This window comes from Muscardinus avellanarius (genome assembly GCF_963383645.1).
Source record: "Muscardinus avellanarius genome assembly, chromosome: 22".
NCBI lineage: Eukaryota > Metazoa > Chordata > Mammalia > Rodentia > Gliridae > Muscardinus > Muscardinus avellanarius.
The window spans coordinates 10,287,006-10,359,094 of NC_137808.1; positions in this window are offsets into that span (position 1 = coordinate 10,287,006).

Genomic DNA, 72,089 nt, shown 5'->3' on the forward strand with positions numbered 1-72,089 from the left:
ATAACTTGTTGCCTTGAAAGAAAGAAACCTGTACCAGGCAAGGTGGTGCCTGCCCGTAATTCCAGTACTTAGGAGGCTGAGACAGGAGGATCACAGGTTTGAGGACAGCCTCAGCCACGTAGTGAGACTCCCAGCAATGCAGTGAGACCCTGTTTCCAAACAAAAATTAAAAAGGAAGCCGGGCGTGGTGGCGCACGCTTGTAATCCCAGCATGTGGGAGGCTGAGACGAAGATCACGGTTCGCGGACAGCCTCAGCTACTTAGGGAGGCTCTCAGCAGCTCAGTGAGACCCTGTTTCAAAATAAATAATAAAGCCAGGCGTGGTGGTGCACGCTTGTAATCCCTGTGCTTGGGAGGCTGAGACAGGAGGATCACATAGGTTCGAAGCCAGCCTCAGCTACTTAGTGAGGTGTTCAACAACTTAGTGAGACCCTGTTTCCAAATAAAATATAAAATAGGTATGGGAGTATAGCCTGGAGGTAGAAAGCCTCTGGGTTCCACCCCCAGTACCACCAAAAAAAAGAAGAAAAAAAAGAAATAAAAATAATAAAAACTAGGGCAGAGGTGTAGCTCAGAGGTTGAATGACCCTGGGTTCCATCACCAGACCTGAAAATAAATAAATAAATAAATAAATAAATAAATAAATAAGTAAATAAATTCACTATAATGTAAGGATTTTGTTTTCTTTTTCTTTTTTTTTCTTTTTTTTGGGGGGAAGGGAAACTGGGGATTGAACCCAGAGGCATGGTACCTCTGAGCTACACCCCTCATACACCCCCAGACCTTTATTTATTTATTTGGTGGTACTGGGGTTCCTGGAAGCCCTTCTACCTCTGGGCTACACTCCCAGACCTATTTTATACTTTTTCTTTTAATTTTTGGAAACAGGGTCTCTTAAGCCAGAACCAGCGCGATCCTCCTGTCTCTGCCTCCCAAGCGCGGAGATTATAAGCGTGCGCCACCACACCCGGCCACCCCCAGACCTTTTTAATTTTTTGTCTTTAAACAAGGTCTCAATCCTCCTGTCTCAGGCTCCCAAGTACCGGGATTACAGACGTGCACCGCCACGGCTAGCCTCTAAGCACCCTTTCTAAATACCCGAGGCTTGCTGGTACATTAGCAACATTATCTCATTATTGCCGAAGCTTCTAACATTTCACTCAGGGAAGTCTATGAAAAGCGCCTTGCTCTCATGGAATCTGCGTATCGCCTGTGCGTCAATCGGCATCCTGGGACTGCTCCGGGGCACAGAGGTCGGAGCTTGGCGAAGCGTGGAGTTGTTGTTCTAATGGTTAAGTATTGATCAGAGCCTTGGGAGGAAGCAGCAGGCGCTCGGCCGGTCACTCGGTCTTCTCCAGCTGGACGCCAGGCTACCAGACAAGGAATGTCTTTCCCAGAGAACCTGGAAAACAGGGCAGGGATCAGTGTGCCCTATAGAGAGGCTTTGAAATAGGAATTATGGCTTCAGCAGGAAAAGCGGAAAATGATAAAGAGCCTCACGCAGTATCTGCATAGCAACGGTACCTGGTAGAAAAGTACGGAAAAACCAATAAATACCACGCGCATATATGTTCACGTTATATTTCTATGACTGCCATAAAAAATTATCTGAAACTTAGTCACTGGAAAATAACACGTGTTGATGTATCTCACGCCTCTGGAGGTCCAGGCGCCTGCTGGGGTCCTGAGTGGTGGCACATACTTGCTATCCCAGTACTTGGGAGCATCAGACAGCAGGATCACAGGTTCAAAGCCAGCCTCATCAACGTGAGACCCTGTTTTCAAATAAGAAATAAACGCCAGGCGTAGTGGTGCAGGCTTGTAATCCCCCTGCTTGGGAGGCGAAGACAGGAGGATCGCGCAGGTTCGAAGGCAGCCTCGCTGGCTTAAGAGACTCTGTTTCCAAATAAAAATATAAAATAGGTCTGGGAGTGTAGCCTGGAGAAGGGTTCCATCTCCAGTACCACCAAAAATAAATAAATAAATAAATAAAAATAAATAAATTAATTAAATCAGGCAATCGGGCTGGGGGTGTGGCTTGAAGGTAGAATGACCCTACATTCAAACCCAAGTACAAAAGAAAGGAAGGAAGGAAGGAAGGAAGAAAGGAAGGAAGGAAGGAAGAAAGAAAGGAAGGAAGGAAGGAAAGGAAAGGAAAGAAAAATAAAAGTCCCAGGTGTCACCATTCACTTTTTTTTTGTTTTGTTTTGTTTTGTTTTGTTTTGTTTTTTGCTTTTAGCTACCGAGGCTTGAACCCAGGGGCATTCTACCTCTTAGCTACACCCCCAGCCCTTTCTAATTTTTATTTTGAAATAGTGTCTTGAGCCGGGCGTGGTGGCGCACACTTGTAATCCCTGTGCTTGGGAGGCAGAGACAGGAGGATCGTACAGGTTCAAAGCCAGCCACACTGGCTTAAGAGACCCTGTTTCCAAATGTAAAAAAAAAAAAAAATAGGTCTGGGAGTGTATCCCGGAGGTAGAAGGGCTTCAAGGAACCCCAGTATCACCACCAAAAAAAAAAAAAAAAAAAAAAAGAAATAGTGTCCTGATAAATTGCCGAGGCTGGTCTCAAACCTGTCGTCCTCCTGATCAGCCACATAAGCACTGGGATTACAAGCGTGCATCAACGGTGCCGGTGGGTGTATTTTTAACAAGATCCCCCAAGTTACTCTGATACATAGGCTAGGTTGAAAACCGCTATCTAAACTGGGTATGCTTTAAAGATAAATAAATAAATAGATGTGGGGATGCCCCTCAGAAGTAGATCATCCCTAAGTTCAATAACTGGTACCAAAAAGAAAAAATAAAATCTGTGGGTGCCTGAGAAAGTATCTGCGGACACCCCAAACCATGCAGCTAATCCATTTCAGGCTTGGTTTGATGAATACACCTTACCAGACAGAGAGGCAGAGACAGGTGAGCAAGGCAGGTGCTCCTCTCGCTGGGACAGTCTGGAAGCACAGCAGGGAGACGGTCACAAATAAGACATTTGGTGCGCAGGGGATGTGATGGAGAGGGACCTTGGAGCGCCCAGAGAGCGCTCAGGGACGCGCTCAGCAGGCAGCTTCCAATGCCAAATGGAGGGAATTAAACTTAATCAGCCCGGCCCTGCCTGGAGGCACTTGAACCCAAGCAGAGGGGCTGCCGCACACCACGGTGTCCCTGCCTCCTGTTTGAAGAGACGCACTGCAAAGGTTGTAATAAATCCCCTGCCAATTCGGCCAACTGTTGGCCTGCCCAGCTCTCTCCATCTGGACGGAGGAGTGCTAGGGATGGAGAGGCATGCGTGTGCATCATGCACACACACACGCATGCTTACACACACACACACACACACACACACACAGTCCACTGTGCTCACAAGCTCACATTTCACACCCTCCCTGCAGGTGAAACTGCATAGATGGGTTTCCTTCAGAGCTTAGCCCTGATGCCATTGACATAATGCATTTTAAATTCATTCCCTTTGTTCTTAAGGGAATACAGTAGGAGATTAATAATGGCAGATCTGGGTGGGAGAATTATAGGGGAATGCTTTTCTTTTTTCCCCCCTCCTTAGCTATTATTTTTTTCTTTTTGTTTCTTGTTTTTTGGGGGGGAGTGGATACAGAAGATTGAACTCAGGGATATTCTCCCTCTGAGCTATATACTCTCAGCCCTACTTATTTTTTTATTTGGAAACAGGGTCTCATTAAGTTACTGAGCGTCTTGCTTAGTTGCTAAGGATGGTCTTGAACCTACGATCCTCCTGTCTAATCCTCCCAAGTAGTGGGATTCCAGGCATACGCCACCATACCCGGCTCCTTAATTACTTCTACCCTGTTGTTTTTTCATAATGGGGATGGATCATCTGTGCAAAAAAAAAAAAAAAAAAAAGAAGTGACACATACCTGTAATCCCAGTACTTGGGAAGCTGAAACAGAATTACAGATTTGTGACCAGCCTTAGCAACTCTGTGAGGCTCTTAGCAACTTAGCAAGTTCCTGTTTCCATATAAAACATTTTATTTGTTCATTTGTTTATTTGTATGTTTGCTTATTTGCTTGCTTGCTTGCTTAGTGGTACTGGGAGCTGAACCAGGGGCATTCTATCTTCAAGTTCCACCCCCCTCCCAGTCCTATTTTATTCTTTTCTTTTGAAATAGAACCTCACTAAGTTGCTGAGGCTGGCTGGGAACCTGCAATCCTTCTGTATCAGCCTCCCTGGAATTACAAGCGTGCGCCACCAGGCTCAGCTCAAATAATAATATAAAAAAAATTAAAAAGGGCTAGGGGACATAGCTTAAAGGTAGAATGTCCCTGGAACCCAGGGGCATTTTACCTCCGACCTATACCCACAGCCCTATTTCTATCCTTTTCTTTTTTTGCAGTACTGGGGAGGGAACCCAGGAGCCTTCTACCTCCAAGCTACACCCCAGCCCTATTTTTATTCTTTATTTTGAAACAGGGTCTCACTGAGTTGCAAAGGGCCTAAGTAGTAGCTGAGGCTGTCTGCGAACCCTGACTTCCTGACTCAGCCTCCCAAATGCTGGGATTACAAGCGTGCGCCACCACGCTCGGCTTTTCTGTGTGATCTTCTGATAGGGTAGTACAGAAACGACAGCATGTGACCTGAGACTGGGTCATTCTTCCACTCAACATTCTTGCAGCTATAATCTAAAAGCCTGACCAAGTGATTCTCAGGAAAGATGATTTCTTACGGTTTCGGATTCAGGCCATGTGAAGCCAGAGACCTTGGATCTCAGAGCATGGCAGCCGCAGGAGGCAGAGAGAGAGAGAACACATGGGCTGTGATCTTCACACCATGGAGACTGGAAGCCAGAGAGGAGGGGAAACAGGAACCATTTTATAATCTCCAAGGCTGCACACCCCAGGGACCCTCCTCCAGCCACACCTTAGTGACTGGTATCACCCAAGTAACTCCATTATAATGATTTATGCACTACTGGGATTATAACCCTCATGACTGTACTATATCAACCTTGAATATGGGCTCTTTAGGGGACATTTTATATCTAATTATAACAGTCATTGTATGCATATCGCTGCCTCTTGGATTGCTCACTCTGGGGGAAGCCAGCTGTCAGGCCACTGGAGTGTTCTGTGGAGAGGTACTTGGAGCCAGGAAGGGAGGTTATTTTTTATTCTAAAACAATGTCTCGAGCCAGGTGTGGTGGCACACCCTTGTAATCCCAGCATTCGGGAGGCTGAGACAGGAGGATCGCGGTTGGTGGACAGCCTCAGCTACTTAGTGAGGCCCCTTGCAACTCAGTGAGACCCTGTTTCAAAATAAAGAATAATAAAAAAAAAATAGGGCAGGGGGTGCAGCTCAGAGGTCGAATGCCCCTGGGCTCCATCCCCAGTACCGCAAATAAATAAATAAATAAATAAATAAATAAATAAATAAATAAATAAAACAGGGTCTCACTAAGTTGCTGAAGGTCTTGCCTGGTTGCTGAGGCTGACTTTGAACCTGGGATTCTCCTGTCTCAGCCTCCAAATACTGGGATGACTAGTGTGTGCCACCACACCCAGCCGTATGTGACATCTTGATCCCAACCTCAATAGCCACGAAGAGCCACAGCTCTCCAGCTAAGCCACGCCGCGCCTCCTGACCTGCAGAAACCGTATGGCTATTAAATCCGGGGCTCATCTGTTATACAGCAGTCATCAACTCTTCAGCTGGGTAGCAGCGTCTAGGAAGGCTCAGGGACTCCTGTGCCGATGAAGGGAGCGATTCCTTTTAAGCCAATTTAATTTCCTCTCGTGATGAAGTGGCCTGGCTTGGAGAGGAGGGAGCAGTGAGCCAATGTCCCACCTCGGGAGGGCTTTTAATTTGATCCCCCTCTCCTCAATAGGCAGCCAAGCGGGCCAGCCCTGTGTTGATTCTGCCAGGAGGAGAGACGCAAGATCTAACCCAGGACCAGTCAGCAGAAGGGACCTGTGCCCAGGGTCTCAAGATGTTTCTCTCATTCACCTACTGGACTTTTTCTTTAAATAGTACTGGGAATTAAAGCCAGGGGTGTAATGCTACCTCTGAGCTACATCTCTAGCCTTGTTTTCATATTTTTTATAGTACTTTTTTTTTTTTTTGGTGTTACTGGGGTTCCTGGAAACCCTTCTACCTCCGGGCTACACTCCCAGACCTATGTTATATTTTTATTTGGAAACAGGGTCTCCTAAGCCAGTGTGTGCGGCTGGCTTCGAACCTGCGTGATCCTCCTGTCTCAGCCTCCCAAGTGCGGGGATTACAAGCGTGCGCCACCACACCTGGCCTTGTTTTCATATTTTATTTTGAAACAGGGTCTCTCTAGGTTACTGAGGGTCTCACTAATTTGCTGAGGCTGGCTGTGAACCCGTGATCCTCCTATCTAAACTTCCCAAGTGCTGGGATTACAGGCGTGTACCACCAAGCCCAGCCACGTCACGCTTTTCCTGAGCAGTTCTCATCTGTTTTAAAGGTAGAATTTGTCAAATACTTTCTTAAAATCTCCTACTGAAACAAAAATAAGATAGAATACCTCAGAGGTAGAAAGCCCCAGCGTCAATTAAAAAAAAAAAAAAATTATGGCCGGGTGTGGTGGTGCACGCTTGTCATCCCCGCGCTTGGGAGGCGGAGACAGGAGGATCGCGCAGGTTCGAAGGCAGCCATGCTGGCTTCAGAGACCCTGTTTCTGAAAAAAAAAATTATAAAATAGGTCTGAGAGTGTAGTCCAGAAGCAGAAGGGCTTCTAGGAACCCCAGTACCACCAAAAAAAAAAAAAAAATGTAGGGAAAGCCGGGCGTTGTGGCATGCGTTTGTAATCCCTGCGGTTGGGAGGCTGAGACAGGAGGATCACAAAGGTTCCAAGCCAGCCTCAGCAATTTAGTGAGACCCTGTTTCCAAATAAAGTATAAAGTAGGTCTGGAAGTATAGCCCAGAGGTAGAAAAGCCCCTAGGTTCCACCCAGTACCACACAAAAAAAAAAAAAAAAAAAAAATTGGAGGGAAAATTTAGAGGTAGAATGTCCCTGGGTTCAATCCCCTGTAGTGCAAAAAGAGAGAGAGAGAGAGAGAGAGAGAGAGAGAGAGAGAGAGAGAGAGAAAAGAAGAAGAAGAAGAAGAAGAAGAAGAAGGAGGAGGAGGAGGAGGAGGAGGAGGAGGAGGAGGAGGAGGAGAAGGAGAAGAAAGGGAGGGAGGGAGGGAGGGAGGGAGGGAGGGAGGGAAATGTGGAACCATCTTGTTCAGCTCTGTGGCTGCAGCTAGAAGGAGAATTGCCGTCTGGGCTAACTCCAAGCTTCCCCTCTCCAGGAGGGTGCGGTGGTCACGTGTGGGGACGGGCCCCTCACCTGGCTTACTTCCCCCAGAGGAAGTGGACTGCCGTGGGCAGAGGCAGGGACCTGCTTGTGTTTCTAGAGCTGGACCAGTGCCAAGTGCTAAGGCCGTAATGACACTGTCAAAAATATCCTCTGTTCTCTGCTCTCCATTTCTCTCCCAGGCTGAAGCCGCAGCACAGAATGGATCTCTGGACTTCCCTGCAGACTTCCCTGCTCCACAGAATGGACCTCTGGACTTATCTGCAAAGACTGGGCTACCCAGTCCTTGATACCCATACTGCGCAAAACTGGGTGTGCAGACCAGAGCCTTGGGTACTGGGAAATTTGCTTGACATGCAGAACTGTGTACCAGATCTATGTTCCAAAGACCTGCCTTCCAACGAGATCCTAGGTCGTTCTCAAGCACTTGAAGTTTTTTTTTTCTGTTTTTTTTGGGGGGGCACTACAGATTGAACCCCATGGTGTTTTACCTCTGAGCTACACCCCCGCCCCAGCCTTTTTAATTTTGATTCTGAAACAGGGTCTTGCTAAGTTGCTGAGGCTGTCCACGAACCTTCGATCCTCCTGTTTCAGCCGCCCAAGTACTGAGATGGCAGGCGTGTGCCTGCACCTGCTCGCCTGAAGTTTCAACTCACCTCTCTCCTAACTCCTCCATCCATCGCACAGATCAACCTGTTCAGGCTAAAGGAATCGCCTCTTCAGAGGGGGGAGATGGGCGACCAATTATCCCCTGGCTCTGGAGTGGGGGAGAGAAGAAATAAGAACATTTCCAGACTAATGATTTCTATCCTATATACAGGATGGAGCAGACACAGGCTACAGCCTTGTGCAGCTCCTGTTCTAGAAGGAAGAGCTGGCCACATGTCCAAATGGGTTCTGGGGGCTTCCAAGGGGCCTGGCTCAGTTACCAGATAAACTGGCTTCAGGGTAGCTTGCTGGGGAGAAGAATCCCAGGGACAGAGAGAAAGGGAAAATTAAGTTTTACTGGGCTGCACAGAAGACTCTGGAGAGCCAGGGGTACTTTGAGTGCCATTCTAAACATCCTGCTGAGGTTTAAATAGGACCAGGAGGAGACTCATGGCCACGTTGAATAAACAGAGAGCCTGGCAGAGAGATGTGCAATTACACACATACACACACACACACACACACACACACACACACACACGTTTGGGGGACACTTGGGATGGAACCCAGGGACATTCTTCCTCCGAGCTCCAGCTCCAGCCCTATTTTTTATTCTTTATTTTGAAACATGGTCTCACTACGTTGGGGAGGGCCTTACTAAGTACCGGAGGCTGTCCGGGAATGGCGATCCTCCTGTCTCAGCCTCCCAAGTACTGGGATTGTAAGCGTGCGCCACCACGCCTGGCCATGCAAGTCTGAATGTAAAGTTTCAACCTGTCCCCATACTGGCCTTCTGACATCTAAACAGCAAGTAGCAGCTTCCCCCCCCAAAGTTAGCAGTCTTCTGGTGAGTCATTTCTCAGGAACGTAGTGGCAGCCACTGCGCCCAGGGCAGCTGTGAGAAGGAATGTCAGTGCCGGGTGGCTGCAGCCAGGGCCCTGGCTGTGCGGCCTGACGGTGGCCAAGGAATGACAACTGTGGGCCTGGCCAAGGCTGTGTGTATGGGCTGTGGGCCTGGGTGTGGCCTTTGCCAAGGTGTGGGCGTGACTATGAACTTGAGCAAGGCCAGTGGAAAGACTATGTGCTGTGGGCGTGGCCATCACTTAATCGCGGGCGTGGCTTTGAGTCAGGGCGTGTCCATAGCTAGGGTCGTGGGCGTGGTTAGGGAGAGGTTGTAAGTCATGGGGGTGGCCGGGCTAGGAATGTGTGAGGCTGTGAGCTTGGTTTTGGAGCCGTGGGCGTGGCTACAGAGGAACTACTTTCTTGTATCAGTGACCTCAGAGCTGGACTCAGAGAATTGCACCCAGAGTTTCCTGCACAGGTAGACCTTTAGAAAGTCGGGACAGAAGCCGGGTGAGGTGGCGCACACTTGTAATCCCGGCATTTGGGAGGCTGAGACAGGCGCATCATACGTGGTTCGCGGACAGCCTCAGCTACTTAGTGAGGTCCTGTGCAACTCAGTGAGACCCTGTTTCAAAATAAAGAATAAAAAAGTAGGTTTGGGGGTGTGGCTCGGAGATAGAATGCCCCTGAGTTCCATCCCCAGTACTACAGAAAAGTAAGAGAGGAAGAGAGAAGAAAGAAAGAAGGAAAGAAAGAAAGAAAGAAAGAAAGTCGGGGCAGAAAGTCAAACGTGATCCCAGGCAATGCCTACTCGGGCACTGGATCGAAGGACTTAATAGCCGAAATAAATGCTTTATGAAATAAAACTTTTGCAAGTTCCAAGCCGGACTCCTTGGAAAAAGACTCATTCTAGCTAGTTGTGGTGGTGCATGTTTGTAATCCCAGTACTTGGGAGGCTGAGGCAGGAAGATCTCAGGTTGGAGGTCAGCCTCAGCAATTTAGCAAGCTCTTGTCTCAAAATAAAAAGTATAAAAAACTGGGAGTGTAGCCGGGTGTGATGGTGGGAGGCTGAGACAGGAGGATCCCGCAGGTTCGAAGCCAGCCTCAGCTGGCTTAAGAGACCCTGTTTCCAAATAAAATATAAAATAGGTCTGGGAGTGTAGCCTGGAGGTAGAAGGCCCCTGGGTTCCATCTCCAGTACCACCAAAAAAATTAAACAAACAAACAACAACAAAAAAAAAAAAACTGGGAGCGTAGCTTGGGAGTAGACTGCCCCTGGGTTCAATCCCCAGTACCAAAAATAAGAAAAATAACTAACTCTAGGGCTCACCAAAGAGAATGATTTACATTTCTTTGACATTTTCGGGTTTCAAAAAGCTACTTATAAACGCCAGTGCTTCTGAGCTTTATTTGTGATACATGTACCCAAAGAGAAAGGCATTTCTCATTAAAAGGGGGGGGGGGCTTTTAAGCCACAGAACTTCAAGAAGGGAGACCTAAGAGGCAATATATATATATATATATATATATATATATATATATGTACATATATATGTACATATATATATGAAATAAACAAATAGGTGTATAAAGTAGCCTCAATCACAGAAAGTCGGGACAGGCCAGGCAAGGTGGCACACGTTTGTAATCCCAGCATTCCGGAGGCTAAGACAGGAGGATAGCAGTATGAGGACAGCCTCAGCTACTTAGTGAGGCTCTTTGCAACTCTGTGAGACTCTGTTTCAAAATAAAGAATAAAAAACAGGGCAGGGGGTGTAGCTCGGAGGTCAAACGTCCCTGGCTACCATCCCCAGAACCACAAAATAAAAATAAAGGAAGAAAGAATAAAAAATAGGGCTGGAATTGTAGCTTGGAGGTAGAATGCCCGTGGGTTTCATCCCCAGTACCATAAAAATAAAGTAAAATAAAATAAACAAACAAATAAATAAATAAATAAAAATAGGGTTGGAGGTATAGCTTGGAGGTAAAATGACCCCAAGTTCAATTTTCAGTACCAAAAAAAAAAAAAAAAAAAAAAACCCTCCAGACATGGTGGTGCTTGCTTGTAATTCTAGTACTTGGTAGGCTAAGACTGGAGGTTCCCAGGTTCGAGGACAGCCTCAGCAATCAGTGAGACTTTCATCAACTAGGGAGACCCTGTTTCAAAATTAAAATAAAATAGGGCTGGGGGGCATGGTGCGGAGGTAGAAGGGACCCAAGTTCCACCTGAAGAGGCCAGACCTTGGGGGTGACCTCTAGGCTTCCTGCCCAGAGCCACCCAGCTGGCCCTGCATTTGCATAAACACTTAGCAGAACAAAGCCAAGCTGGGGCTGTAACAGGAACCTACTTTTGGGAGGCAGCTTGGCCAATTTAGGGTACTCAAGTTTGCAGCTTCTGGAGGCCGGGCCAGCAACCCCCACCATACCCTGCACCCCCCAGAGGGAGTCTCCTTAGAACAATGATCTGAGCAGCCCCTCCCACCCAAGTTAGGGCCCGGGCTGCCTCCCCACTTTAAAGTAGACTTTCTAGCAGCTTCCAGCTCCGGGCTGAGCCGGGAAGCTTATCGTCCTGGGGAAGGAAAAAGAAGCCAGAAGAAAGCGGCCATTGATCCACCCGAGAGCCGCCGAGCTGCGTTCCGACCTCTCCTTTGGGACAGCGCCCTTTTTGAAAGCAGGGCTTTAGGGAAAAGGTATTTCTCAAGGACCCATTCCCGGCTCGCTAAGTCAGGTGGAACTCCCAGCCTGACTAGACCGCCCAAAAGCCCTGTCCCTTCAGAGCGGGTTGTGAGGATGGGGGCACAGTCCTCCTCTCTGGGGTTCCCGATTCCCTCCGGGCTAGCTGGCGACCACAACATGTATTATTATTTCTGTGGGAATTACTCCATGATAACGGTGGAAAAGTGCCAATCTAGCTCCTACACAGGAACGCCCAAACAACATACCCAGGCTACCCCAGGAAGCCCTCTCGGTCACTCCGAATGCCAGCTGTCTCTGGGGAGGGGGGTTGAGCATTTGGGAAAGTGCATCCCAAATTCAAGCAGCTATGGAGAAGTCTGCCGGGCTGGGGGGGGGGGGGCCTGGCCTCTGGCTGTCAAGCAGCTATGGAGAAGTCTGCCGGGCTCGGAGGACCTCACCTCTGGCTGGCACCATGGCACCACTTCCTGGGCCCAGTCCAGTGTCTGACAGGCGGGTGCTGGGAGGGCAGGGGAAGGGAGACCAAGGAAGATGCTCCGGGGCCTGTATGCAGTGCAGGAAATACCCAGGCTTTCCCATGGGTCTGCTATGGGACCAGGGAGGTGGGGAGAGAGGTCTGGCCCATGCTCACCACCAACAGGCTGCCACAGGCCAGGAATGCGGGGCCAGGAGCAAATAACCTGGAATCTGGGTGGTGGCCAGGGCCTTGTACTAGCCCACGGGAGGGCTCTGCACAACTTAGAACAAGATGAGCCAGGCATGGTGGTGCACGCTTGTCCCAGTACTTGGGAGGCTGAGACAGGAGGATCGCAGGTTTGAGGACATCCTCAACAACTTTTCAAGGCTCTCAGCAACTTATTAAGACCCCGTTTCAAAATAAAAATAAGCTGGGGGTGGTGGTGCATGCGTGTGATCCCAGTATTTGGGAAGCTGAGATAGGAGGATTGCAGGTTTGAAGACGGCCTCAGCAACTTAGTGAGACCCTAAATAGGGCCGGGATATAGCCTGAAGGTAGAATGTCCCTGGATACAATCCCTAGTACCACAAAAAAAGAAAGAAAAGAGGGAGGGAAATAAAAAAGAAAGGAAGGGGGAGAGAGAGAGAGAGAAAGAAAGCTTGAGCTGGGGGATACAGTTTGGAGATATTATGCCCCTGGGCTCAACCCAACCACATAATAAGTGAATGATTTCAGAGATTGTTTAAGATTATATATATATATATATATTCCCTTTTCTACCCAGCTGGGTACAGATTTGCCTGAACAGACACCTATGAAAAGAAAACGCAGAAGCTACCTTTTCTTTGCACATTCCAGTGAGGTAGGATAGAAGAAATAAAAGAAACAGGCATGAAGGAGACATAAAGATAGGAAGATCCGGGCAACGTGGTCCACACTTGTCATCCCAGCAGTTGGGAGGCTGAGACAGGAGGATCGCACAGGTTCGAAGCCAGCCTCAGCTACTTAGTGAGGCTCTCAGCAGCTTAGTGAGACCCTGTTTCCAAATAAAAAATAGGTTTGGAGGTGTAACTCAGAGGTATAATGCCCCTGGGTTCAATTCCCAGTACAAAAAAAAAAAGGAAGAATAAGAAAAATGTAATTTGACTAAAGAAGCCAGTGTCAAAATTCCCCAGGTAGGCTGACCACCCTCTCTCCAGCAGCCAGGCCTGTGAGTCCCAGACTTCTGAGGAATTTACAAGTTCTCACTAATTACCCCAAGCAGGGCTGTCTCTCCTTAAAGAGGCCTCTATTTATGGATCAGACACAGAGACCACAGCTAGAGATCTGAGGACACTGTGCTAGAAATTGATTCACTTGCAAAGTACTACCTTGAACCGTTAACTATTCAGCCCAGGACGGTTGAGCAGGAGAGATGTCTGCTGGTCAAAGGACAGACATCACCCCAAAGAGCAATATCTTTTGGGCACTGTTGGCCATCCTATCCGTGAATAGTTTCAACAGAAGTGCAGTCTCCAGTCTCCTTGGGCACTGTTAGCTGTCCCTGAACAGACTAAACCCAAGAGATCCTGTTGATAAGACAGGATAGTCCCTGGCAGGCCCATGAAGATGACCAAAACCCCTTCCTGATTCACCTTGGGACATTTATTTATTTATTTATTTATTTATTTATTTATTTATGCAGGTATGGGGATGGAACCCAGGGGCATTCAACCTCCGAGCTATACCCCCTGCCCTATTTTTTATTCTTTATTTTGAAACAGGCTCTCACTGAGTTGCAGAGGGCCTCACTAAGTAGCTGAGGCTGGCCTCGTCTCAGCCTCCCGAATGCTGGGATTACAAGTGTGAGCCCATGCCCGGCTTACCTTGGGACTTTTAGGCTAAAGTCATCCTCACCTATGTCCTCCTACCCACTCCTTACAAAAGTTGCCTATAAAAGAAAACCATGGTGCCTGGCGTGGTGGCGCACGCTTGTAATCCCCGCGCTAGGGAGGTGGAGACAGGAGGATCGTGCAGTCTCGAAGCCAGCCTCGCTGGCTTTAGAGACCCTGTTTCCAATTAAAAATATAAAATAGGTCTGGGAGTGTAACCCGGAGTAGAAGGGTTTCCAGGAACCCTAGTACCACCAAAAAAAAAAAAAAGAAAAGAAAAGAAAAACCATGGACCCCAAAATGTTCTCCTCACCCTGAGATGGCCCACATTCTCCCTTGAAGGTGTGTATTCCTTGCTTTTCTAAATAAATCTGTTTTTGTCTTTTAGAAATAAATTTCTACCCACCCTAAAGAATTGAAACCAGACTACCAGAGTAATGTAGCATATCTAGGTTTATAGCCGCACCATTCAGAATTGCCAAACTATGGAACCAGCCAAAGTGTCCATCAACAGATGAGCGGAGTGCAAAATTATGGGATTGATACACAGTAGAACGCAACTCAGCCATGAAGAACACGATTGCCGGGCGTGGTGGTGCACGCATGTAATCCTAGTACTTGGGAGGCTGAGACAGGAGGATCGAGTTAGTGGACAGCTTCGGCTACTCAGTGAGGCCCTCTGCAATTCAGTAAGACTCTTTGAAAATAAAGAATAAAAAATAGGGCTTGGGGGTGTAGCTCAGAGATAGAATACCCCTGGATTTCATCTCCAGTACTGCAAGAAGGAGGAGGAGGAAGAGGAGGAAGAGGAGGAGGAGAAGGAAGAGGAGGAGGAAGAGGAGGAGGAGGAGGAGGAGGAGGAGGAGGAGGAAATTCTGTCATTTGCAGGGAAATGGATGGAAGTGGAGAATAATCAGTTACAAAAAGGGAAAGGTTCTTGGACAGCCTCCTCTACTACTACTTAGTGAGGCCCTTTGTAACTCAGTGAGCCTACATGAGGTGGAATGCCCCTGGGTTCAGTCTCTAGTAACACACACACACACACACACACACACACACACACACACACACACACATGCAATGTAGTTATGGTAAATCCCCAGGGTTACTGTGACAGAGGCTACAGACAGGGCCTGCCCACAGGAACCCTTTCCTCCTGGGAGGCACAGAAAGAATGTTAATTGAAATTTCACTTGCAGAGAATCTGCCTGAGGGAAAAGTCTGTTATCGCTAAATCTCTTAAACAGCCTTAGGTTGAGCCTGGTAGCACAAGTCTGTAATCTCCAAGACTCAGGTATCTGAGACTCGGAGGATTGCAGGTTCCTGGCCAGCCTCTGCACATAGGGAGACCCTAAGAAATTTCGCAAGACCCTATTTCAAAATAACAAATAAACAAACAAACAAACAAATAAATAAAAAGGAGCCCAATGTGGTGGCACATGTCTAGAATTCCAGTACTTGGGACAGGAGGATTGTGGGTTTGAGGCCAACTTTAGCATTTAGCTATCTTTTTTTTTTTCTTTTTTTTTTTGGTGGAACCCAGGGGCTTTTCTACCTCTGGGCTTTACTCCTGGACCTATTTTATACTTTATTTGGAAACAAGAGTCTCACTAAGTTGCTGAGAGCCTCACTAAGTAGCCGAGGTTGGCTTCGAAACTGCGATCCCCCTGTCTCAGCCTCCCAAGTGCTGGGATTACAAGTGTGTGCCACCAGGCCCAGCAATTTAGCAAGATTCTGTTTCAAAAAGAGAAACGTAAAGAGGGCTGAGGGTGTAGCTCAGAGGTAGAATACCCCTGGGTTCAATGTCCAGTACTGCAAAAAAAAAAAAAAAAAGTTGCAGGGTATGGTGGCGCACACCTGTCATGCACATACTGGGAGGCTGAGACAGGTGGCGCGCACGTTTGGGGATCACTTCAGCAACATGGCAGGACTCTCCCCACCCTAGCAAGACCCTGTTTTCAAAGCAAAACAATAAAAAATAAAAAGGGCTGGGCGTGTGGCTCAAAGCTAGAACGTCCCTGGGCTCAATCTTCGGCACAATAAATAAATACATAATAAACAAATAAGCAAACTCGTACACTGAGGGCTTAGGATGTGCCAGGCTGGGGCTGACGGCTCTCCTCATTTATCTCCGTGACAGCTCATGCCAACCTTGAGATGGGTCCTCTTCTATTCCCATCCCACCAGGAGGAAATCGTAGCTTCAGAAAGCCAGGCCTTGGAACTGGAACTCAGACCCTTGAGAATCAGAAACTTTTCCATAGTACTTGGGATTGAGCCCATGGGCAACTACCACCAAGCTACCCTCCCAGTCATTTTATATTTATTTATTTATTTTTGTGATACTGGGGATGGAACCCAGGGGCATTCTACCTCCAAGCTACACCCTAGCCCTATTTTTTATTCTTTATTTTGAAACAGGGTCTCACTGAGTTGCAAAAGGACCTCACTAAGCAGCCGAGGCTGGCTGTGAACCGCCAGCCCCTATCTCAGCATCCCAGATGCTGGGATTACAAGTGTGCACCACCACACCCTGCTTATTTTTTTGTTTTTTGAAACAGGGTCTCCCTGGGTTACTGAGGGTCTCACCAAGTTCCTGAGGCTAGCCTCGAACCTGCCATCCCCGTCTCAGCCTCCCAAGGACTGGGATGACAGGTGTGAGCAGCCACCAGGCCTAGATGAATCGGAACGCTGCATCCACCCTGCGTCTGTGCCAGCTGCGACGTTGGCTTTTGGTTGCCTCTGGAGTCTATTTTGACATTCCCAGAACTGAAATGTAGTCGCAGCTCCTATGAACTGAACCGGCGCAGGGCGGCGGAGGAGAGAAAGCAGTTTGAGACCTGTTTCGGGCCCTGCGTGAGGCCAGGAGCCCGAGTCGGCGGAAATAGGAGCCCAGCTGAAGCCAGCGTGTGGACTCTGGGAAGGGGGTGTTGGAGTCAGCTTAATTGCATGATTATTTCAGTTATCTAATTAAGAAAGATTACAGCCGCACAAAGACAGAGAGGGCCTCCAAGGTGAAAGAGGAAAACAAAATAAAATAGAGTTGATTAGCTGGGTTGGCCCTTGTCGGGGCTGGGAGGGCCAAGGGGCCCCCCTGCTGGAGACTCACTCGGGCCCTTGGGACAATGGCCCGGGGTTTCTGCACCCTGCTCCTTCCCCAGCCCAGCTGTGTTCCTCAGCCCTAGGTCCTGGGGGGACTGGATGGCCAAGCAGCTTGCCTCCCGCCTCCCGCCTGCCTTGGCTCCCTCTCCTGTGAACCCAGAGGTACTCTACTTTGGAGCTACTTACCCCCAGCCCTTTTTAAATTTCTCATTTTAAAGCCGGGCGTGGTGGCGCACGCTTGTAATCCCAGCATTCAGGAGGCTGAGACCTGGAGGATCACGGTTCGTGGACAGCCTCAACTACTTAGTGAGGCCCTCTGCAACTCAGTGAGACCCAGTTTCAAAAATAAAGGATAAAAAATAGGGCAGGGGGTGTAGCTCGGAGGTCAAATGCCCCAGGGTTCCATCCCCAGACTCGCAAAAAAATAAATAAATAAATAAAATAAAATTTCTCATTTTAGAACAGGGCCTACGTTGTTGAGGGGACCGCTAAGTTGCTGAAGCTAGCCTCAAATCTCCAATCCTATCTCAGCCTCCCAAGGGCCAGGATCACAGGGTTGCGCCACCTCCCAGGATATATTCCCCACTCTAAGCAAGAACGCAACCGGAATGCGGGCAGCACTTTTGGCTTTAAGAACCAGCATTCATTCATAAAGAATCGGTGATCTCAGCATCTTCCCAGAGAAAGAAAATCCCAAAACAATAGCCCAAGTTTGTTCCCGAAACAGAAAACCTCCTATATAAAAAGTACAAGTAAGCTGGGCACGATGGCACACGCTCGTCATCCCAGTACTTGGGAGGCTTGAGGCGGAGGATCGCAGGTTTGAAGACAGCCTCGGCAACTTAGCAAGACCCCCACCCAGCAACCTCATGAGACTCTGTTCCAAAACAAAACAAAAAATAAAATTAAAAAGGGCTGGGGGTATAGCTTAGAGGTAGACTGCTCATGGGTTCAATCCCTAGTACCAAAAAAGAATTAAAAAAACAGTGAACCCTTTCTTCCATTGCAGGGTATCAGTGGCATTGAGTTGGGTGTGGATTTTTCTCCATCTTTTTCTTCACGTATGGACAAACCCTGGCTTTTCCCCATTCTATAGCAATCTGCCTATGGAGCGATCTAATTATCAGCCATCTATTCAGTTCTCTGCTTACCCATCTAGGATTTACTCACACCTGCCAGGAGCGAAAGACACGCACTCCAGGCGGCAATTAGCTCCAAGGCTTGTCTGTAGAGATCCGCTTCCTCCTGCTGGGAGAAACATAAAACGTGACTCAGACCATCTCCTGCGAAAGCAAAAAAGAGGGGGAACCGGAGATTGAGCCCGGGTGGTCTACCTTTGAGCTGCACCATGCCCACCCAGCACATCCAGCTTTTATTCATCTCTGTTTACGAGTGGTGGAGGGGTGGGGTGTGGTGGCCTATGCTTGTAATCCCCGCACTTGGGAGGCTGAGGCAGGAGGATGGCAGGTTCGAACTTGGGGAGGACCCTCAGCAACCTAGCAAGACCCTGTTTCAAAAAAAAAAAAATATATATATATATATATATATATATATATATTTTTTTTTTTTTTAAAGGCTGGGGATATAGCTCAGAGAGAATGCTCTCTGAATTCCCAGTGCCACGAAATAAGTAAATAAATAAATAAAAAGGTTGACAGAGGGTCTTGCCTCCCCTGGAGTGCAGCCCCCACCTGGGACCATGTGGGAACAGACAACTGTCCGGAGAGAAATCACATCAACTTTGAAACTTTGCTTCTCTTCTCATCTCCTTGGCCTGAAGAAAGTCCCACATCTGTGCCATAGTAGGAACATGCAATCCTACTATGTGCCGGAAGGAGGGAGTTCATGCCTAAGTGGGCAGCTCCTGTATGCCACAGTAGACAGCTGGACGGCCAAGAATTCAGAGAAAAGACGCTGAACGCCACCGTGACAGCTCACGCTCGCTCCCTTCGTGGACCTGAACGCCCCCCCTGAGGGTGGCTGGGGCGTTCCTTAGAGCACAGCAACCTTGCGGAACGCAGAGGCGTGTAGCCGTCAGCCCAGTGCTTGGGAGACTGAGACCGGAGGATCGCAGGTTAGAGCCCTCGGCAACTTAGCCAGACCTTGTTTCCAAAGAAGATATAAAAAGGGTTGGGGGTGTGGCTCAGAGGGAGGTCACATCCCAGCCGCTCCCCTCAACTCTTTCTCATCTCAGCAGTGGAGATCATTTGAGAAGCTCTCTAGGTCCTTCCTGCTGTCCTCAGGAGAAACAAGCTCAAATTAGTCAGAAAGGTTAGAGCGGCAGCTCAGCGTGCCTTTCAGGATGAAGGTGCTGCTTTCTGACAATGGATGCTCTGCCCTCCGCATTCTCCCCCAGCTCCTGGTGTTCCAGGCTCTGTTCCCTTTACAGCTTCTCTCAGGCTTTCCACATCTCCTGAATATTTCCTGCTAGAGTGCATCCTGTGTCCAGTGTCCCACCTCTGCTCAGGCTCTCTGCTAGTTTTTTTTAATATTTATTTATTTATTTATTTATTTATTTATTTATTTATTTATTTTGTGATGCTGGGGATGGAGCCCAGGGGCATTCCACCTCCAAGCTATACCCTCAGCCCAATTTTTTATTCCTTCTTTTTGTGGTCCTGGAGATGGAACACAGAGGCTTTTACCTCCGGGCTATACTCCCAGACCAATTTTCTATTTTATTTTGAATCAGGGTCTCACTAAGTTGTGGGAGGCCTCACTAAGTAGCTGAGGCTGGCTTCGAACCTGTGCGATCCTCCTGTCTCAGCCTCCCAAGTGCAGGGATTACAAGCCTGCGCCACCACGCCCGGCTTATTCCTTATTTTGAATCAGGGTCTCACTAAGTTGTGGAAGGCCTAAGTAGCTGAGGCTGGCTGCGAAGCTGGATCCTCCTGTCTCAGCCTCCCAAGTACTGGGATTACAAGTGCGTACCACCATGCCCGGCTCAGAACAATAATTTGAAGAGCCTTCATCTCTACAATCAGACAAGTCTCTGGAGAGACATCATATCAACTTTGAATCTATAACTCCAGTAGTACGTGGGAGGCTGAGGCAAGAGGATTGCAGGACTTTTTTGTTTTGTTTTTTTGGTGGTACTGGGGTTCCTGGAAACCCTTCTACCTCCGGGCTATACTCCCAGACCTACTTCTATATTTTTATTTGGAAACAGGGTCTCTTAAGCTAGCGAGACTGGCTTTGAACCTGCGCGATCCTCCTGTCTCCGCCTCCCAAGCGCCGGGATGACAAGTGTGCGCCACCACGCCAGGCAGAGGATTGCCATTTTGAGGCCAGCCTCAGCAACCTAGCGAGACTCTCATTGTTAATGAGACCCTGTTTCAAAATAAAAATAAAACAGGGCTAAGAGTATACTTCAGAGGTAGAAGGTCCCTGGGAACAATTCCTAATACCACAAAGAAAAAATACCATTCAAAAATACAATTTCTCATTGAGTTCTCCTAGCTTCTAGGCACTGAATACATTTAGCATTTCTCGCCCACACCACAAGTGTCAATTAACAGTCATATGACCACCCAATAAAACCCAAACCTTAAAACCTGCTCCTAACTTGCCAACAGTTCTTAATGCCCTAAGGCAGGGTTTTAGCCTAAAATATTTATTTTATAGATAAGAAAACCGAAGTGTTAAGCAGAGCTTATCTTAGCCCATGGCAAAGCAGACACCAGTGTCCTGATTTCTAGTCCAGCAAAATTCTTAAGTCACCCCACTAACTTTGGCTTGGGTTCGAGGAACAAAGTCAGGCGCTGCGAGGGAATTTCTGTTGCATGCTGAGTTTTCTGGTTTGCTCTCAGGGTTCAAGCTGTCCCGAGCCACTTCCTTCTTCCCTCCCTGAGAGTCTCAGATGTTGCAGTGCCAAGATTGTGGGTCCCTCTCCCCCGCAGCAGTGATGGCCACAGTGTGAGCCTGCGGACTCCTTGGCAGGCATGCCCGGCCTGGACTCCATCCACGCACCCCGCCCACCGCCTAACACAGGTGTGCAAAGGCCTGGCCAACCCTCCGCACTTCATCTCCTCTGGTAGCCATAACTCCTGGGTCGGACTTGGTCCCCCAAACCAAAGGCTCCTTCAGGATGCTGGGTGAGCAGGCTGGGAGCACCGAGCCACTGGTCCACACATCCATTCGTGCATTTTCTCATTCATGAATTCATCACGCACCCATTCATCCATTCTTCATGCCAGTCTTTACTGGCCTTGCACAATGGATGGGTCTTTACCGGGCGCGGTGGTGCACGCTATTAATCCCAGTCTTCGGGAGGCTGAATCAGGAGGATCACAGGTTTGTGACCAGCTTCAGCTACTTAGTGAGGCCCTCTGCAACTTAGTGAGGCCCTGTTCCAAAATAAAGAATAAAAAATAGGGCTGGGGGTGTCGCTTGGAGGTAGAATACCCCTGGGTTCCATCCCCAGTACTGCAGAAAGAAAGAAAGAAAGAAAGAAAGAAAGAAAGAAAGAAAGAAAGAAAGGAAGGAAGGAAGGAAGGAAGGAAGGAAGGAAGGAAAGAGATAGGGCTAGGCTGATAGCTTGGAAGTAAAATGCCTCTGGGTTCAATCCCCAGTATTGCAAAAAAAAAAAAAAAAAAAAAAAAAAATAGGCTGGGTCTTTTCTGGGTGCCGGGTAGCATGCAAAAATTAAAAAAATAGGGAGCTGGGCACAGTGGCCCATGCCTGTTATCTCAGTTCTTGGGCAGCTGAGATAGGAAGATTGCAGGTTCCAGGCCAGCCTCAGCAACCTAGCAAGGCCCTAATTCAGAATAAAAAGGGCAGGCCGGGCATGGTGGAGCATGCTGTAATCCCAGAATTCGGGAGGCTGAGACTGGAGGATCACAGTTCACGGACAGCCTCAGCTACTTAGTGAGGCCCTCTGCAACTTAGTAAGATCCTGTTTCAAATTAAAGAGTAAAAAATAGGGCAGGGGGTGTAGCTTGGAAGTCGAATGTCCCTGGGTTCCATCTTCAGACCCACACACAAAAAAAGAATAAATAAAAATTAAAAAATTAAAAAGGGCTGGAGGTGAAGCTTAGTTCTATCCCCAGTACCTCCTCTCCCCATTTTTCCCCAAAATTGTATGTAATGAACCAACTCTTTCCCAACTTGTGTAGTTGCATATTATGAACAGAATACATATATATATGTAGTATGTATCACAAATGATATATATATTTCCATATTTTCTCTGGCTTGGTATTGGAATTTCTATACACTAAGGTGATATTGTGAAAATGTCTATGTAAAGAAACTGCAGAGAGCCTTGGGTAAAGAAATACATCAGCAGAAGCCATGGGTTTTAATATTCTATTCTTCCCGGGCCTCTGCTTTTGACTGACACATTACCTTATTTAGCCTCTGCTGCTTGGTCTTGAAACCTTGAAATAGATTGGTTATTTCAGGCTGGCCAAACCCCCCAAATTATTTGCCAGCAACAAGGACCGGGAGTTGCTCGGAGCCTTCACCCCACGGAGCGCTTCAACCACCCAGCCAGCAAGCGGAGGCCACTGTGAGCCGAGCAGGATCCCAGCTCTGAGCCACCTCAGGTACGTGATCTGCAGAAAGTCACAAAGCTCAGAGACGCCAGCCCCTTTATTATTATTATTTGTTTTGAAACAGGACGTACAGCCTAATGAGAGTCTGACTACTTACTGAGACTGTCCTCGAACCTCCAATCCTCTTGTCTCAGTCTCCCAAGTACTGGGATTACAGATGTGTACCATCACGCCCAACTGATGATGATGATGATGATGATGATGATTATTATTATTATTATTATTATTATTATTATTATTTGGTGGTACTGGGGTTCCTGGAAGCCCTTCTACCTCTGGGCTACACTCCCAGACCTATTTTTACATTTTTATTTGGAAACAGGGTCTCCTAAGCCAGTGCGCACGGCTGGCTTTGAACCTGCACGATCCTCCTGTCTCTGCCTCCCAAGCGCGGGGATTACAAGCGTGCGCCACCACGCTTGGCATATTATTATTATTATTAATTATCATTATTGTGGTACTGGGGGTGGAACCCAGGGGCTTTCTACATCCGGGCTATACTCCCAGACCTATTTTATATTTTATTTGAAAACAGGGTCTCACTGAGTTGCTGAGAGCCTCACTAAGTAGCTGAGGATGGCTTTGAACCCGTGCGATCCTCCTGTCTCAGCCTCCCAAGCGCGGGGTTTACAAGCATGCGCCACCATGCCTGGTTTTCACCCCCTATTTTTTATTCTTTATTTTGAGACAGGGTCTTCTAAGTTGCAGAGGGCCTCACAAAGTTGCCAACGCTGGCCAAAAGCCTGTGATCCTCCTGTCTCAGCCTCCCAAGGACTAGATTTACAACCGTGTACCACCATGTCCGCTTTTGCTAAATCTTGCTAAGCTGCAGGGGCTGTCCTCGCACTGGCGTTCCTCCTGTTTCAGCCTCCCAAGTACTGCGATTACTGGCGTGTGCCACTGTGCTCACCCAGCGGCTCTTCTTACAAGTCAAATAACACAGAGGGCTTTACAGCACCAGAGAGGCCTGGGCTCTGTTTCCCAGCCCCTAGGGTTTGTCTTTACAAGTCTCCCCGGAAGAGAGCCAGCCAAGACGGACGACCCTGGCAGAAGTATTCCATTACAACTAATCGTGGACTCAAGTGCTTTAGAAGCTACTAATTGAGCCGCCGACTGTCCCCATGAAGTAGGTAACTGTTATCGTCCCCAATTACTGTCAAGAAGCTGAGCTGCGGAAACATTAATTGGCTGGCCAGAATCCCACAGTGGAGGCCCAGCAGAGACGGCTCTTCCGCGGAGGATACATTTCAGCCCCAGTCAAAAGATCCGGAACTGGCCTGAAAGTCTGGGGTTCTGCACGCTGATGGCTCTTTCTGAGCAAAGTCATTTCCTGTTTCTGGGCTGTGTATGTGTCCGTGTATTCTCTCTGAGGCTTGGAGATCATGTTTCCCTGAAAGAACTGACGCCTCCCTCCCCGCTGTGATCCCCCTAGGAACCAAACCTTCAGAGGAGAGCAGAGATTTTCTTTCTTTTCTTTTTTGGGGGAATACTGGAGATTGAATCCAATGCTTTCTACCTCTTAGCTACACCCCCAGCCTTATTTTATTTATTTATTTATTTATTTATTTATTTATTTATTTATTTTGAAACAAGGTCTCACTAAGTTGCTGAAGGTCTTTCTAAATTGCCAAGACTAGCCAGGCGTGGTGGCTCACTCTTGTAATCCCAGCATTTGGGATGCTGAGACTGGAGGATCGTGGTTCGCAGACAGCCTCAGCTACTTAGGCCCTCTGCAACTCAGTGAGACCCTGTTTCAAAATAAAGAATAAAAAATTGGGCAGGGGGTGTAACTCAGAGGTCAAATGCCCCTGGGTTCCATCTACAGACCCGCAAAAATAAATAAATAAATAAATAGCCAAAACTGGCCTTGAACCTGCCATCTTCCTGTCTCAGCCTCCCAAGTACTGGTATTACAGGCGTGTACCACCATCCTTGGCTTCTGGTTGGTCATTTTAAAGTTATTTCTTGTGTAAGATGGGGATTGGGAGACAGAACAATAGGAAAATAGTTAACATGGAGTGATTCAGGTTATTTCAGTATAAAGATTAAAGGGGAAGGGATGTTGCCGAGCGTGGTGGTGGCGCACGCTTGTAATCCCCGCACTTGAGAGGTGGAGACAGGAGGATTGCGCAGGTTCAAAGCCAGCCTCGCTGGCTTGAGAGACCCTGTTTCCAAATAAAAAATATAAAAATAGGTCTGGGAGTGTATCCCAGAAGTAGAAGGGTTCCCATCCCCAGTACCACCAAAAAAAAAAAAAGGGGGGGAATGTCTTTAGCCCTGGGACCTGGCCTCTTTGGAAAACTTAGCTGTTGTCTCTTTAATCCTGATTTCTGAAAAGATCAGATAAACAGCTTAGTCTCAGTTTGGTGAATACTCACATGAGCCGGCTTTAATTTTTAGCCTGGACTCTGCAGGAATTCAGTCGGAAACAATGGTCTCTGGAATTTTTGTTTAAGAGAGGTTTACCACTGCACTTTGGCTAGGGGTTCAAGCCCATTCTTCTGTATAACTTCTTTCTTTCTTTCCTTCTCTTCCTCTTCTTCCTTCTCCTCCTTTTTTTTTTTTTTTTTTTGGCAATAGGGATATAACCCAGGAGCAGCATTCTACCTCCGAGCTACACCTATCTGGTTTTTATTTGGAAACAAGGTCTCACTACATTGCTGGTGTGCTTCGCCACCCCTGGCTGCTTCTGAACAATTTCAAGAGTAGTTACTGCAAGCTGAGTGTGGTGGCGCATGCTTATAGTTATAAGACTTGGGATGTTGACACTAGAAAATCACAGGAAAAAAACACAGCTCCTTCCTCTCCACCAGACCTTCTGAATTCCGTTTGGAGTTGATGGGCCCAGGCTCCAGTATTTTTCAAAGATCCTTAGTGTAGGGGGTGGTGGCACATGCTTATAATCTCATGGAAGGCTGAGACAATGAGTTCCCTGTCCAGTGAGTTCTCTGAGGATTATAGTTTGAGAACCAGATCTGTAAACACGATGAGAAAAGTAAATTATATAGTATCTTTCCAAATATGAGTGGCCGGGGCTCCTGCAGTACTCCCCATGGCCAAGAGGGGGCGTGGTGTCGAGGCCCTGTATCCACAAGTGCATTACTGAGGAGGCATGGTTAACTAGGGGATGAGTTCCTGTCTGTGATGGCTGGAGAGGCTGATGGGAAACGCTGTTGCCTAGGCAACGCACCCATCCAATCAGAGACTTTTGAAAAGAGGGGTAGAGAGCGGGGCTTGGTGGCACACGCTTGTAATCCCTGCACTTGGGAGACTGAGACAGGAGGATCACACAGGTTCGAAGCCAGCCTCAGCTACTTAGTGAGGCTCTCAGCAACTCAGTGAGACCCTGTTTTCAAATAAAATATAAAATAGGTCTGGGAGTATAGCCCGGAGGTAGAAAGCCTCTGGGTTCCACCCCCAGTACCACACACACACACACACACACACACACACACACACACATAAAATAAAAATAAAAATAAATAAATAAAATGAAAGAAGGGTAGAGGAAGCTTGGAAATCTAAGAAGCGAGAAGCTGGGCGTCAAATATTCTGTGTATCTGCACACTCAAACACTCACTGATGCATAGACACAATTACATATTACAAAATTAAGGTCAAATGGGGTTATTAGGGTGGGGCCCTGGTACAATAGGATTAGCGTTCTTAAAGGGAGAGCTCACAAGCTCCCTCCGGGTGCCATAGAGGGCCTTACTAACACCTTGGTTTCTGGATTTCTGGCCTCAATAATTGTAAAGGACTCCAGGTAGAGTGGCGCACGCTTGTAATCCCAGAACTTGAGAGGCTGAGAGAGGAGGGTTGCAGGTTCGCAGCCAGCCTCATCTACTTAGTGAGGCCCTGTTTCAAAATAAAGAATAAAAATAGGGCTGGGGGTGTAGCTTGGAGGTAGAATGCTCCTGGGTTCAACCTCCAGTTCCAAAAAAAAAAAAAAAAAGAATTGTGAGGAATACATTTCTGAGATTTAAACACAGTGCATAGTATTTCATTACGGCAGAATGATCTGACCAGTGCACGCACCCACGCAGGTGGCCAAACTCTACGTCAGGGGATCGTTTGTTTGTTTGTTTGTTTGTTTGTTTGTTTGTTTTTGGTAAGTGGCTTACTGGTGACTTTGAGTTGCTTCATTTAATTAGTCCATGTGTTCCATTTTGCACATATATAATGTAATCTGTAATACATGCTATAACATGTATAATCTCACAAGATCCATGTCCTCTTTATGCATATCAGTAACAGTTGCTTATGAGTCTTACAAAAGTAGGGAAGAAACTCTGTTGGAGGGAAATGAAGGCAGAGAGAGGTCAAACGTCTCTCAGTGTCTCCTCTGCCCCTTAAAATAAGCTCCTGGTTCCACGCCTGGGGAAATGACTCCTGGGCACAGAGAAAACTTGTAGATATGATCCTGAAACTGCCAGAATTCTTCCAAACAGATCTAAGAGAGGAGAAATATCCTGGGGACTGAACACAGGGATTTCTGGCCTCAAGAAAGGGTATTCTATCTCTGAGCTATACCCTCCGCCCTATTTTATTTTGAAACAGGGTCTTGCTAGGTTGGTGAAAGTCTCAGGAGTTGCTGAGGCTGGCCTCCCACCTGCAAGCCTCCTGGCTCAGCCTCCCAGGTGCTGGGATGACAGCTGTGCACCACCATGCTTAGCTCACAATTTTATTTCATGGGTTTGGAAGCACCCATGGGTTTGGGAATCTGCAGGTGGTCCTGGAACCAGTCCTCCGCGGATAACGAGGGGCAACTCTATTTCCCGTTTGAGAAGGGAGGCTTTCATCTGCCAGAAAGTTGAAGGTTGGCCGCGGATCAAATAGACACTTAGCGGTTCGGGTTTCAGTAGCGTGAGTGTCGGGTAAAGAGGAATCTTAGCTCTCCAGTCCATCATAGGCTGGAATTTAAGGAAAACTCAAGGTAGATGCAGGTGGCCTTGGCAGCAGTCCTGAAGTTCCTGTTACATGCAGGGCACCAGGCCAGGCCTGCAGGGGAGTTCCGGGAGGCCTGGCTGAGAGCCCTTGCCCTCCAACACTTCCCATCTGGGCTGCCCTGATATCCGGGGCTTGTGTCTCTCTGGCTTTTGCAATACTATGGTCCAAAAGTGTTCCTCAAAGCCCTTATGTTGACTTGCAAGCAGCGCTAGAAGTTGGGGCCTGTAAGAGGTGATTAAGTCACAAAGGCATAGCCCTTATTTATTTTTATTTTTTGTTGCACTAGGGATGGAAACCAGGGGCCTTCTACTTGTGGGCTATACCTCAGACCTATTTTATCTTTTATTTGGAAACAGGGTCTCACTAAATTGATAAGAGCTTCACTAAGTTGCTGAGTCTGGCTTTGAACCTGTAAAAATGTAGGTACACTTTAAGACTGGCATGGTGGCACACATCTGTAATCCCAGTACTTGAGAGGCTGAGACAGGAGGGTTGCAGGTTCAAGGCCAAAGACTCTCAGCAACCTAGAGGGATCCTGTTTCCAAATAAAAAATTAAAAATGGTCTGGGAGCCGGGCATGGTGGCGCACGCTTGTAATCCCCGCGGTTGGGAGGTGGAGACAGGAGGATCGCGCAGGTTCGAAGCCAGCTGCACTGGCTTAAGAGACCCTGTTTCCAAATATAAAAAAGTAAAAAATAGGTCTGGGCGTGTAGCCCGGAGGTAGAAGAGCTTCCAGGAACCCCAGTGCCACCAAAAAAAAAAAAAAAAAAAAGGTCTGAGAGTATAGCTCAGAGGTAGAATGTCCTTGGGTTCAATTCTCAGCACCATACACATAAAAAATAATAATAAGCCAGGTGTGGTGGCACATGCTTGTAATCCCAGTACTTGGAAGGCTGAGATAGGAAGATTGCAGGTTTGCAGTCAGTTTCAGCTACTTAGTGAGACCTTGTGCAACTTAGTGAGACCCTGTTTCAAAGTAAAGAATAAAAAGTAGGGCTGGGGCTATAGCTTGGAGGTATAATGCCCTTGGGTTCAACCCCCAATGTCACAATAATAATTCTGCCTTTAACAACAGATCTGAGATGTGTATCCTAAGATACTGGAGAAAAGGGGCTCAAATTGGCCCTAACCCTCCAAAAGCCTTTGCGATGTCAACCAACGTATTGTACAGTGTCAGCACATCAGCTATCAGGAAAGATTCCAAGGTGTATGGTAGGAAACCACCGTACTATTCCGGGCTTAAGACAATAAGCCTGAGTTATTGTTCTTGAAACTAGGTGTGTCTGCTGACGGGGACAACCTTGGCTGACCTCCCCTGGGCTCTCTCTGGCAGTGCCGCTCATCTGGGGCTGTCGAGCCCAAGATGTGGCACTTATCTGTGGGCCAGGGCAGTGCAGGGGATGCTCAAGGCCTCCACACAGCAGCTGCTGAAGCTCCAGGGGAGGAAAAAGAAACACATAAGGCTACTCCAAGTGCAGAAGGGGATCCTGCCTGTTGGCAGCATTTTGCTGCTGCAAGGAAAGGGATTTTATGGCTGTTTTTTTTTGTTTTGTTTTGTTTTTTTCGGGTCTGGGGATAGAACCCGGAGCATTAGACCTCCTACCTACACTCTCTGCCCTATTTTTTTATTCTTTATTTTGAAACAGGGTCTCACTGAGTTGCGAAGGGCCTCACTATGTAGCTGAGGCTACAGGAACCACGATCCTCCAATTTCAGCCTCCTGAATGCTGGGATTAAAGTGTGCGCCACCACGCCCCCAGCTTGTGGATTTTTTTTTTAAATAATTCACAGATTATCTTCTGGTAGCAGAAATAGACAATATAAACTGGGTGTAATGGCACATGCCTGTAATCCTGGTTCTTGGGAGGCTGAGACGGGAGGATTGCAGCCAGCCTCAGCAACTTGGCAAAACCCTGTTTATTTTTTATTTTTATTTATTTATTTTTTGGTGGTACTGGGGTTCCTGGAAGCCCTTCTACCTCGGGGCTACACTCCCAGACCTATTTTTACATTTTCATTTTGGAAACAGGGTCTCCTAAGCCAGCGCGCGGCTGGCTTCGAACCTGCGCGATCCTCCTTTCTCCGGCTCCCAAGCACGGGGATTACAAGCGTGCGCCACCACGCCCGGCGCAAAACCCTGTTTAAAAAAAAAAAAAAAAAAAAAAAAGCCAGGCGTGGTGGTGCACACTTGTAATCCCAGTACTTGGAAGGCTGAGACCAAAAGATCAAAGGTTCTCAGCCAGCTTCAGCTATTTAGTGAGGCCCTCTGCAACTTAGCGTGATTCTGTTGATTCTGTTTCAAAACAAAGGATGAAGGCCGGGCGTGGTGGCGCATTCTTGTAATCCCCGCACTTGACAGGAGGATCGCACAGGTTCGAAGCCAGCCTCAGCTACTTAGTGAGGCTCTCAGCAACTTAGTGAAACCCTGTTTCCAAATGAAATATAAAATAGGTCTGGGAGTATAGTCCAGAGGTAGAAAGCCCCTGGGTTCCACCCCAGTACCACTAAATAAATAAATAAAGGATGAAAAATAGGACTCGGGGTGGAGTTTGGAGGTCGAATGCCCCTGGGTTCTTTCCCTAGTACCGCAATAAATAAATATGTGCATAAATATAAAAATAAATACATAAATACATAATAATAGGGGTGGGGGTGGAGCTCAGAGATAGAATGTTTCAATCCCCAGTACCACAAAAACAAAGAAACTGATAGGTCAATATAACAGATAATCAGAGCTAGGGAGAGGGGTTAGGACACAGGATGAGATTTCTAAATTAGAAATGTAGCAGTGTGTATTTATTCCTTTTTTTTTTAATCCTCTTTTGGTACTGAGGATTGAACCCAGGGGTGTTTTACCTCTGAGCTAAATCCTCAGCTTGCTTACTTACCTTACTTATTTATTCATTTAAACAGGAGCTTGCTAAATTGCTGAGGGGCTCACTAAGTTACTGAGGGTGTTACCAAGCAGCCGAGGCTGGCTTTGAACCTGTGATCTTCCCATCTCAGCCTCCCAAGTACTGGGATGACAGGCAGGTGCTACCACGCACCTGACACCTCTTCGCTGTCTTTGACCCAAGGCCACGCGGCCAGGGATCTGGGAGTTTTGCCATGTGATACTCTGAGTCCTGGCCAGAAAGATTTCCCCTGTGTGGGTTGAGGAGCCGGGCATAGCTATGGCGGCGACCAGTTCCTCCCTGGTTGGGGACCGCAGGCTGGGGATGGATGAGGCCTGGGTGGGAGGCTGGGAGGCCGCTGGCCTCAGCCCTGGGCCCCTCTGCCCTGGCTCAGATGTGGGGGCAGAGCAGTGACAGGCTGGGCAGGGTCCATCACCCTGGTGGGGAGCAGCGCCGGGACGGGACGTCGTTTGGCCCGTCTGGCTCTTCAGCCTACATTCAGGAAGCTTGCCAGGAGCTTCCCAGCCATTGTCTGGGCCCCTCCTGCTCTCTTTTTATGGGATGGCACGGGGACCCTTGTGAGGTTGCTAAGCAGCTACCTCACCCCTTCTGTTTTAAGTGGGGCTCTATTGTCTGCTTTTTGTTCTCCCTCAGGAGCTGTGACCCAGGTGTTCATGGAGCTGCAGCCGCCCCGCAGCATCTTTGCTCTGGAAAAAAAGTAAGAGCGAGCAGAAAGGTCAGGCAGCAGACTGTCAGAAGGGCCAGGAGCCTGGCCTCTAGCCTCTCTGCAGGCTCCCCTGCGGCCCCTCCACAGCAGCTGGGACCTGGCCTCCATGGCCGCCCAGCAGGGGATCTGGCACAGCTCCCTAGGTCACTGCAGACTGGCCTCGGACAAGCTTCAGAAACAGGGAAGCCATGCATGGTGGCACACACCAGTAATCCCAGTACTTGGGAGGCCGACACAGGAGGATCTCAGGACTGAGGCTGGCCTCAAAATTAAGAGAAGCCCTCAGCAACTTAGTGAGACCCTGTTTCAAAGCAAAAAAATAAAAAGGACTGGGGAAGCTGGGCGTGGTGGTGCACACTTATAATCCCAGCATTTGGGAGGCTGAGACAGGAGGATCACGGTTTGTGGACAGCCTCAGCTACTTAGTGAGGCCCTCCACAACTTAGTGAGACCCTGTTTCAAAATAAAGAATTAAAAAAAAGGGCTGGGGATATAGCTCGGAAGTAGAATGCCCCTGGGTTCCATCCCTAGACCCGCAAAAATAAATAAATATATAAATAAATAAATAAATAAATATAAATAAATAAATAGAAATGACTGGGGGAGTACTAGCTCAGAGGTAGAACACCTCAAGGTTCAATCCCCAGTACCGCATGCAGAATGGGGAAGCCATGCAGGCTGGTCTGGCAAGTCTTTCCTGGAGCCTTCCTCCCTCCCTCCCTGCTGGCTTTGCCTGGACCGTGTCCAAGACAAGTGTGTCTACACCACTCCCCCACCCGCTTACTCATGCTCATTGTTGAAAAGAAATTAGAAACTAGAAATATGGGGGGGGGAAATTCACCCTACATACAAAGATAGCCACTGTTAGCATTCAGAAATATTCCTTTTATGTCTTTCTCCATATATACACAGAGAGGAGAGAGAGAGAGAGAGAGAGAGAGAGAGAGAGAGAGAGAGAGAGAGAGAGACAGAGGGGAGAGGGGAGAGGGGAGAGGGGAGAGAGGGGAGAGAGAGAGAGGAGAGAGGAGAGAGGAGAGAGGAGAGAGGAGAGAGGAGAGAGGAGAGGGGAGAGAGGGGAGAGAGGGGAGAGAGGGGAGAGAGGGGAGAGAGGGGAGAGAGGGGAGAGAGGGGAGAGAGGGGAGAGAGGGGAGAGAGGGGAGAGAGGGGAGAGAGGGGAGAGAGGGGAGAGGGGAGAGAGGAGAGAGGGGAGAGGAGAGAGAGAAAAGAGAGGAGAGAGGAGAGAGGAGAGAGAGACAGACAGAGAGCGCGAGCACCAGGCGTGGTGGTGCTCACTAGTAATCCCAGTACTTGGGAGGCTGAAACAGGAGGATTGAAGGTTCATGGCCAGCCTCAGCTACTTAGTAAGGACCTCCGCAACTTAGTGAGACCCCTGTTTCAAAATAAAAATACAAAAACAGGGCAGGGGGTGTAGTTCAGAGGTCGAATGCCCCTGGGTTTCATCTCCAGACTCACCCACACACACACACAAAATAAAATGTCAACAGGGATTCAGCCAGCACACATTCGCAGGGATGCCAATGCAAGCGGCCTCCTGGGGACCCTGTGAGCAATGAGGCTCCTGCTCTGACCACTCCTGGGTTTCCGTGAACATAAACTCCACAGCTATTTTTATCCCATCCCAGGAAGAGAAAAATCAGGGTACCACACGTTCTCCAAACAGGGCTGCTGCTGGGTCAGATGAAAGGTTTCCTGTTGACAGGGCCAGGCTTCCAGTTCCTCCCCCTGGACACCTTTCCTTCTCCCACACGGCGGTGACATCTCTGCTTCTCTATCTCCCCCTGCCCCGCATCCAAGTCACACTTGCTGTCATCTGAAGCCACACCTTCAGGACAGATGTGGCCAGCTGCAGTGCACGCCTAGCATCCTAGTACCTGGGAGGCTGAGCCAGGAGGATCGCCAGTTCGAGGTCAGTCTCAGCAATTGAGTGAGACTCAGCAACTCAGACCCTAACATAACATAAAATAAGAAGGGCTGGGGGTGTAGCTCAGAGGTAGAACGCGCCTGAGTTTCACCCCCAGTACAAAAACAAACAAAAAGTCAATCCTGTACTCTGTAATCTTTTCTTTAATTGTTTACAATTACTTTATCTTTCTTTTCTTTTTTTTTTTTTTTTTGCAGGTCTGGGGATGGAACCCAGGGGCATTCAACCTCTGAGCTACACCCCCTGCCCTATTTTTTATTCTTTATTTTGAAACCGGGTCTCACTGAGTTGCAGAGGACCTCACTAAGTAGCTGAGGCTGTCCGCGAACCACCATCCTCCGGTCTCAGCCTCCCGAATGCTGGGATGACAAGCGTGCGCCACCACGCCCGGCTACTTTATCTGTTTATTTATTGTTTTTTACGATATTTTATGAAAGTGTTGGTCTGCAGTGGGTTAAGAGAGCCAAAAAACATCTGGGTGCAATGCAACGGTGGACACTTGTAATCCCAGTACTTGGGAGGCAAAACAGAAAGATCGCAGGTTCGAAGCCAGCATCAGCAACTTAGTGAGACCCTATTTCCAATGAAATATAAAATGGGTCTAGGGGTATATCCTAGAGGTAGAAAAGCCCCTGGGTTCCATCCCCAGTACCCCCCTCAAAAAAAAAAAAAAAAAGGAACACACACACAAAAAAACCCCAAAAGCCTGGTGGCACATTGGCACAGATACCTTGAGGAACACTATTCTAGACCTTTTTTTTTGTTAAATCTGTGGGACAGCACAAAAGTGAGGGGAGACTGTGTGTGCACGTGTGTGTGCGCACGTGCATGTGCATGCAGGGTAGGGACATCAAAAAGGGATGAACAGGTTGCATTTGTTTGCACAGAGGCTTTATTATCCTATATCATTAAAAAAAGTAAAATAAAATAAAGTTCTCAGCATCAGAGCAGCCAGAGTGAACGGCCCGCAGAGCTTGTTTCCGAATCCTGAGCCCCAAAGGGACAATCGATTGCCACTATTAAGATTGTCCTGTTCTCCTAACTGACCCAGACAGCCCGTGCACACGGGCCGCGCCGCCAACCTGTCCCTCTCACCCTGGCCGCCGCAGACAAGGGTTTTAGAAAAATCTGTTTCCTTGCTTCCCCCGAATCTGGCTTCCATTAGAGAACTATTTTCCAAATTAACCTCTGTGGCCTCTCAAGGAAGAAATGGGAGACATTTCTACCAGTTACTTTCTTCTGGGACATGTCACGTGTGTCTATCAGGGGCTGCGACTCCTGGGCTCAAGGTGGTGGAGGCAGATTCCCTTCAACTGTCTTAAAGACGTAAAAAACAACTCTCTCTTCCTTCTTTTCTTGTTTTTTTTTTTCTCTCTCTTCCTTCTTTTCTCTTTCTTTCTCTCCCTCCCTCCTTTTGCCTTTCTTGCAGCACTGGGGATGGAACCCAGAGCCTTCCTAATTCTGAGCTACATCCCCCAGTCCTACTTTATTTATTTTCTATTTTGAAACAGGGTCTCACTAAATTGCTGAGGCTGGCCTCAAACCTGCAATCCTCTGGTCTCAGTCTTCCCAGAAGTGGGATGACAGGTGTGTGCCACCATGCCCAGCTTATTTTATTTATTTATTTTGGTACTGGGGATTGAACCCAGGGGGCGTTCTACCCCTGAGCTATACTCCCGGCCCTATTTTATTTGATTATTTATTTAATTATTTATTTTTGTGGCCCCGGGAGTTGAACCCAGGGGTGTTCTACCTCTGAGCTACATCCCCACCCTATTTTATTTTTATTTTGAAACAGGTCTTGCTAGGTTGATGAGAGCCTCACTACGTGCTGAGGCTGTCCTTGAACCTGTGATCTCCGGTCTCAGTCTATTAAGTATTGGGATTACAAGCCTATGCCACCACGCCCAGCTCTTATTTTTATTTTGAGAGCTTGTTTGGAAGTTCTAGCAGGGGAGTGCATCTACTTGTATACCCCTCACTGAAGACTGTTCCTCCTCTATTTGGGGAAGTTCATCTTCTTCAAAAGAGAGCGCGCAGCTTTGGGAGGGACACACATGGAGCGGAAAGGGAGGAAGGGGACACCCACCTAGCCAAGCCAGATCGGCCGAATCAACCCTGGTGGCCAATGTGTGATGACAGATGCTGCAACCAGATTACCCTCACATCCTTCTTTTTTATTTTGATATATAGTCTGTGTTGCCGAGGGTCTCACTGAGTTGCTGAGGCTGGTCTTGAACCCACAATCCTCTGTCTCAGCTTCCCAAGTACTGAAATTACAGGCGTACGCCTCCATGCCTGGCTCGCGTATGCTATTTACAAATAATTCATCTCCTCACTAAAGCAGGTTCCTCATATACCCCAAAGAGTAAAAATTGTTAATCTTTGGCTATTTGATCGAGTAGCACGGGAAATACCATTTGCTGTTTGAAGTCTACAGTAAAGTGGTTTGCTATGTAGTAAAATCCAGCAGCTACACGTTCACACACCCATCTGTCAAATAAAAGTCACAGGTGGCCACTGTTTTGCACGAAGCTCCTACTCAGGCCTCAACAGACGCGCTGGAAATCAAGATGGAGACACTCGTGCTAAAGTTCCTTGATACACGCTGAAGCTAAGCTGTTTATCTGACTTTCTGAGAAATCAGGATTAGAGAGATAACAGCCAAATATCCCCAGCCACCAGTTTCAATTGGCATGATAAAAGATTTCTCTCTACCTTATTTCTTACACAAAAAGGTAACCTGAAATAACCTAATATTAGCCAATCACTTATTTTTCTATTTTCTATCTTTCCGTCCCAGACTTTCAAGGAAAGTAGCTTTAAACCGACCAGTCTGCTTTTGGGGTATTGTTTTTGTTTTCTTTGGTCCTTTCCTATCTATAAAACTCACCTCCTCTGCACGGCTCACTTGTGGAATAAAATGTTGCCCTATTCTAGAATTGAAAACAAAGCCAAGTCCTTTAATAATTCATTTGTTTATTTAACATTAATGTGCCACGTGTCTCCTGTTGGACCATTGTGCTAGGTATAAATGTCACTGGAAGAGGCCAGGATTGAAGCCAAGGATGTAGGCTGTTTCTATCCTAGGCCTAGAACATTTTGGCATAGAATAGATACTAAAAAACTTGAGCTAATAAACGTATGAATTGGAGTAAATCCCAAAGGGACAATTATAGATCTCAATCTTTAAAAGTACAGATTGCTCAACTCAGCAATTTCACTTTTGAGAATTTAGGGAAATATTTTTAAGATGTACACACACAAAAATAATTACAAGACTAGTCTATCTCAGCCTTACTTACTGTGGCTTGCTCTGATTTGTTTGAAAACGTGTTAGTTGTGATGGCCGTCTGGGCTCTATCATTTGGTAGAAAAGAATATGGACAATCATGGGTACAGGTAATTTTGATCCACTGTGGAGTAGTTTTATGACTTTTGTGTCTTTTGGTATCAGGTATCAGGGATCAAACCCAGCAACATTCCATCTCTGAACTACACCACCAGCCCTTTTTATTTTGAAACAGGGTCTTGCTACGTTGCTGAGGCTGGCTTTGAACCTATGATCCTCCTCTCTCAGCCTCCCAAGTACTGGGATTATAGGTATATGCCACCACATCTGGCTCCAAATAGTTACTTAATTCCAACTTAGTGCTAAGAGGGGAGACCAAGGCACATTGAGAGTGTAAGACACCATTAAAAAGCCCTGGCAAGCTGGCTACCCTCACTGCTGTGACGTGGCTCTCCTAACAGCGTGGCCTGTCTTTATTGCCCGCCATCTTCATGGGCCCGGGGTAAGCATGTCCACCTGGCTTTCCCCTCTGCGCTCCGTCCTGTGCAGTCTTGCTTGCGTATTACAAAGTACTGTCTCTCCTAGACAAACTTAACATCTTCCCAATGACAGCTGCCAATGGCTTAAGGATTGCCCTCCTGTCAGAGAGTTTAAATGCTTTAGCACCTCTAGATAGTGACAATAATCCCTCTTCCCAGCCGGGCTTGGTGGCACAGGCTTGTCATCCTGGTACTTGGGAGGCTCAGGCAGGAGGATCACAGGTTCAAGGACAGCCTCAGCAACTGAGTAAGACTCAGCATCCTAGCAAGACCCTGTTTCAAAACAAAAAATTGAAAGTGCTGGGGTGTAGCTCACAGGTAGAATGCTGGATTCAATACTCAGTAACCCCCCCCCCCGACAAAAACATTTCTTCACAAACTACCCACTTTCTTAGACAGAAGCCAAGCCTGAGACCACGAGCAAATTGTTTGGGAATTGAAGGAACAAAGGCAGGTGAGTGGAGAAGTCAGGGAAGGGCAGGTTTCTGATAAAAGTATGTTCTGAGATGGCTGTGGTGGTGCACACGTGCAATCCCTGTACTTGGGAGGCTTCGAGAGGATCACAGGTTCAAGGCCAGCCTCAGCAACTTAGTGACACCCTGTTTCAAAATAAAAGATATTAAAAGGGCTAGAGGTATAGCTTGGAGGCAGAGCATTCCTTGGGTTCAATTCCCAGTACCACAGAAAAGGAAGGAAGGAAAGAAAAAAGAAAAGAAGAGAAAATAGGAAAAAAGAAAGAAAATTGGGGAAAGAAGCCCTGAATCCTTGCACCCTCCTCTCCTGAAGCAGAGGCCGGAGCTGGAGTTGCCCCTCCCAGGGCGCCACCAACAAAATCCAAATGCCCATCCAATCCTTTTCTCCTTCTCCACAAAATCCCCCTAACTCGATTAAGGAGAAAAAAAAAAATCAATCAATTTACATGGCAACAGAAAAGGACAAGGCTGTGTATAAAATATTCCCCTCTGCACCGGGGGCCTGCCCTCTTTGCTTCAAGAGCTCAGCCGGGACCCTGGGGATTTGTTTTTCTTCCCCTGACCCGGGGACTCTGATCTCTCATTTAACCTCTGACCTCCTCTATTCAGATAAGCAGGGCTGCAGCAGCTGGGGGTGGGGGTGGCTGTGGACGCACCCCGCTGGCCTAGGCTGTGCTGGCCACGGAGACAGACAATGGGGGCAGAGGCAGCCAGAGCGGCCAGTCAGAGTCCAGCAGGGCCCCTGCCCTATAATCCTGCCCCCGCAGGCCCCACCCCAGGACGGGCCTGGGCCGCCTTGTTTGTTTTCATTGTTGTTGTTGTGTGTTTGTTTGGGGTACTGGGGATTGAACCCCTGCCGCATTCTACCTCTGAGCTAATACTCCCAGCCCTTTTTATTATTTATTTATTTATTTATTTATTTATTTATTTATTTTATTTTGAAGCAGGCTCTCACTAAATTGCTGAGGGTCCTGAATCTTTGATCCTCCTGTTTCAGCTTCTCAAGTACTGGGATCCCAGCGCACGGGAGGAAAAGTTGGAGCCACCTCAAGACCTGGCCCTGACTCCACTTGAAAACCTCAGGCTGAACCCAGTTTCATCAGAGCCACGACCTTCTCTGCAAAGAGCCCCCCCTCCAAAGACAATGCCTTAGGCGGGCATCCTCCTCAGCAGCCTGGGTTTTAATGCAGCTGCTGGAGGTGGTGGGTAGGAGCCACTTGTTTGAAATTGAATCAGCCATTTTTATGAAACCATATATTTTCTCTCTTGCCGGGGCAGCTCAAAGAAAAAAATTTCAGGCTTCCTGATAAATTTGTAGCACAGGTTCCTGCAGCCTCTCATCACCTTGGACCCTAGAAATAAAGAATCTTGAAGACCCCCTCCCCCCAGTTTATTTCTAAATGGGGCCTTTAGCCACACCTCCCGGTCCCAGTCCCCTCATTTCTGAACAGCACACAGAGGTGACCACCCACAGTCCCGGTCCTGCCCCAGGCTGTGTGACTACTTAATCTCCCCTAAGAGTTTGGCAAAAGCTATTCAGTGCCTCCAGACAATCAGACATCTCCCGGGACAGACTTTTCTTTGGAGTCTCCAGTTCCCACATGCATGTGGGTGGGCCTCTCATCATTCACTCAGGCTTACATTCATTCACTTTTTTTTTTTAACTTTTTATTTTTTGGTACTGGGATTGAAACCAAGGTCATTCTACCTCTGAGATATACCCCAAGCCTAATTTTTTTTTTAAAAGGTCTTTCTCGATTGCTGAGAGCCTCACTAGGTTGCAGAGGCTGGCTTTGAGCCTGCAATCCTCCTGTCTCAGCCTCCACATCCAGCTCATTCGCTCATTTATTGATTTGCAGTCCCTGTCCTTTATACCCACAGTCAACAATTTTCTCTACCTATATGCCTGCCTGCACGTTAGAAATCTCCTTTTAGGAGGAGCTGGTACTGACCTACCCCCAGACACTCTACTGTGATTGGCCCATGTACCAGCCCTGCCCCCAGAGGCTCTGTGATGATTGGCTTGTGTACTGGCTCCACCCCCAGGTATTTTGCTGTGATTGGTCCACGGCAGGCTCAAGGACTGGCAGTTTGTAAAGGTTCTTTCATATTTCTAACCTGCAACCACGGCTTAAAACCAGGGTCCGACAGCAGGTGCACTGGGCACCGGGAGCCCTGGAGTCTAATGCCCAGCTCCCATCGAGGTGGGAGGCTTTCTAGGGACTGGAGACCTGTGCATATAAGTCTGCATGAGCCAGGCCAGGGTCCTGGGAGAAAAGAAAGGGGAGAAGAGAAAGGGGAAACTGGACAGCCCAGGCAAAGGCCTGCGGGGGAGGCCAGGCTTGCAAGTAGATTTCCCAATAACCAAGTATTGCGGGAATTGAGAGGAATGGAAGGGAACGGGGGAGACTAGACTGAGCTGGACGGATAAAGTGCAGAGGGACCGGCAGGACCTTCTGCCATCCATCTAAAGAGTTTGAACTTTTCCAAAAACAGTATGGAGCAAAGAGGGAAATGATTAATATTTTTTGTTTGTTTGTTTGTTTTTGGTACTGGGGATTGAACCTAGGGGCATTAGGCCTCTAAACTATGTTCCCATATTCCCAGGCCTGTTTTATTTTTTTAGGGAACAGAGCTTTGCTAAGCTGTTGAGGCTGGCCCTGAACCTCTCATTCTCCTGTCACGGCCTCCCAAGTACTGGAATTACGGGTGTGCGCCAGCACGCCCAGCTCCATCGGACAATCTTTACCCAAATATTTGAGGAGGGGAACAGCGTGGAGCAGGGGGAAAGCAGACCCATGCCATGGAACGCCGGAGACAGCCCTGGGGACACACAGGGACACTTAGCCCAGCCCGAGGCACTTCCCAGGGGAAAGTCCTGCAGGATGGGCAGGAGGCAGCGGTCTGCGGCTCAGCAAGCAACTCCAGCCACCCTGCAGCCTCCAAGGCTCGGCCGCTGAGCCCTGGTGTGCCCTCCTCCAAGCACCTCTCTCCGCTTCACCCCTCCACTCTCGCCCCCACGCCCGTGCAGAAACCACAGCTCAGGAGGACTCGCGGCCTGTGAGTGGCAGGGCTGGCACCCAAGCCTGACTCCTGGGCACTCTTGTCTACCCAGCCCCTGCTAACTCCAGGCATCACAGGCAGCAAGCTCCGCTACTTCCAACAGTGAGCAGGGACCCTGGGGACACTGCTGGATGCAAACCAGGGGCTCTGCTCTCCTACCCCTGGATACCAACAGGCGATCTGGCAGCAGGCCACCTAAACTTCCATCCCACTGCCTTTGTGCACAGCAGGGAAGAAAAATACCTAGGGGCACAGAATAGGATGATTCACAGAAAGCCTTCAGTGCTGGGCAAGCCTACAGCACATGAGTTACAGTTGCCCACTCTGTCGGCACCAGGGCACCAAGAAGGACAAGAAGTCAAGTAAGCCAGGCACGTGGCAAAAGCCTGCAATGCCAGGACTTGGGAGGCTGAGACAGGAGGATCGCAGGTTAGAGATCGGCCTCTGCAATTTAGCAAGACTCTCAGCAACATAGTGAGACTTTGTTTCAGAATAAAAAGTAAAAAGTGCTGGGCATGGTGGTCCACTGTAATCCCAGCATTTGGGCGGCTGAGACCAGAGCATCGGAGGATCGCGGTTCGCGGACAGCCTCAGCTACTTAGTGAGGCCCTCTGCAAAGTGAGACCCGGTTTCAAAATAAAGAATAAAAAATAGGGCAGGGGGTGTAGCTCGGAGGTCAAATGCCCTGGGAGGTAGCTTGGAGGTTGACGGCCCCTGGGGTCTGCTCCCAGTACTACCAAAAGGAGGAGGAGGAAGAGGAGGAGGAGGAGGAGGAGGAGGAGGAGGAGGAGGAGGGGAGGAGGAGGAGGAGGAGGAGGAAAGGTAAAACAGACTGTGTCTAGGTCCCCTGGGCACAATGCCTTCTCTCATAGCCAGAGAGGTGCTTGGCTCAGAACTCTGCTGTCCTGCAGTGGGCCATATTGGGGCATTCTATCTGCTGTGCAATTCAGAGCAGGCTTTTAAACATCTCTGAAGCTCTGTTTCCTAGCTGTGAAACAGAGAAAACAGAGAAGGGCTCCACATTCACCACACTGAGCCCTTATAACCTAGCTAGGCTGGGTGTCTGTCAGGAGCTGAGGGCATAAACCAGACAAGCCCCCGCACTCCTGGGGTGTATATACTAGTGGGAAACAGAGACCAACACATGCGTGCATGTACACACGCATGCGCACACACTTGGGGTCAGGCTTTCAGTAGTGATCTGCACTAGGAAGAAAATAAAGCAAGACCATGAGGTGGGGGAGGGTTGTGCTGGTTGCAGGCGCTTGGGAAGGTAGCTGCAGGAGGTAGCTGTGTTCTGACACTCAGCTAGGGAGAAGCAGCCGGCTCCATCGAGATCTGGAAGAGTTATTCAGCCAAGAGGAACGGGCGAGCCCAGAGCTCGGGGGCACCACGGGATGGAGTGTGTTCTGGGCGCACAAGTCCAGCAGGGCTGGGGTGACTGAGACCAGGAGAGATGTGGGGACGGGGGAGGAGTGAGACCCTGGAAGGGCTCGCAGGGGCTCTGGTGTGTCCTAGAGACTCAGTAGAGAATCCCCCGTGCATTTGATCTGCTGACCTGCACCCAGGTTGTCTCACCTGGTGATAGGCTGCTGCTCTTACACAGGCAAATACGGTAATCCTTCCCTGGGCTTCCCAGCCACAGCTGGGATATGAATTGATTGTCAGAAGCTGTTTAAGGGCCTGTGATTGAGGAGATGATCTGAGATAAGCAGCTCCTGGTGAAATAAAGGCCAGCCTGCCTGAGAAGCAGCTATACGTTTAGCTCCTGCCCCTGGGAGGCAGGGAGCTCTCCCTCCGCGCTCCTCTTCCTCTTCCTCCCTCCTTCCGAGGGAGGGAGATCCTATTTCCTGAGAGACTGAATCGAGATGCTGAGGACTGAATCGAGGGTGGGCGTTAAAAAGCGCAATCACTGGGGCTGGGGCTGTCAGTTTCCTGTTCTCTGTGGGTGAGGTCTCGGTAAGCAATAGGGATTTCATGGAAGTCTTGGGATGGGAAGGAGAGAGGGATTGAGGCTGTCTAAGTTCCATCATAAATCAAAATGTGCAAATTTATGAGCTTCCAGCAGAGCAATTTACACAGAATCTACTTTCACCTGATGCATATCCACCCATCCATCCATCCATCTACCCACCTATTCATCCACCTATCCATCCACCCATCCATCCATCCATCTACTCACCCACTCACCCATCCACCTATCCATTCATCCATCCATCCACCCACCCATCTATCCATCCACCCACCCATCCATCTACCCATCCACCTATCCATTCATCCATCCATCCACCCACCTATCCATTCACCTGTCTATCCATCTACCCATCTACCTATCCATCCACCTATCCATCACTTATTCATCCATCCACCTATCCATCCACCCATCCGTCCATCTATCTACCCACCCACCCATTCACCTTTCCACTCATCCATTCTTTTTTGGTTTTGGTACTAGAGATTAAGCCCAGGGACATCCTACCTCTGAGCTACAGCCCCAGCCCCATTTTATTTATTTATTTATTTTACTTTGAAACAGGGTCTCACTAAGTTGCTGAGGCTAGCTTCAAACATGGGATCCTCCTGTCTCAGCCTCCCAAATACTGGGATGACAGGTATTTACCGCCATGCCCAGCTATCTATGGAGTTTGATCAATGTGCCAGGGCACAGAAGGTCTTAGAGGCCTTAAGGAGCTCACAGCTCAGGACTTAAACAGCTGTGCCTCAGAGGCATGTTCACTAAATTTCAGAGGCACAGAAAGCTGACAGAGCAGTTTACTCCCATTCTATGCATGAGGAGGACTCGGGAGATTATGGGGGACATTAGTACGGAGCCTTAAAGGGTGGGTAAAGCCGGGCGTGGTGGCGCACACTTGTAATCCCCGAGCTTGGGAGGCAGGGACAGGAGAATCGCCCAGGTTCAAAGACAGCCGCGCTGGCTTAAGAGACCCTGTTTCCAAATAAAAATATAAAATAGGTCTGGGAGTGTAGCCCGGAGGTAGAAGGGTTCCGTCGCCAGTACCACCAAAAAAAAAAAAAAAAAAAGGGTGGGTAAGGACCAATGGTCTTTCTGGGAAGAGGAAATTTGCAAATGAAGGCATATCCTAGAATATGTAACAGCAGGATAACAACAATATTGGACTAAGACACAACAACATCACTGCTGGACTAATGCCTCCCTCGTATCGAGCACCTACAGCCAAGCCCCACACACGGACCACATCTTATCTTTTTCTCTCTCCCTCTCTCTTTTTTTTTTAATGGTACTGGGAATGGAACCCAAGGGCATTCTATCTTTGAGCTATATCTCCAGCCCTATTTTTTTTAATTCTTTATTTTGAAACAGAGTCTCACTGAGTTGCAAAGGACCTCACTAAGTAGCTGAGGCTGTCCGCAAACCGCGGTCCTCCTGCCTCAGCCTCCCGAATGCTGAGATTACAGGTGGGCACCACCATGCCTGGCTTTATTTATTTATTTATTTATTTATTTATTTATTTATTTATTTATAAATAGGGTCTCACTAGGTTGCCGAGAGTCTCACTAAGTTGCTGAGGCTGAGCCCGAACCCGCACTCTTCCTGTCTCAACCTTCCAAGTACTAGATTACAGGTGTGCACCACCATGGCCAGCAAGATGACAGGCTTGAGGCCAGTGTGCAGTAATTCAGCTAGACCCTATCTCAAATACCACTACCACCACGAATAAAAACAATAATACTAAGGTTCAGAGTATAGCTCACAGGTAGACTCCTTCAAGGTTCAATCCCCTGTACAACCACACTGGCCGTTCCACCCTCCACGGCCAGTCTCCCGCTCCAGTGCCAAGGTGATGAGCAGCGACAGAGCCTGTGTGGTCCGCACAACCTAAAATATTTACTAGCTGGCTGTTTCCTGAAAAACTTTGCCAACCCGTGGGTGTTATTTCTGGGCTCCCAAGCCTTCGGAGTTCTAAAACTGCTTATCATTTCTTCAGCATTTCTTCCAAATCCCCTCATCAAATATTTATGGAGCCTCCTATATTAGAATCATCTCTTTGGGTTTCAGGGGATGGCAGACTCAGCTCATGTGCACTTTGGCTGCAAAAGGGGGAGATGGTTATTGTGTCCTGGGATGGAGAAGCCTGGCTAAACCTGGGAGCTCAAACCACAGCAGTGTGACGGGGATGGGGGCTGGGAACAGCCCTCTCCTGGATCTTATGCCCAGGTTCAGCTTATAAGGACTGCCTCAGTGTCATGTGAACAGACTCCTCCTATCTCTGGCGGCACACTTATTTATTATTATTATTATTATTATTATTATTATTTTGGTGCTGGAAATTGAACCCAGGGGCATTCTACCTCTGAGTTACATCACAATCCTTTTGTGTGTGTGTATATGGTGCTGGGGGTGGAACCCAGGGGCTTTTCTACCTCCGGGCTATACTCCCAGACCTATTTTATATTTTCTTTGGAAACAGTGTCTCACTAAGTTGCTGAGAGCCTCACTTAGTAGCTGAGGCTGGCTTCAAACCTGTGTGATCCTCCTGTCTCAGCCTCTTAAGCGCTAGGATTACAAGTGTGCACCACCATGCCCACCAAAGCCTTTTTTATTATTATTTTTTAAATTTGGAAACAGGGTCTTGCTAAATTGCTGAGGCTGGCCCTGAACCTGTGATCCTTCTGTCTTAGCCTTTCAGGTATTGGGATTATAAGCATGTGCCATCATTCCTGGCTTATATTTTCCTTTGAAGCAGGGTCTTGCTAAATTGCTGAGGATCTAAGTGGCTGAGGCTAGCCTCTAACCTGAGATCCACCTGTCTCAGCCTCCCAAGTAGTGGGATTTCAGGCATGTGCCACCATCCTTGACTGAGACCCTCAATTAAAAGCCCTCCAAGGAGCTGACTTTGCCAACAAGCACCTGAGCTTAGAGGCAAGTTCTTTTTTACTGGAATTTTCCTCTGTGGCTCCAGATATGGCTGACACCTTGGTCACAACCTGAAGAAAGACTTGGAAGCAGACAACCCACCCAAAACACAAGATAATGAAGGTCTTCAGCAGAAATTTCCAAATGTAGAAATTTGTTACGCAGCAACAGATAACTGATACAAACCCTAACCTCAGAGTGGACTGGGAAGAGAGTTCTTTAGCTGGGCACATTATCATTAACAACCAACTGGGAATTTTTCTATAACAGAAGAAGAGAATAGGGACTGCTGGGGGAAATCTCAGCTTTTTCACAAAAGTGTTTAGAGGAGAAGTTGGTGTCCCAGATCAAGGTGGTGGCTGCAGGAAGGGAGAATGATTGAACTATCTGGTTCCTGCAGAAGCAGCAGTCTTATTACTTTTAGAAGTGGCTTTCTATCCATCAACTGCAGTCACCATTCTGGCAAGGTCCTGGTCCCCACACGGAGTCCCGAGGCAGGGCACAAGTCAGAAATCACTCAAAGCTAGAAACAGGCTGCGCACGAAGGCCCTTGGCCAGTTCCAAAGCAGTTTCCTCTCACTTCACCCTCTGCACCTCGATTCTTGTTGGGTCAGGTGCTCTGGGACAGGGAGAGCTTTTCTGGGGATTTTTGAACATCAGTGATCCCAGATGCAAAAATAAAACGTGCTTTAAAGTGGCTCCAGAAATGGAAGGAGGCCCTGGTCCACTCATGGACATGTGAAATACACAGAACTTTAGTCCAGATTTGATTCATTGAGACACCAACTTTTTTATGTGTTTGTTACTGGGGACTGAACCCAGGGGCATTCTACCCCTGAGCTACACCCAGTCCTATTTTATTTTGGAAGGTCTCCCTAAGTTGCTCAGAGTCTAAGTTGCTAAGGCTGGCCTCCAACCTATGCTCCTCCTGTCTCAGCCTCCCAAATACTGGGCAGGTTTGTACCACCATGCCTGGCTCGGATAAATACTAATTGAACACCTATTATGGGCCAGGACTGTTCTTTCTTTCTTTCTTTCTTTCTTTTTTCTTTCTTTCTTTTTTTTTTTTTTTTGGTGGTACTGGGGGTGGAACCCAGAGACTTTCTACCTCCGGGCTAAACTCCCAGACCTATTTTATATTTTATTTAGAAACAGGGTCCCATCAAGCTGCCGAGAGCCTAAGTAGCTGAGGCTGGCTTCGAACCTATGCGATCCCTCCTGTCTCAGCCTCCCAAGCACAGGGATTACAAGCATGTGCCACCATGCCCGGCTTGGGCCAGGACTGTTCTAAGTGAAGACTAGGGAGGCAAGGCAAATAGAATTCACATCCTCATTGGGCTAATTTTCCAGTTTAAGTTCCCGACCATTCCTCAAAGCCAGAGAATAAGGTCTGAGGCTTTCTGAGGATTTTTTTTTCTTCCTGCTAGTAATTATTGGAAACTGGGACTAAAAAGATCCTTTCTTCACTGCTTCTGCACTTGGACTCGGTAGGAAAAGAAAATGCCAGGTCTGCTAATTGGCGGAGCTGTGCCTACTCAGACGCAGGGCAGCTCACCTGAGCTTCTAGGACCACTAGAGGCGGTGCGCAGTTCTATCGGACTCCTTCGGTAGTCGGTCCCCTTGGGAGGCCTCGGAGAACAGGGTAAGCTGCAGGCGCAGAACATTCAGACGCCAGGCCGTGCCCTTCCCAGCTGCTTAGCTTGGGCAAGTCACAGTCACTCTGAGTCCCTTTCCTTGGATGTCAAATGTTCCCTGTATGCAGGGTTTTTATAAAGATTAAAGGAGAAAACTCGTCTGTAGCCCAGTGAGATCTCAAGAAATGTTAGCTATCAATTAGTATTCACGGCCGCAGGAGACAGGGAGGCTGAGGCTGCACCTCCCTGCTGGGGTACAGTCACCTGGTCTGTTAACAATGCTGGCGCTCTACTTCTCGTTTATTCTGTGTCTGCTCCCCCAAGCACAGGCTCGGATCAGACCCGTGGCCCACGGCAGCGAGGTCAGCCTTAGCCAGAGCCTTCGTTTCTGAGCGTGTCCTGTGGACAGGCTCCTTTGGGCTTACATGACTCACAATATTACATTTAATTTTCTCAAGTCAGTGGCAAGGCAGGTATTGTTGCTTTTATTATACAATAGAGAACAGAGGCTGTCTGTCTTCATCCGTTTTCTGTTGCTATAACAAAATACCCGAGACCGGGTAATTTAAAACCTTTTTTGTGACACTGGGATTGAACCTAAGGGAATTCTACCTCTGAGCTCCACTCCCAACCTGATTATTTTTCCTTTATTATTATTATTTTTTTTAGTATTTATTTATTTATTTTTTTATGTGGTACTGGGAATGGAACACAGGGGCCTTCTACCTCCAGGCTACACTCCCAGACTTATTTTATATTTTATTTGGAAACAGGGTCTCTTAAGCCAGCTGAGGCTGGCTTCGAACCTGCACGATCCTCCTGTCTCAGCCTCCCAAGTACGGGGATTATTTATTCTTTATTTTGAAACAAGGTCTCATTAGGTTGATAATGGTTTCTGGCGCTGACCTTGAACCTGTGATCTTCCAGTCTCAGCCTCCCAAGTACTGGGGTTCAAGCTTGTGCCACCATGCTTTCTGGCCACTGGTAAAGGGGTATCTGGGACTTTCTCAGGCAAAGTGTGATATTTCTGGACTCAGGCAAGGAGGACGAAGAGCCATGGAGAGGGCTTACCCTGTTCGCCCCTCTCTGTCCCTACCCAGACATTTTACCTTTGTTTTCACTGATGCTTCTGAACAGTTTCGGTTACAGCTGCACAAGACAGTCACAGTCACCGTGGACCGATTTCCAGGGTGACTTCATGTCCTTGCCTCTCAAGTATCAATAGATGCTCAGTGCTCAGCTGGGCGTGGTGGCGCACACCTGTGGCCCCAGTACTTGGGAGGCTGAGGCAGGAGGATCACAGGTGGGAGGCCAGCCTCAGCAACTTGGCAAGAGCCTGTTTCAAAATAAAAAATAAAAATAAGGCTGGAGGTATAGCTTGGACGAGAATGCCCCAGTACCACAGAGGAGGGAGGAAAAAAAAAAAAAAACTGGCTTGTAGTTTTTTATCCAAGAAGTGGCAGTGTTCCACACCATCTGAAATCCATGGATTGTTAGCACAGCTATGCCTGACATCAGGTATCAGACTCAAAGCCCTTCACGGCACACGAAAAAAGACACCTGGTCCCAAAGAGCTGCCACAATTGAAACTTTATAGCTTCCGCTCACATTAGAAAAAAGGTCCCAAAGATGTAATCAACCTTTGCAAACATATGGGGCAGATTTCAGGGCAGCACGGGCGGGAATTCACGGCAGGACTCCCATTAAAGATAACCTGAAATGATAGCGCTGTGGGTACCTCCCTCGTGGAGAGCAGAGACAGCAATCCCGGGTCCCCCGGGGCCGAGACTGGGTCACTGAAATAGCGGTCAGGGCAAAGCCCGCACTAATCGCTCCCTGACCCTTGACCGGCCATTGAGGCTCTCCGTGACTAATGTCCATTCCAATAAAACACACAGTAGAAATCCCAGCCTTCCCTCCCCGGCTCCCCTGCTCTTTCTTTTTTCTATTCATTATATAAAAAATAAAAGCTTTCTATGCGGTGTGAGTGGGCATATAAAGGGATGGTCTTGTAGCAGGGGATGGCCTCTGGGCAGGATATGGTCACCTGGGAAATTGGGGTGACCTAAGGACTTACAAAAGGAATCTGGGTAACTAGCCGTAGAGCCCTCCTCAAGACACGCTTGCCGTTAGGGCTTGCATAGGTGGCTGTAAATAATAGAAATAAAGGAACCTCAAGCCACCTGGAGTCCCAGGAGCTCAGGGGAGCATCCTGGGCCCCAGGGCGTGGTGGATGTTCCCAGTGTCAGGCCAGCTGCAAAGCTGTCTCCATTTATTTACTTGTAATTGAAAGCAGGGAGCAGAGGATGACTCCACCCGACAGAGAATGCTCTGCCATCCGTGTAGGATTCCCCAGCCCTCTCCCTCCACTCAGCATCCTTCCTGGGCTTGAGAGGGACCATGTCAAGAGGACACTAAATTAAAACTCAGTTTTTTGTCTTTGCAAAATGGAGTCCTTATTCAGCGGGAGGTGGTTGGTGACATACTGGCATTAGCATAATTTGGTGGAGCATTTATAGGCCCATCAGGAAAAGAAAAAGATATTTAGAAAATCTTTACAAGAGAAAGGGCCTATTAAAAAAAAATAGCACATGCTGTTTTTCCTTAACAGAAACTCTTAGGACTTCTAGATGACAAGGGGTGCTGTTCTCTCTTTTCTCTCTTACAGGGATGGCTGCTACGCCGTCAACTTTTAAGACTGAATTGCTGGGGCCTGGCTAGGGTGCACATCTGTCATGCCAGTACTTGGGAGCTAAGGCAAGAGGAGCAAAGGTTCAAGGCCAGTCTCAACAAGTTATCAGACCCTCAGCAGCTGAGTGATGCCCTGAATCAAAATTTAAAAGGAAATAGACAAAACGGGCTAGATTGCAGCTCAGAGGTAAAATACCCTTGAGTTCAATCCTCATAGAAAAAAGAAAAGAAAAGAAAGAAAAAAGGTTGCTAGCCATACCCAACTTCATCAATGCCACAAGCTTAGGAATAAGACAGACCCAAGCTCCATCACAGCACCCTCTGGAAAACCTTCCCTGCGGCACTTTGGTACATCTGGACCCTTTCAGCAGGGGCCCATAAAGCAGCCGTGGGGACATTTGATCCTGTGGCACATGGGTCCGCCTCTCTTCTTAGACAAACCTTGGCACTGTGACCACAGGTGAAGAAAGAATACTGGCCGGTCCACAGGGTGGAGTGTGACCTCGGAGGGGCCCTGGGCTTCATTAATTTCATCGTTTTTTTTCTTTTCTTTTGGTGCTGGGGGATTGAACCCAGGGGCATTCTACCTCTGAGCTGTACCCCTATCCCTATTTTTTTTAAAATTTGGAAATAGAAGCCTTATTAATTAATTAATTAATTTATTTATTTTTGGTAGTACTGGGTATGGAACCCTTCTACCTCTGGGCTACACTCCCAGACCTATTTTATATTTTTTATTTGGAAACAGGGTCTCTTAAGCCAGCCTGCGCGATCCTCCTGCCTCTGCCTCCCAAGCACCAGGAGAGCCTCTTTAATTTATCGAGAGCCTTTCTAAGTCGCTGAGGCTGGCTCTAACCTACAATCCTCCTGTCTCAGACTCCCAAGTGCTGGGATTGTAGGCATTCACCCTATGTCTGGCTAACGTAGCCATTTTGAATCTATCTTTTTTGTAAAGAAGCACTAGTTGGATTTTCTGCAATGAGACAATGAATTCCTGCCACCCAAACTATTCAAAGCTAGTGGTTTCTATTCAATCCCACGTGGAAATCTATATGAGACATGATAATTAGCACCCCTGCTGGGCACAAACTCTGATTTCTTCTTTTTTTTTTTTTTTTTTTTTTTTTTGCGGGTCTGGGGATGGAACCCAGGGGCATTCGACCTCCGAGCTACACCCCCTACCCTATTTTTTATTCCTTATTTTGAAACCGGGTCTCACTGAGTTGCAGAGGGCCTCACTAAGTAGCTGAGGCTGTCCGTGAACTGTGATCCCCCAGTCTCAGCCTCCTGAATGCTGGGATTACAAGCGTGAGCCACCACGCCCGGCTACACTCTGATTATTTTACTGTAGAAGAAGCAACAGATTCAGCTAGGTATGGTGATGTGCACCTGTAATTCTAGTACTTGGGAGGATGAGACAGGAGGATTACAGGTTTGAGGCTAGCCTCAGCAAAAATGAGGCTCTCAACAACTTACTGAGACCCTGTTTCAAAAATAAAAAATAGAAATCGGCCTGAGGGTATAGCCTGGAGGTAGAATGTCCCTGGATTTAATTCCTAATACCAAAGGGGGGGGGGAGAAGAGGGCCTTCATCAGATTGCACTAGGAGACTTTTTCAGGATCCTCTGAGAGCCACATACAGTCACACATTGCTAAACGACAGAGATAGTCATTGAGAAATGCTCTGTTGGGCAATTTGGTCATTGTGCAAACCTTCAAATGCATTTACACCAATCTAAATGGTACAGCTTGCTATGCACCCAGGCTGCAAGGCACGTGCCATTGTCTATGGGTCTCCTGTGGACTGAAGCATCATCATGGCTGTGTGACTGTAATCTCTAACTCAGTGACAAATTTTTACTCTTAGCCAGGGACAGTGGTGCACACCTCTAGTCCTAGTATTTGGGAGGCCGAAACAGGAGGATCACAGGTTCAAGGCCAGCCTCAGCAACAGAGTGAGACTCTCAACAACATGGAAAGATCCTGTTTCCTCAGCAGCCTTGTGAGGCCCTCTGCAACTTACTGACACCCTACTTCAAAATAAAATATAAAAATAGGGCTGAGGGCATAGCTTGGTGATAGAATCCCCTGAGTTCAATCCTCAGTTTTACCAAAAAAAAAAAAAAAAAGAAAAAAAGAAAGAAAGATTCCATTTCACAAACCCCCCAAATAAAAAAAGGGCTGGGGAGGGTAGCCTGGGGTACCCCAGTACCACACACACAAAAAATTATTACTCTTTTTGTCTTTTTGTATAAGTGTGGTACCGGGGATTGAGCCCCGGTGAGTTCTATCTCCAAGCTACACTCCTAGCACTTTTTATTTTGAAACAGGGTCTTGCTAAGTTGCTGATACTGGCCTCGAACCTGCAGTCCTCCTGTATTGCAGGTTCAAGGCCAGCATCCCAAGTATTGGGATTACGGGTGAGCACCATCACGTCCAGCTAAGCCATTATTCTCCATTTGCAAAAGCAAAACAATAAATGTCCCCTTCGCCCACAACAAACATTTGTGCTGAAATAACAAAACACCTTCCACCAAAATAGATGGTCGCAGTGAATCTACCCAGCAGCAGCGGCACCAAGTTTGGTTGACATTAGTGGGAATAGCCTCTCCCCTCCCAAATGCATTCCTGGACATCGTGCCTGACGTTCCTCATTTCAGCCCTCCTTTGTATCCCAAGATCAACATTTCCTGGGGGAAAAGGCAGGTTTTCCTTGGTGAATGTACAGGAGCGTCCATCGCACAAGATAGAGGAAATCCAATTTGCACTGGCCGACACTGAAAAGGCCATCTATAGCTCATGTCCTAGGAGACTGGCTTCGGGTGTGAGCAGATGGGCTCCCAGGTATCCCTGGGAACCAGTTTCTCTGTGTGTCTGCTGGCCCCGTCCTAAGCCCCCCAGATGCACCAGAGCTGTCTGCAGGTCCCTGGACCACACCCACCCAGCATCAGATTGTGAGAATATCCTTGAGGCTTTCTACCAAAGGATTGCTTAATTTAAGTAACCACCATTTTGCAACTTGTATAGGGTCCTGTGTGTGGATTTTATCTCCTGATTATTACAAATGCCAACCCTCTCTCCACTGAAGTCTCAATACTAACCACATTAAGACCGAAACTGTGCTCCTACTAATAAAAGTACGGTGAAACTTGCATTAGAAATAAAAGCTGGAGCTGGGCACGGTGGTGCACGCTTTTTGCAATCCCAGCATTTGGGAGGTGGGACACAGGAAGATTGCGGTTTGCGGGCAGTCTCAGCTACTTAGTGAGGCCCGTGTCTTTTCATACGACACTATGAAAATTTATGTCTTTGAAAATATAATTAGATCTTTCCTATCAAAGGAAGAGCTCAACTTAGGCTCCATTCTGTAGAACCATCATTGTGTCACCTGTGTGTGCTTGGATTTTTTCTGTAAAGATAGCATTTTCTGAAAACCGTGAGCGCCAACCCCTGCCCCGGCATCCTGTTCAGCCAATGGCGTGAAGATTACGAGGATCCGCTGTCACCAAATAGGAGCACAGCACAGGAGCCCCGCAGTGGAAGTAAAATACTCCGCAGTTTTCTACCACACTGTTCTCGCCTATCTAACTTGACCGGTGGTAGATCCCTTTTTGCAGAAAGGGAAATTTGACTTGCCAAATGACTTTCAGATATTTGTCTTTTCTTACGACGATGCCATGGACATTTATTTCTAACATTTCTAACAAGATCTGGCACCAAGGCAGAATTCCACTGTGTCAGCGATGCAAACGGAAATGTGCGGAGTGAGTCCCTTTGGTTGGCCTGCTGTGGGTCACGGGTTGCCGAGGCCAAGGTACTGTGGTGTCCCCTTAGGCAGCTGGGAAGGGGGACCCTTTTCTATGCTGTGTCCACTGGGACCGGGGAACAGCAGTTTCATAGAATCCTGGGGTTGTTGCTAGAGGAACAAGACAAGGCTGCTGGGCGCGTGCATGTGAAGTGTGCGTGTGTGTGTGTGTGTGACTGGAGATTGAACCCACAGATATTCTACCTCTGTGCTACCCCTTGGTCCTTTTAAAGAATTTTTTTTTAAGTCTTTCTTTTTGTGTGTGTGTGGTACTGGGGATAGAACCCAGGGGCATTCTACTTCTGAGCTCTACCCCCAGCCGTATTTTTTATTCTTTATTTTAAAAAAGGGTCTCACTAAGTTACAAAGAGCCTCACTAAGTAGCCGAGGCTGGCCATGAACCCAGATCCTCCTGTCTCAGACTCCCAGGTGCTGGGATTACAAGCGTGCGCCACCACGCCCGGCTTAAAAAATCTTTTTATGTTGAGACAAAGTCTTGCTAAGTTGCCTCAAACCTGCAATCCTTTTGTCTCAGTCTCTCAAGTACTGGGACGACATGTGTGCCCCACTGGGCCCAGCTAAGAGTTCAAATTCAAGCGACAGAAAGGTTTGGCCTCAAGTCTGGACTTTGCCTCTTCTGTGAGATCCTTGCTGGGTTAGGAACTCCTTGCTGAGAATAGGAATCACCACTCCCTGAGCTGCCTGGCCCGGCTACCCAGGCCCCTGCAGACCTGCCAGCCTCGATGGCTCTCTGCCTTGACTCCCACACCTGCTGAAATACGTCCAGTGTCCCACCTCCTGGCTAGCAAGGTGCTCTGGGCACCGTCATCCAGGACAAGAAGCCCCTTATCATCCAAACCTGCTCCCTCCTGGGAGCAGTCCCTCCAAACCAATCCCTCCACTTGCCAGCGGTGAGATTGGGACAGCCAGGTTCCACCTGGCTCTTAAAGAGAACATTGAAGGCCCCTGCTAAGCAACATCCCCTCGGCTCCCCCGGATCCCGTGCCTGAACCCAGCTCCGACCTGGAGGCTTTGGACTTCATTTTCTTTTGGCAAACCATCAGTGTTTCTTTTCCAAGGGGGGAAAAAAATAAAAGAAAATGCACAAAGACGCTCACATAACATCTTGGAGATGAAATGGCTCTTGGAAAACGGCATTTTGATGAGCGAGGGAATCGGAACCATATGGATTAAATTCCTTTTCAAACTCCTGCGGGAGAGGGAAGGGGGAGCGAGGCCAGGGCAGGCGTGGAGGCAAAATCCTGCCACGGTTCTCAGCAGCTCAGATACAGTGAGCCCGGTCGAGTCCCAGGTCCTTAGCGCAGACCCTGGGCCACATTCCAGATGCTTCATCAGGAGAGAAATAAGAACTTTAAAAAAAAAAAAGACTCTTCTTTTCCTCCCCAGTGGGGATGAGTTTCTGGGTCTCGTGAGCCACCAGGAAAGTATAGCGGACAGACTTTATGATGGTATGATTTATCTCCAGCAACCTCCAGGTCTCTCCCAGAGGAAAAACCCAGAAATATCTGCTGAAGCCAAATATTTGTAATCAGGTACTTAGGTGACCGCACTGAGGTTTGTTTTTTGTTTTTTTATGGTCTGGTTTCTATCTGCATTCTGCTGATGCAGCCGAGTTAGAGGCAGCGTCTCCGATTGACGCACAGGACTGGTTGCTGCCAGAGGGTCCCAAGAGCACAAACACTTCCCACTTTCTGACCTAAAGCCAGAGAAAACGCTGAAGCCCTTTCTTCTTGTTCTGCTCTCCAGGGAGCAGGTAACACAACTGGCCACCAGCCTGTGGGAGTCCTGAATATAGATGGTGTTCAATGAGGCCCTGGGCATCGTCTTATCTCATCCCCCAAGTTCACTTCAAGGAAATGGCTTTTATTCTCCTCTAACAAAGGAATGGAGGCACAGAGAAGCCAAGCAGCTGAACTAAGATCACACAGGTAGTAGTTGACAGATATGACCTTCCTTCCTTCCTCTCTCCTTTCTTCCTTCCTTCCTCCCTTCCTTCCTTCCTCCCCTTCTTTCTTTAATTGAACCCAGAGGCATTCTACCTCTGAGTTATACCTCTAGCCCAATTTTATTTAATTATTCATTTATTTTGTGTGCATGGTACTAGGGATTGACCCAGGGGTATGCCACCTCTGAGGCACACCCCTAGCTCTTTTTATTCTTTTGTTTTGAGACAGTGTCTCACTAGGTTGCTGAGGCTGGCCTCTGACAGGTCATCCTCTTGTCTCAGCCTCCCAAGTACTGAGACGTAAGGCATGCGCCTCCACACCTGGTTTAGAGGCTTTTTTTTTTTCTTCCTGATGCTGGAGAGGGCCTTGCACATGCTAGACAAGCACTCTACCACTGAGCTATACCCCCAGCCCTTCGTGAAGGGTGTGTGTGTGTGTGTGTGTGTGTGTGTGTGTGTGTAAAACTGGGGACTAAATTCAGGGTCATTCTACCTTCAACCTATACCCCCAGCCCTTTTATTTTTTTGTTTTGAAGTAGGGCCTTGCTAAATTGTTGAGGCTGGCTGGCTTTGAATCTGCTGCAATCCTCCTGTCTCAGCCTCCCAAGTACTGGTATGACAGGTGTGGGCCACCACACCTAGTTCCATGAAGATGTTTTATTTACTTATTTATTTCTTTTGGTGGTACTGGAGGTGGAACCCAGGGGCTTTCTACCTCCGGGCTATACTCCCAGACTTATTTTATATTTTATTTGGAAGCAGGGTCTCACTAAGTTACTGAGAGCCTCACTCAGTAGCTGAGGCTGGCTTCGAACCTGTGCGATCCTCCTGTCTCAGCCTCCCAAGCGTGGGGATCACAAGTGTGCGCCACCACGCCCGGCTTTCATGAAGGTGTTTTAGAAACCTCAAATCAGCGGGACCTCTGCTTCCTCCAGACTCCGGAACACCTTGTTCCTCTTGAGCACTGTCCAGCAATCCGCAGTACAAACGCAGCTCCGCAGGACAATTAGAAGCCCAGCTTTAATGACACACACCTTCACTTGATCCCCTGCTGGGACACCAGATTTACTAACCGCCCCAAGACTCAGACCCCACATCAACAGAAGCGCGAAGAAAGAAACAAGCCGGTGTGTGTGAGCAGCACACCAGTGCACAGATTGAGCACGCCAGCTACCTGTGGCCTGCGTTTTGGTTGCTGGGAGCTTCTTTGAGCTCCTTCACCCAACTGGAAATTCTCCCAGCATACAACAGGCAGCGATTGGATTAGGCTTTTTTTTTTTTTTTTTTTTATGGTACTGGGGTTCCTGGAAGCCCTTCTACCTTCGGGCTACCTCCCAGACCTATTTTATACTTTTTTATTTTTGGAAACAGGGTCTCTTAAGCCAGCAGGGCTGGCTTTGAACCAGAGCGATCCTCCTGTCTCCGCCTCCAAGCGCGGGGATTATAAGCGTGCGCCACCACGCCCGGCTGGATTAGGCTTCTTAGTAACTGCTCTTTGAGAAGAGAGGTGAGAACTGACAGCAGATGAAAGCTAAACTCAGAGGAGACAGGGCAGAATGAGGTGCCCACCTGTTATCTGAGTACTTGGGAAGCTGAGACAGGGAGGTCGCAGGTTCAAGGACAGCCTTAGCAAGTAGTGAGACTCAGCAACCTAATAAGACCCTATTTAAAATAAAAATTAAGAAACAGGGCTGGTAGTGTAGCTCAAATCTAGAATGCCCCTGGGTTCAATCCCAAGTGCGCACATGCACGCACGCACGCACGCGCGCACGCACACACACACACACACACACACACAAAGTCAGCTAGAAGTTGCACATTTTGGGCTTTCATAGAAAGAATTCAGAAAAAGTACTTACCATGGGTGGGTTCTGTGTTAAATTCCAGACTCAATCCTAGGCACCCAGGAGACAAATGCGCTGGGGAGACTGTCCCCAAGGGGCGCAGTGAGGAGACGGGACGGCAGGAGCTGGAGGTCGGGTGGCCCCTTGCGAGCCAGCAGTCCATCGCCGGGGCCAGCGCAGCGATGGGGCGCAGGAGGCTTCTGTAGACTGTCAAATGCAAGAGGCAGCTCTTCAGAGACTTTGAAGGAGCAAGTGAAACAAGAGACTGACTTTCCAGAAATGAGGACGGGTGAGTTGAAAGCCAGGCAGGAGCCATCAGACTGCTCACGGCAAGGTGGTTTTGGAGAGATCAGTCCCAGCAAAGTCTGGTGTGATGGTTCCCACGGGACATCAGAACCCTAGGGAGCCGCCTCTTTCCTGGAGTCAGCTCATCTGGGCAGCAGGCAGCAGCATCATTTAGTTTGGAGAAATCCACTGGGAAGTTATATCTGATTTTTCCCCCCAAGGCAAAAAGGGATTTTCTTTGCCAGGATGGCTGGGAACCAGGTAAAGGGAGACCGCCCTTGAGGCAGGGCCGATTAGCTAATTAGAAATGGACTCACCCTCTTTCTGCAGGAATGAAGAATGGAACTCCCTGCCCTGGAAACAGATTTTCTCCTATGAGTTTCTCTGCTCAGAAAGTTCTCTACCGAAAAACACTTGTACTGAGCACCCTTAAAGAAAGATTTTTTTTTTTCAAACAGCAAACCTAGCCAGGTGTAGTGACACACACCTGTAATTTCTGTTCTTGGGAGGCAGGAGGATCTCAGGTTCAAAACGAGCTTCAGCAACTTAGCAAGACCCTGTTCCAAAATAAAAAATTAAAATAGATGGTTGGGCATGTAGCTTGGAGGTAGACTGCCCCTGAGATCAATCCCAAGTACAAGAATAAATAAATAAATAAATAAATAAGCGAATTCCTTTAAATGAGTCTTATGATTTTTCAGTGCACCTATTACGGGTCTTAATTTCCAATGCCTCTCAATAAAAGACTATGATGTTGACTGTCAGGGTTTAAAATAAAACATGTAAATATATATATTTATATATATTTTAAACTAGCATTCTCTCAAAATGTGAATTCTTCCCAGCTTTCCAAAGGGAAGAAATATAAATAGAACATTTTACACTTTTCTAACTTTTCCTAGGGCATTTTCTCCATGTGAACTGTCTTTTTAGCCTGTGATAAAGAATAAAAAGAAAAGAAAGGGTAGAAAGAAGCCAGGTGTGGTGGCGGCACCTGTTATCCCAGCACTTGGAGGCTGAGACACAAGACTCGTAGGTTTGAGGCCAGCCTCAGCAACTTAGCAAAGCCCTTTTCAAAATAAAAAATAAAAATGGCTGGGGGTGTAACTCAGAGAGAGAATGCTCCTGGGTTTAATCCCCAGTACTACAGAGAGAGAGAGACAGAGAGAGAGAGAGAGAGACAGAGAGAGAGAGAGAGAGAGAGAGAGAGAGAGAGAGAGAGAAGAAGAAGAAGAAGAAGAAGAAGAAGAAGAAGAAGAAGAAGAAGAAGAGGAGGAGGAGGAGGAGGAAGAGGAGAAGAGGAGAGAGAGAGAGAGAGAGAGAGAGAGAGAGAGAGAGAGAGAGAGGAGAGAAGAGAGGGAGGAGTTTCCAGTAATTTTGCCAATGGTGGCATACTTGATCAGCTCAAGCCAAGCATTTTTGGAAAATCTCTAGCAAGTGCCATCGCACTCCCAGCCGAAGCTTTATTTAAACTCTCTGGGTCAATTTGAATCAATCTGACATGCACACACGGCGGGGCACTGTTAGTTTCAAATCTATTAAGCTCCTTATGACCTAATGATTGAGAATCCAAGGTTATAATGCATGAAGAGAAAAATCTCAGGTCATTAGGCGATAGGCTCTGTCAACCCCTAAGGTCTGGCAGTCCCCCAAAATTGTCCTGTAAGCTTTGTGGAGCTAAGGAGGCAGCCATGATTAGCACAGGAATTGAGGGGGTTCACACGCTGAGAACAGTCTAGAAAGAGCCTCCACTTCCACTCTTTCCTCTGTAGACTAAGCCCCTGGGTTGGACTGTGTTGGGCTCCTGGAGTATTTGGGGGGATGGAGAGAAGATGAGCTTCTCAGCTTCTCATCAAAACTGCATTTGCCTTTTTTTTTTTTTTTTTTTTTGCGGGTCTGGGGATGGAACCCAGGGGCATTTGACCTCCGAGCTACACCTCCTGCCCTATTTTTTATTCTTCATTTTGAAACAGGGTCTCACTAAGTTGCAGAGGGCCTCACTAAGTAGCTGAGGCTGTCTGCAAACTGTGATCCTCTGGTCTCAGCCTCCCGAATGCTGGGGTTACGCCCAGCTGTGTCTGATGTTTTTACAAAGAATGCTTGGACTTCTGGGAAGACGGCGACCGAGAGAAGCAGTGCTTATGATTCCTGCTAACACTCGATCTTCATTGCCTCAAAAATAGTGCTTTACATAGCCAGAAAATACTATCGGTGGAGGAATAAAAACTATAAATACAAGGGACAGAGAAAAAGAAGACTAGAAGAAGAACCAGAGAGCAGATATAAAACCCGCCTGCCTTGTGGCGGTGGGCGCCTCACCAATGCCATCTTGCCTCACAGCACCAGACTCCAGAGACAAAAAGGAAAACGAAGACCTGAAGCGATCAGCTGCAGATCAGTCAGTTATAATTCATCAGTTCTTCCTGTGCAAAGACTGGCTAAAACTTCCAGTAGCCAAGCTCACCACACAAACAACAACAAATGCTGGCAAGGATGTGGAGAAGTGGGAACTCTAAAACATTGTTGGCCCGGCTGAGGGCTAATTGGATGATGTGTGCTTGTATATCCTCTCAAGTCTTGTACTCCAATGTGATTGATATATGTCTACAATGCACCAATTAAAAAATAAATTTAAAAAAACATTGTTGGTGGGATTGCAAATTAGTGCAACCACTTTGGAAAACAGTATGGAGGATCCTCAGAAGAATGGGAACAAACTTACCATTTGATCCAGCAATACCACTTCTGGGTATCTACCCAAAAGAAAGGAAACCAAACTACCAAACTAATGCAAGTGTATCTATGTTCACAGCTGCACAATTCACCATAGCCAAACTATGGAACCAGTCAAGATGTCCAACGACAGATGAATGGATTACAAAACTATGGGATATGTACACCATGGAATTTTACTCAGCCATAAAGGAAAACACAATTACATCATTTTCAGGGACATGGATGATACTGGAGGACATTATGCTAAGTGAGATTAGTCAGTCGCAAAAGATAAGAAATCAGATGCTTTCCCTAATATGTGAAAGCTAGAGAGATATGGGTAACAGGAGGAACTCTAGATGAAGAAGGAGGTCCTATACATAAGCAAATAAGCCAATCTAACTGAGGGAATGAGAGGGGAGAAAAGGGAAACTCTCTAAAGCACATGATGTACTTAAACATATTAAAGTCAATATCTAAGTCAAACATGGGTAGAAGGGATGGGGAGGGAATGGGGTAGGGATTGGGTAAGGGCTAATTGGGTGATGTGTACATGTATGTCTCCACAAGTCTTTTATCCCATAAGGTGTATGACTACAGTACACCAATAAAAAAAAGAATAAAAAAATTCACATCATTCATCTTTCTAAAAAGTATATATAAGTTGGACACAGTGGTGCACATCTGCAATTCCAGTCCTAAAAAAATATTTAAAATATTTAATTTTATTTAATAAAATAAAAAATTAAAAAGGGATAAGGGGTATAGCTCAGAGGTAGAAAGCCCCTGGGTTCAATCCCCAGTAACACACACACACACACACACACACACCCACGGCACATGTTTTTCAGACATGGAAGAGTAGAAGACTGGTCCTGCTGTTACACACAGATGACAGGGGCTCCTGGTCTACATGGCTGTGGCCCTTTGCTACTCAGCGGGAGCAGATCTTCCTTTGTGGGAGGATTTGGCCCCTGGCGACTTTATATGACTCATATTACAGCCTTTCAATTTGATGCTCAGCCAGGTCTTTGAAGTTTCTGATAATGATGTACAAGTACTGCCTATAAAACAAGCAAGACCTGGGGCACCTCTCCTGGCCCCGCCGCACTGGAGGGGCCGGGGCACGGAGAGGGCTGCACCGCCCCCACGAGTGGTACTGTCAGCAACAGTGAGTCTTTGAAGGGGTAGAAGCACCTCCAGCCTGAGGCTCCAAGAATTGCATGGTGGAGCTCATGTTCCCGAACCTGGCTGCCCATTACAATAGCTGCAGAGCTATTAACATGAGCTCCTGCTCCTATGTTGGCCCTGAGTCCGAAGCTCTGAGTTGGTACTTAAGATCTATTTTTGTTTGCTTTTTTGTTTTTGGTACTGGGGGTTGAACTCCGGGACATTCTACCTCCAAGCTACACCCCTAGCCCTTTTTATTATTTATTCTAAAAGGGGGTCTCACTAAGTTGCTGAGACTTGCCTCTAACCTGAGCTCCTCTGGTCTCAGCCTCCTGAGTACCAGGATTACAGGCGTGCAATCTGTATTTTTAACAAGCATGCAGGAGTGTGTCTCATACATCTCTTTCACAAAGCTCATCATCCCGGCTAGGTTGTGAGCTCAAGGTTTCATTTCATGCTATATGAGTATCAAGTAGGGCCAGTATGTACGGAAGTCCTGTTCTGTCTGCACATCTCGCAAAGTGGTTTCAAATCCGTTTGCTTGAATCATGGGTCACAGGAAGGTGCTATCCCACAGTGTACAAGACAAAGCTTGCTCAGAGAAGTTAAGAAACTTGCCTAAGGCCATTCAGTTACAAAGAATGCAGATTCCAAGTCCTGGTCTGAGGTCTGCACTCCAGATCCTCAAATGTAGCTGTGCCATTTCTAGAAAGATCCATGGCTTTTCTTATCTTTAATGGAAGAGAAATTGAATCCAGATTCTCCATCCAATTTCCTCTTCTCTTATCCCCTACCTGTTCCCTCTGTCTACATACATCTACCCTCTAAGTTTGACCCAAGTCACATCTAACATGGCCTCGTGTCCCTCCCCCCCTCCCCTGGGCACGCTCCAGAGATGGTGTTGCCAAATCCCTGCCTTCCTGTCTAAACATGCTGTTCCTAAGCCAGAAGAAGCCAGTGGCTCCTTGATTCGGCGGTAATTCTCCTATTTACATGGAAGTGATTTCTGCAAAGGAGCTTAAGTAGTGTAGCTATTCAAACAAGAAGGTGTGCCAGGGCGGCTTCCCCAACCAACCGCAGTCAGAAGTCCACAAAGGCTGCACATTTCCCAGGTGATAAGGAAGGAAGAGAGCCACCCCCGACCGGAAGTCCACCGCCCAAGGGACAGTGAGCAAGCGCACGGACAGCTCTCTCTCCCTTCAGATTTTTCTTCTCTTTTCTTTTTCTTTTGTTTTATTTTTGCAGTACTGGGGATTGAATCTAGGGCCATTCTACCTCTGAGTGACACCCCTAGCCCTACTTTATTCTTTATTTTATTTTGAGGTACTAGGAATGGAACCCAGGAACATTCTACCTCTGAGCGACACTGCCAACCCTATATTCTTATTCTTTATTTATTTTTATTTATTTTTATTTATTTATTTTTTTTTTTTGGTGGTACTGGGGATCCTGGAAGCCCTTCTATCTCCGGGCTACACTCCCAGACCTATTTTTACATTTTTATTTGGAAACAGGGTCTCCTAAGTCAGCGCGCGCGGCTGGCTTCGAACCTGCGCATACTCCTGTCTCTGCCTCCCAAGCGCGGGGATGACAAGCGTGCGCCACCACGCCCGGCTTATTCTTTATTTTGAAACAGGGTCTCACTGAGTCGCGGAGGGCCTCACTAAGTAGCTGAGGCTGTCCGCGAACCACGATCCTCCGGTCTCGGCCTCCCAAGTACTAAGGCTACAAGGGTACGCCACTTGTATTCTTTCAGATATTTTGACAGCCCCTGTTGCAAAAAGTTCATCTGAGGCAGATGTGACAGTACTATCACTGGTGGGTGGCAGAATCAACTATGTGTTACATAGACACAGGGCTGGCTGAACGTCCAGGCCGGTGCCTTTCCGAGAGAAGAAGAAACTGGTCTGGCCAGATGTGCTCTCAATGTCCAGGGCAGGCAAACATCTCGCAAAGCATTTCCAGCCTCTTTCTTTCCCGAATGTCATCCTTTTATCAATGGAAAACCATTTCAGAAATCTACCAAGCTAATGAGCACAGGGGTGGGTGCTGAGCTAAGAAAGATAACCAAAGCAACTTCCGCTGCCTGGTGGGGCTGTGATCTTCTGATGTTAACTAACTGCTCCTACCGTGTAGGTGAACACAAACACACAAACACACGGAACCAGAGCCCACCATCTCTGTTTTGGATTCACAAGTGAGTCCCAGACAATGTATCAGCCACTATTTGATGACAACTTATGGTGCGCTCCCAGATGTGTGAGGAATTGAACCCAGGGCATTCTACTTCGGAGCTACACCCCCAGCCCTATTTCATTTTTATTTTTTTTTTTAATTTGGAAACATGGTCCTGCTAAGTTGTTGAGAGAGCCTAAGTTGCTGAATCTGGCTTGCAACCTGCAATCCTCCTAGCTCAGCCTCCCAAGTATTGGGCTAGCAGGTGTGAACCATTAGGTCTGGCCTCTTTTTTTTTTTTTTTTTTGGTGCTAGGGATTAAGCCCAGGGCATAGACATTCTACCTCCAAGCTACACCCTCAGCCCCTCTTATTTTGAAACAGGGTCTCGGCTAAGTTGTAGAGGACCTCACTGAGTTGCTGAGGCTGACCTTGAACCTGCAATCATCCTGTCTCAGCCTCTCGGGAACTGGGTTTACAGGTATGCACCAAAGCAGGTGAAGAAGCTGAGGCCCCAGGAAAGGCAGGAGGAAGGGTGGAGGGTGGCGTGGCCTCTCGCTGCCTTGAAAGCCATCCATCTTAGCCCCTCCAGGGGCCCGTGAGTCCTTCTGGGCCTCCCGGGAATTCCCTAGTCTCCATCAACAACCATCATTCACTCTCAGCTCAAAACACTGAACAATAAATAAAATTCAGATCTCTGGGAAGTACTCCGCCACACAGTTTCATGAGCATGATTGATTCTGGAACAGGTCCAGGATCCTCCCAGGCAACAATGGCCATATCTAGAAATATGCCAGGCAGCTGCCCAGAGAAGGACAGAACTTGAGAACCCCCTGCTCCCCGACAGGCCTTCGTGTGGGGCTCCCTCTTCTGACCCCTCTGTTCTGTATCTGCATTTGAGGCTGAAGAGGAGGACAGCCAGACTCTGCCAGGGAGCACCCTCTGCTCCTGCCTGGGACTGACTCTGAGATTTTTTTCCTGTTTCCCTTTTCACACTGGGGATTGAACCCAGAGGCATTCTAACTCCAACCTACACCCCCAGCTCTATTTTGTTTTTATTTTGAAACAGGGTCTCTCTAGGTTGATGAGAGTCTCACTACTTGCCGAGGCCATCCTCAAACCTGTGATCCTCCGTTTCAGCCTCCCAAGTACTGGGATTACAGGCACGCGCCACCATTCCTGGCTGACTGTAAGATTCTGGGCCTGAATCAATAAGAATGGCACTGTGATTGTTGATGGGAAGATGGTGGGAGCAGGCTGGAGGACAGTGGATGTGTTATTAGATAGCCAATGTCTATTCATGTTCTATTCTTGCAAAACAAATTAGCATGTGCTCAGCAGCTTAAAAAAAAAAACACCCATCACAGGCTCCTAATTTGATAGATCACTGTCCAGGGGACTCCTAGGATAGCAGAGGTCTGGAGCCCACCACCCTGAACTGAGCCATGGAACTCGGGGAAAGAATTGGCTCCAAAGCTTATTCTCCTTCCTGGAAGACTTTAGAAATTTTCCCCAGCCGGGCGTAGTGGCGCACCCTTGTAATCCCCGCGCTTGGGAGGCGGAGACAGGAGGATCACACAGGTTCAAAGCCAGCCGCGCTGGCTTAAGAGACCCCGTTTCCAAATAAAAAAATATAAAAGGGGCCTGGGAGTGTAGCCCGGAGGTAGAAGGGTTTCCAGGAACCCCAGTACCACCAAAAATAAAAGTTGTCCCCATCTCTGGATACAAAGCCCCCTTCCATCTTCAAGCCCAAGAGGACAGGTCAATCTTAGCCAGGCATGGCGGAGCATACCTTTTATCCCAGGACCTGGGAGGCTGAGACAGCAGATTTGAGGTCAGCCTTAGCATTGTTGTGAAACTCTTAGCAACCTAGTAAGACCCTGTTTTTGAAACAAAATAAATAAATAAAAAGGGCTGAGAGTGTAGCTTGGAGGTAAGATGCCCCTGAGTTCAATCCCAAGTATCATCCCCCCAAAAAATCCCCAAAGATTTTTCTCCAGCTCCCACTTCTTTTTTTTTTTTTTCTGCCACCAGATAGAAAAAAACTCATCTTCTAGAGGGTCCATGAGACCTGACCAGGTCCACTCTGATGTCTGTTTCTTAGGGTAGGTACACGTGACATACAGTATCACCTATGTGTAAAAGTGAGGCCCATTAGATCTACAGTCCCGGGAATTATGTACAGAGGGTGTACTCACTCGGGTAGGGCGGGAGGGTAGAAATTGTGGGAGCATTCTCAGAATTCTGACTGCTGCACATGGGAGATGGAGCAGATGGGTGCCTTCAGGAGGGGAGGCATCCATTTGCACCTCTGTAGCCTCTGGAACCCGCAGTGCTGAGAGGGAGCCAGGGCCTGCACAGCTGGCTGCAGCATTGCCTGGGCCAACACCCGCGGCCCTTCCCACCTCCCGCACTGGCCCAGGCATCTGGCTGCAGCGTCTGACACTGGCAGGTGAGTGGACATTTGGCCGCTCTCCTGAGCTTTCTTGGAAAGGGCTGTGTTCCAGGTTGGCAGCTGTGCTGGCTGGGGAGGAGAGAAAGAGAAAAGCCAAGTTCTGGGGGCTTGCTGCCAGGCGGGACGCCTGGACACCTCTGCTCCAGTCACTGAGAGGGGTGGAGGCCTATTGGGGAAACAGAGTGGTAAAAACCCCGGGCAGTGGACTCAGATGGATGGCTTGGGCTCAGTTTCCTTGTCTGTAAAATGGGGGGTGGAGGCTAGCAGCTCCCCCATGCGGGCCGATGGAAATCAGCACAATGCCCAGCACAGGAGGAAACAAGCCTTCACAGTGGACCCACGAGCTGGGGGTTGGAGGGGGAGGCAGCGCCTGTCACACAGAGATGACTCAACCAGGTGGGATTAGGTGAAGATGTAAGGTGTCCCCTCCCTCCTTTTTTTTTTTAATGCTGAGATGGTACCTAGGAGGGCTCTACCTCTGAGCCACACCCCCAGCTCTATTTTATTTTTAATTTTGAAACCATGATCTTGCTAAGTTGCAGAGGTTGGCCTTAACCCTGCGATCCGCTTGTCTCAGCCTCCCAAGTACTAGGATGGCAGGTGTGTGCCGCTGTGCCCAGCAGGCCAATCTCCTTTCTTTCTTTCTTTCTTTTTTTTTGGTGGTACTGGGGTTCCTGGAAGCCCTTCTACCTCCGGGCTACACTCCCAGACCTATTTTTACATTTTTTTATTTGGAAACGGGGTCTCCTAAGCCAGCCCGCGGCTGGCTTCAAACCTGTGCGATCCTCCCGTCTCTGCCTCCCAAGCGCGGGGACTACAAGCGTGCGCCACCACGCCCAGCCTGGCCAATCTCCTTTCTAAGAAAGTCTCCAGATACTGGAATGCAAGTTGGTTGCTTCTACAAAGACCCCTGCGTATGCAAAGCACACTTGCTAAGACCCTAGGTACGGTGGGTTTTGATTGGGCTACAAATCGGCATATGAGATTTCTTAAGACTCCCAGGTAAGCCAGATAGGGGTTCTACTGCCTGTAAAAATTCTGGAGAGAAGGGAGGGATGAGCAAGAGGAAATTATTTCAGCCACATCTGGTCACAAGGAATAGAAATCTGCCCAGGCACCAGGCCCAGTAGGTCAATCTTGTCATCCCAGTACTTGGGAGGCTCACACAGGAGGACCGCAGGTTTGAGAACAGCCTCAGCAAATAGTGACAATCTCAGCAACCTAATAAGATGCTGTTTCAAGACAAAAATAAATAGATAAATAAATAAAATTGGTCTGGAGTTGTAACTTGGAGGCAGAATGCCCCTGATTTCAACCCCCAGTACCACCAATAAACAAACAAGTAAATTAAATAAATGTGGGGAACACCCAGATGTGTATCACCAGGGGACAGTGGGTAGTGAAATAGCCATTTAATTACAGGCGCTAATGGCCTTGTCCAGGTTAATGGGAAGCCAAGTGCCACTGGCTAAGTCTCCACTGTTCATTAACTGAAACCCCAGCTGTGGTTTTCCTGGGGCTGGGGCTTTCGCGACCCACCAGGTAGGGCAGAGGCCGCGCACATCCTCAGACCATGAAGAATAACAAGGCAGGCTGCATCCATCACAGCCTGTTTACCCCTCAGCAACCCGGGAGGGTTTGATGTTTGGTCCCAGGGGAAGCCACTGCTACAGGGAAATCTGACTGCGGCGAGAAGAATGCGCTTTGCGGTCCTATGAGCCTTGTTTCAAATCCTTTTGTGTCTTGGATGGAAGGAACCTGTAAGCAGCTCTGATTGGCCAGTGCCCAGACCCTGCCCCTGATATACAGCTTGGGCCCTTGGGAGGCTGAGACAGGATTGCAGGTTCGCTGCCAGCCTTAGTAACTTGGCAAGACCCTGTTTAAAAAAGAAGAAAGAAAAAAAAAGCTAGCACAGTGGTGCACACCTCTAATCCCGGTGTGAGAGGCTGAGACAGGAGGATCACAGATTCGAGGTCAGCCTCGGCCACTTAGTGAGTTGCTATCTTCCTTAGTTGAATTGGTCTCTTCCCAACTGTTACATCTAGTTACCTCTTGTGAGAATTTATCTTTGGAGTCCGCCTGCAGCAAGAACGGCCTTTGGGGTAGATTTGATTTCATAATCTGGCTGTTGGTAAGACAGATACAGTCCACAGATACGCTTTGGTTGGCTCACACAACTTTTTTTCTTTTTTTTTCCGTTCCACTGTCAACATGGAAAAATGGAGAAAGTTCACATGAAAATTTACATGTCTGAGTTGGACATGATGGCGCAGGTCTGTAATCCCAATATTTAGAGGCTGAGACAGGAGGATTGCAGGTTTGAGCCCAGCCGCAACAATTTAGCAAGACCTTCAGCAACCTAGTGAGACCCTGTTTCAAAATTAAAAAAAAAAAAAAAAAAACGGGTTTGGGATATATCTCAGAGATAGAGTGATCCTGGGTTCAATCCCCAGCCTAGCCCCCCTCCAAAAAAATGTGAATAGAAAAATGGGAAAACAGACTCAGAGGACAATGTTTTCAGAACAGAAAGGGTGACGGTACATCTCCTCAGGGGGCAGGGAAAGCTTGCACACGCTTAATGCACACACACGGGTCTGTTTAGTTCTCTGACGTGATCCGCCCGGCCTGCGGCTGCCGTGGCTGTGGTCCTCGGTTTACTGCACCGAAGCTCTGGTTGGAGTTCCGGATGCCTGGCTGGGTTCTGAGATTAGCTAGGTGGCCATCTGGTAGCTGCCGGGGGAAAAGACAGGAAGATACAGAAGTGTCTGTGGGAGGGAGGACATCAGGCGGGGTTAGGGAGCTGGGGAGCCCTCCCCACTCACACCTCCGGGGTGATTCTGGGACCACCCCTGTCCCGGCAGTGTGCTCGGGGCTCCCGGTCCACACCTGCCACTAGAGGACGGTTTCCTTACACCCCGACACATCTTTGGGTACATCTCTGTCCACACAGGGATTCCTGGAGGGTGGATCCTCTATCCCCAAAGGCTTCTCCTTCCCCACAGAGTGGCTCATCCAGAATCTGCAGCCCGTCTGACCCTCTGCTGAGCCCTTTGGATGGTTCGTAAGCCAGGGGGCGCTGTGAGCCAAGCTTCCTTTCTCCCTTGGGCTGCTACACAAATTCTTGGCTGCCACCGGTTAAGACCGGGTGGAGTCAGGAATGCACGCCTATAATTGGAGCACTTGGGAGGCTGAGACAGGAGGAGCACAGGTTCGAGGCCAGCCTCAGCAACATAGTGAGTCTCTCAGCAACTTAGTGAGAGCCTATTTCAAAGTAAAAAATAAAAGGGGACTGCAGGTGTGGCTCAGAGGTAGAATGCCCCTGGGTTCAATCCCCAGTACAACACATACACACACAGAACACAGACTCTGTGGTCAATCTGGGTTCAAACCTCACCTCTCCCACTTACCCGCTGCGTGAGTCTGGATATCAACCTCTGTGTCTCCACAGAACACAAGGATGCAATTAACCGATACCCAGAAAGTGCTGTGCACGGTGCCACCCAGGATACGTGCCGGAAGTGTCACGACGGGAACAGCAAGGTCCTGACCAAAGAAAAGCCAGAGGAGAGAGTCATCTATACAAGAGATTAACAAAGATTGTAAGCCGGGCATGGTGGCACACACCTGTGATCTCAGTACCTGGGAGGCTGAGACAGGAGGATCACAGGTTGGAGGGCAGCCTCAGCAACTTAATGAAGCCCTCCGTAACTCAGTGAAAAATAAAATAGGGCTAGGGGTGTATCTCAGAGGTAGAATGTCCCTGTGTTCAATACCCAGTACCATATACTCACACAAAACAAACAACCCAGGATTGCATCTCAGTGGGAATTTAGAAATTGTCCCTTTCTGCGTATGTGTAATAGATGATTATATATACATATATATGTCATATGTATATGTACTGAGAGTGAACCCAGGGGGTATTCTACCTCTGAGTTACAGCCCCAGCCTTTTTATTTAGTTTTTTTGTTTAGAAAGAGTTTCTCACTATGCTGCTGAGGCTGGTCTCTAACCTGTGATCCTCCTGTCTTAGCCTCCCAAGTACTGGGATGACAGGTGTGTGCCACCATGCCTTAGCTATATAATTTTATTTATTATTTATTTATTTTTGGTGGTACTGGGGTTCCTGGAAACCCTTCTACCTCCAGGCTACACTCCCAGACCTATTTTTTTATATTTTTATTTGGAAACAGGGTCTCTTAAACCAGCATGGCTGGCTTCGAACCTGCGTGATCCTCCTGTCTCCACCTCCTAAGTGCAGGGATTACAAGCGTGCGCCACCATACCCGGCAGCTATATAATTTCAAAAGCTCACAGGAGCCAGATGTGGTGGCTCAGACCTGCAATCCCTATACTTGGGAGGCTGAGAAGAGGGACAGCAGGCTCAGAAACCCCTTGGAAATCATAAAACCCAGCAGGTTTCAGAAGAGCAGAAGCCTGACAGGGGAGCCACAGAAGAGCCCGTGCTGACAAATGTGCCCTTGACAAGGGAGAATCTGTCAAGTGCTAGGAGAGTGCTTCGCGGAGAAGAGCGCCGGCGTGCAGGGTGTCAGGCGGACAGATTGGCCCAATTAAGGACGGGGTGTTGGGGAGGAGGGGTGAGTTATGGCCCTGGCTTAGCCCGCAGGGTCCAGGGAGCTGTTCCCAAGCCGCCGAGTCCCAGAGGAGGCACAGTGGGGAAGAATTTGCAAAGCCTGTTTTTATACTCACTGGCTGCGCCGTGGGGTTCCCTTCACCCAGGTAAACTCTACTGTGTTTTCTTTCTTCTTTCCTTCCTCCCTCCCTCCCTTCCTTCCTTTCTGCCTTCCTTCCTTCCTTCTTTACCAGGAATTGAACTCAGGGGCATTCCTACCATCAAGCTACACCCTAAGACCTCTTTATTTTTTATTTCGAAACAGGGTCTTGCTAAGTTCCTGAAGTGCTAGTCTTGAACCCGCAATTCTCCTGTCTCGGCCTCATAAATACTGGGATTGTCGGCGTGCGCCGTCATGCCCAGAGAAACTTGGCATTCTCTAAATGTCATTGCTGACTCCTGGGTTCATCCCATGGGTGGCTGGTTATTTTTCTGGGAAAAAAAAAAAAAAAAAAAAAAGAAAGGGTATGTATCCTGCAGACCGGAACAGCAGGGCAAAGTGGCCTCTGGGTAAGAGTTCTCTACCCTCACCAAGGCACAGAGCCTCCAGGATTAATGGAGCACAGTGGCAATGTCCCAAGACCAACCTTTGAAAACGCGATATGGAGCACAGTGGCAATGTCCCAAGACCAACCTTTGAAAACGCGATATTGTTTCATCCAAGCTTGTAAAAGCCCTGTGAAATGAGGAAAGTTCCGGGTTATCATTACTTGTCCTACAAAGACAAACAGACACAGAGAGGAAGGCAGAAAATCGCCATTTAACACAATGGTGGTTAAAAGACAGCTGAGCACTGGGCGTGGTGATACACACCTGTACTCCTAGTATTTGGGAGGCTGAGACAGGAGGACCATAGGTTTGAAGCCAGTTACCAGTCTCAGCATCTTAGCAAGACCCTCAGCAATTTAGTAAGACCCTGTTTCAAAATTTGAAAAATAATAAATAAAAAGGGCCGAGGGTGTAGCTCCGGGGTAGAACACCCCTGGATTCATTTGCCAGGAACAAGAGTAACAAACAAACAAAAAAGGCAGCTGACCCAAGCGCCTGATACTCTTTTGCGCAACAGACAAATCTCCCTGACTCTCCAAGGTGATCTGACGCATCCCATTTGCAGTTCAGGAGAGAGCTCCCGTGCTGGCCAGAGGCCAACCTGAAGCTAGCGTTTATGAGGAAATCGCCAGCCATGCCAGGAACTTGCAGACCAGCAAATTAGTTTGGTTGTTTCACTGGTTTACTTAAGGGGCTGTTGGCAGCCTCTGCCAAGAGTGCCTTCAGGCACAAGCTGTAGGAAAGGGTGCTTTCTCAGTGCCTCGATGATGCCTCATTATCCAGGGCATCTGAAGGCCTCCTTGGGGAGGAGACAATTCCCAGCAGCCTATGAATACATTTCTGTTATTATGGTACTCAATAACGAAGCCACTCCCTTTGCAGTGGCCACCCTCCAAGATGGGCTCCTGGGTCTCCAGGCCTTCTGAAA